Below are 68,217 nucleotides of genomic sequence, written 5' to 3' on the forward strand. Positions count from 1 at the left end.
CTAGGAGAAAGAAGGAAGCAAATAGTTTTTCTCACATCCAGGTTTACTCTATGGCTTTTTCTTCAGCCATGGGACTCGGTACCAGCCGATGACTAAAGGTGAGCCGGCTCAGAGGACCAGCGAGTCAGCCCGGGAGACGGGAGGAGGCTGCTGTCCCTGGGTTTCTACAGCTGCAGGTCTGGCTGTGGTTTTCTGTGATGGATGTGCCAGCTGATCCGTGGAGTTTCTTTCCACCGCCGCACTGTAAGAGGCAGATTCCTCAGTATGATGATGGAAAAGGGGGGGACTTGAGAAGTGGCTGAACTCGTCTCTTCTCTCTCTGGCCATAAGGTTTGTAGGAGACAGCTCAGGCCAGGAAGGACATATGATTTAACTGAGCTAATTGTTTAACAGTACCACTAGGTGCGAAGCAGCCTTGGATGAGGGATTTATGACTGAATTGATAGATTAACGGAACTAACAGGTGTTTACACAGACACAGAGCTGGAAGTCCAGGAGTCGTCGATAGCACCTGTATCTTGTATCCTGTGTCTAACTGATAAGTGTCTAACTGATAAGATGCTTTCTTGAATGTATGCAAATGCCTTGCTTTCTTGATGTATGGAATTGGAAATGTCATATTGATATATTGTTCCTCTATACTTTTGTTCATTATGATATATTTTAGGTTACTTCTTTTTTTCCTATATGCTTTTGATCATTATGAAATGTTTGAAGTCATTTCTGCTTTTGGAATTGTTTATTTTTATTGTTGTGCCAACTCCTGAGGCCTGTGTGCCCAGAGTGGCTATATAAACCCTCTGCTGTAAGGTCAAGCTCTGACCTCCTGCTTCGGCAGGACAGCTCGGCCCCAGCTAGCTGGAGTAATAAAGTCTTGGTGTGTGTTTTGCAGTCCTGCTGGACTCTGTCTCTCTGAATACCGAGGGGTGGTCTTGGTCCTAACAGCACTTAATGGCATTCACTGTGGACTTCACACACATCCTCACACTGGACCTGCGAGGACAACATGAGTATCCTCGTGTTCCACAAGGGGAAATGGGATTTGGAGGGTGAAACGTTCACCAGGGCACACGGCCTGTGGAATGACTGTGGAACTCACTTCTTTTGGGAAGGCAGGGACTGTGCATGCCCCTGGCATCTGACTGTATAGTCGCACTCAGCACCCCGCCCCTGCGAACAGGCTCGGTATAGGGCTGTGTCCGGGAACTGGGCTCATCAAGATCCTTCCTTGAGCCCAGGGTCATTAGTTCCAGCCATGGTCCTCCGTTCAGGGGCAGGCCCTGTTGCCCCTGAGCGAGGCCCGCGGGCACAGTCCTGATGAGAGCACTGGGCTCACCGCCCTGCAGAAGCATCCCCAGCCTCTGCCAATGGCGTGGCCTGGCATGTTCCTCTCTACGCTTCAGTGAACTCGAGTTGAACTTCTGCCTCTTAGAGTGAGAAAATCTTGATGGCTAGAACACGGCAGAGACAAGACTCAACCCAGAAGCCAACGGTGTCTTGACGCCTCTGACTCTTCCCTGGTGTCACATGTTCATCTGGGCTGAGATCTCATGTTTTTTATTACAATTATAATAATGATAATAAATATTATTATTTTAGTTTTGGGCTACACCTGGTGGAGCTCAGAGCTTACTCACCTGGCTCTGGGCTCAGGAATCACTATTGGCAGGGCTCAGGGGACCATATGAGGTGCCAGGGATCCATTCTGGGTTGGCTGTGTGCAAGGCCAAGCGCCCCACCGGCTGCACTCTTGCTCTGGCCCTTCCAAATGTTTTCAAACTTTCAGCTTAATATTGGGAGAGTGATAAAAACGAGGATTCTTTATTTGTTTTCGATTTGTGACTGAATTCTGATCCTGGCTCTGCGCTTAACCCCTGGAGCTTGACCCCGGATCTATCAGTGCAGACGACACCCAGAGTGCAGTGTAGCTGGATTAAGCCAGATCCGTGGTCTATTCAGAACAAGGTCTGTGCAGGACCAGCTTCCCCCGTCCCACCTGCCGGCTCCCCTGGTCTCTTAGGAACGGGCATTTATTAGTTCCAAGGAACCTTCAGAAAGCCGTTGATGGTCCCACCTTGGGAGGACCTTGATCTGAGCAAATATTTCTTTTGAGGGGGGCCCCACCCGGCTGTGCCAGGTGGGGCTCTGTGACTGAGAACTGTGAGCCACAGTAGTCAGGGGGCCATGAGCTGCCTGGCCTTGAACCCTGGCTTTGGCATGCAAAGCATGTGCTCTGCCCCGAGGGACTGAGCTATCGCTCCCACCTTGGGCAAAGAGGTCTTGCTGTTTGGGTTTTGTTTTTTGGGGCCATACCCGGTGGTGCCCAGGGCTTACTCCTGGCTCCATGCTGGGGACCAAATGGGGTGTGAGATTGTACCTGGGTCAGCTGCCTGCAAAGCAAGTGTCTTACCACCTGGTACTATGGCGGCAGCCTTGCTTGTCATTTTTTGTTGTTTTGGGCCGCACCCAGCAGTGCTCAGGGCTTACTCCTGACTCAAGGATCACTCCTGGAAGGGTTGGGGGACCAGGTAGGGTACTGGGGATTGAGCCCATGTTGGCCACATACAAGACCTTTTCTCCCCTTGCCCTCTTTCTCCTCCCCACTCTTTCTCCTCCTCCTCCTCCCCCTCCCCTCTCTTTCCTCCTTGTCCTCCTTCCCCTCCCCTCTTCTTCCTTCTTTCCTGCCTCCCCTTCCTACTCTCTCTCCCTCCCCACCTCTCCCTTCCCTCTTCACCTCCTCCTCCTTCTTCTCCTTTCTACAATGTAGACATAGTTCTCCCTCTCAGTTCTACTCTTTTTTTCCATGTCTACACAGTAACCCCAAATATCCTAGAAGTTAGACTTGATGTCTTCCAGGAAGGAAAGCCCATTTGAAACCCCAACAAACTGAGGCATCTGGGTGCACGAGGTTACAGATAGATATTCCCTGGTGAGGGGAGGGGGACAGTGTGCTCCCCCGAGTAGGGAAGCATTTCCTTGACCTGTGACCCCAGTAAGGCCACTTCCTGGACTCCAGCTGGCCAGCTCCTCTCCAAGCAGCTAGATTTGAAATTGGGCTCTGGTATTTTGTCATACATAATGGGAAGGAATTATGGTTCTTTCCTGTCTAGGAGAAAGAAGGAAGCAAATAGTTTTTCTCACATCCAGGTTTACTCTATGGCTTTTTCTTCAGCCATGGGACTCGGTACCAGCCGATGACTAAAGGTGAGCCGGCTCAGAGGACCAGCGAGTCAGCCCGGGAGACGGGAGGAGGCTGCTGTCCCTGGGTTTCTACAGCTGCAGGTCTGGCTGTGGTTTTCTGTGATGGATGTGCCAGCTGATCCGTGGAGTTTCTTTCCACCGCCGCACTGTAAGAGGCAGATTCCTCAGTATGATGATGGAAAAGGGGGGGACTTGAGAAGTGGCTGAACTCGTCTCTTCTCTCTCTGGCCATAAGGTTTGTAGGAGACAGCTCAGGCCAGGAAGGACATATGATTTAACTGAGCTAATTGTTTAACAGTACCACTAGGTGCGAAGCAGCCTTGGATGAGGGATTTATGACTGAATTGATAGATTAACGGAACTAACAGGTGTTTACACAGACACAGAGCTGGAAGTCCAGGAGTCGTCGATAGCACCTGTATCTTGTATCCTGTGTCTAACTGATAAGTGTCTAACTGATAAGATGCTTTCTTGAATGTATGCAAATGCCTTGCTTTCTTGATGTATGGAATTGGAAATGTCATATTGATATATTGTTCCTCTATACTTTTGTTCATTATGATATATTTTAGGTTACTTCTTTTTTTCCTATATGCTTTTGATCATTATGAAATGTTTGAAGTCATTTCTGCTTTTGGAATTGTTTATTTTTATTGTTGTGCCAACTCCTGAGGCCTGTGTGCCCAGAGTGGCTATATAAACCCTCTGCTGTAAGGTCAAGCTCTGACCTCCTGCTTCGGCAGGACAGCTCGGCCCCAGCTAGCTGGAGTAATAAAGTCTTGGTGTGTGTTTTGCAGTCCTGCTGGACTCTGTCTCTCTGAATACCGAGGGGTGGTCTTGGTCCTAACAGCACTTAATGGCATTCACTGTGGACTTCACACACATCCTCACACTGGACCTGCGAGGACAACATGAGTATCCTCGTGTTCCACAAGGGGAAATGGGATTTGGAGGGTGAAACGTTCACCAGGGCACACGGCCTGTGGAATGACTGTGGAACTCACTTCTTTTGGGAAGGCAGGGACTGTGCATGCCCCTGGCATCTGACTGTATAGTCGCACTCAGCACCCCGCCCCTGCGAACAGGCTCGGTATAGGGCTGTGTCCGGGAACTGGGCTCATCAAGATCCTTCCTTGAGCCCAGGGTCATTAGTTCCAGCCATGGTCCTCCGTTCAGGGGCAGGCCCTGTTGCCCCTGAGCGAGGCCCGCGGGCACAGTCCTGATGAGAGCACTGGGCTCACCGCCCTGCAGAAGCATCCCCAGCCTCTGCCAATGGCGTGGCCTGGCATGTTCCTCTCTACGCTTCAGTGAACTCGAGTTGAACTTCTGCCTCTTAGAGTGAGAAAATCTTGATGGCTAGAACACGGCAGAGACAAGACTCAACCCAGAAGCCAACGGTGTCTTGACGCCTCTGACTCTTCCCTGGTGTCACATGTTCATCTGGGCTGAGATCTCATGTTTTTTATTACAATTATAATAATGATAATAAATATTATTATTTTAGTTTTGGGCTACACCTGGTGGAGCTCAGAGCTTACTCACCTGGCTCTGGGCTCAGGAATAACTATTGGCAGGGCTCAGGGGACCATATGAGGTGCCAGGGATCCATTCTGGGTTGGCTGTGTGCAAGGCCAAGCACCCCACCAGCTGCACTATTGCTCTGGTCCTTCCAAATGTTTTCAAACTTTCAGCTTAATATTGGGAAAGTGATAAAAACGGGGATTCTTTATTTGTTTTTGATTTTATTAAGGTTACTTAAGGCATTTATCATTCATAGATTATACTTTTCCTTCCTTTAAATGCTTTTTTAAAAGTTTAGGTAAACAGTTATAAGGGTTAAGTTTTATGACATTGACAAAGTTACTGCACCCCACCCCACCACCACCCAGGGGCCCAAGACTCTCCACCTCCATCCTCACGACATCCCTAGTTCACCTCGCCCTCCCCTCTTCCCGCGTTGTTGGGTCAGCTCAGTTTTGCAATCAAAGGCCAAAGTTTTGGCATACATTTGTTCTTAAAAATGAAACTAAAGTAGGTTTTTGATGGATGCTATTTGTGGGTCAAAATATTTATTTCTGACAAATTCCAGATGATCTTACACATATGTGGGATATAGAGAAGCAAAATAAGGGAAAAGACAAAAACCAAAGAAAAACAAAACCCTTGGACTCGGCAGAGCTGAGATTGTTAGAAAGGTGGGAAGGGGGGTGGTTTGGGGAGGTTGGGTAGGTGAAGGGAATTGAAGGGGAGGGGCCCAGGATTTTGGTGGGAGCAGACTGATGCTTGTTGGTGGGTATAGTATAGACACATACATTTTGGGGAGGTGTGAAATTGTACATGTATTATATAAGTATGTAAACCAATGGTACTTCAATATTAAGAAAAATTAAATAAAAATCATAAAAAAATTACTTACATTCCTTAATTAAAAGGGCTTTTGATTCTAAATGAAGTTTATTCTGGAATCTGTTAAGATCAGCACAAAGCTTTGATTTTGGGAGGAGACACACCCAGTGGTGCTCAGGGGTTGTCTCTGGCTCAGCGATCACTCCTGGCAGAGCTCTGGGGTCCATACGGTGCTGGGGTTTGGAGTGAGGGGGGCAGGACGCAAAGCAAGCACCTTATTCCCAGTGCTATATATAGGAAGGCAAGGGTTTTTGTGGGGGTGGAGGTGGGGTGGCAGGAGGTTGGGCCACACCCAGATATACTTACTTCTGGCTCTGAACTCAGGGATCAGTCCTGGTGGGCTCCAGGGACCATATGGGACCATAAGCAAGCTCCTTACCCACTGTACTATTTCTTCTTCTACTATTTCTAACTCTTTCTAACCAAGGTTTGACCCTAAATTAAAATACATATATTTAAAATGTGTTGACTTACATTATTATACTTTATTTTATTTTATTTCATTTTTGCTTATTTGGGTCACACCCAGTGATGCACAGGGGTTATTCCTGTTTCATGCACTCCGGAATTATTCCTGGCGATGCTCAGGGGACCATATGGGATGCCGGGAATCGAACCTGGGTTGGCTGCATGCAAGGCAAATGCCCTACCCGCTGTGCTATCACTCCAGCACCTACTTTATTATTTATACATGTTTATTGATGTTTTGGGCCACACCTGGCAGTGCTCAGGGATTGCTCCTGGCTCTGTGCCCAGGGGTCCCTGTTGGCATTCAGGGATTGCTCCTGGCTCTGTTCCCGGGCGTCCCTGAAGGGATTCACAGGACTGCTTGAGGTGCTGGGGAATGAACCAGGGTCTGCTGTGTGCAAGGTAAGTGCTGTACTCTCTGTACTATCTCTCTAGCCCCCAGTTTACTTCTAGTGTTAAAACAGCTCCTGCATTCAAGGCATTTAAACACAACTTAGTCATAACATATTTTAAAAAATATAATAGTAGACTGTTTTTAGGGAGGGGGCACACCTGGCTCTGCTCAGGGACCACTCCTGGCTCTGCTCAGGATCACTCCTGACTGTACTCGGGATCACACATGGGGCAGAGAACTCAAACCAGATTCATGGCTGCAGTTGCCTTAACCCTTGTCCTATCTCTCTGGGCCACGATACCAGATGTTATTTGCTAACAGGCTATTTTAGATTCTACATCTATAATAGTGATTGACATTGACTTCCAATGTACCTTCCCCCTCTTTTTCATCTCTGGTGTTTCCACCTAGGATGATCTGATGTAATCTAGTCTAAACACAGGTTTGACTGTATGCAACAGATACCAAAATTAATAGTAGCTGGAAGAGGGCATTCATTTACTGTTGTATTTGTACTGTTATTACTTGGGGGCCTTGTTAGTGGTGCTCAGGAGGATTGGGGTGGCTCCTCTCACAGATCCTTGGCCAACCAGGCTGGGGGCTCAGCGTGGGGGCCCAAAGATGCAGTGATGCTTGGCATTATGCAGATCCTTGAGCATCGCAGGTGCTCCAGCCTCTCAGGCTAAGATGCTCTGGTCCCCAAATATCCTTTGAACTAGATTTCATATCTTCCAGATATATGCCTATGAGTGGCCTGGACCTGCATGAGGGAGTCCATCTCTTGGTAAGGATTCTGGAGGTTGACAGTCTGGGCAACTTTGATGCTCCTCAGCTGTCCCTGGTTCCTGTGGTTTCGGTGGCCCCTGTTTCCAGGCAGCGAGGAGAGGGATGGCCTGTGCTCTTTGCCATTAAGAGGATGAATCAGAAGCTTTATCCATCACTTCTGTTGGCTTCTCCTGGCCAGAGCTTAGTCATGTGGCTACACCCAGCTAGGAGAGAAGGACGATTGGGAGTGCGGCCTTCAATGAAACTTGAACTTCTGGGTTCTTTTGCTTTGAGAGACAAAAGAAGACAGGTTATGGGACAATATTATCTTATACCTGCCACATAAATTTTTATTTTTTTATTTAGTCACCGTGATATTACAAAGTTATTACTATTTTCCCCTGTCACACAAATTACAAGGAACAGGATTTTCCTGTTTTCTGTTTTCTGGAGATGCCACTTTGTAAGACTTTTCCCCCTTTTGCATTATTTGGTGAAATTATCTACCAGAACTATGCGGAACTGTTTAATTTTAGATTTGTTTCTTTGTTGTATAGACTTAAACTACCAGTCTTGGGCCTGACTGATGATATAGTGCAGTGTTTGTCTTGCACGTGGCTGGGTTTGATCCCCAGTACCCCATGTGGTTCCTCCAAGCCCTGCTAAGAGTGATTCCTGAGTGCAGAGCCTGGGGTAAGCCCTGAACACAGCCAGATGTGACCCCCAAACAAAATCAAAGCAAATTTCAATCTATGCGTCCCCTGGGAGAATCCCATGGTTTCAGGACCTTCAAAGCCATTTTTCTTTCTTTCTTTTTTTTTTTTTTTTTGGTGTGTGGTGGGTGTGTGTGGGGGGAGGGGTGGGTGGGTGGAGAGCCACCCCCAGCTCTGCTTGAATCTGGTGGTGCTCAGAGGACCATATGTGGTGCTGGGGATTGAACCCCAACTGCATGCGAGGCGGCTGTGCCTTCTGCCCAGCCCTTTGCTCTTTGAAGCCCCTAAGACTATTTCCATTGTACTCCTAGTATTGTTTATTTTTAATTTTTATTTTTTTAATATCATTTTTTTTAATAGTAGACTTCTTGCCTTCATATTTTGTGAATCCTGCCAGCCAAGTAAGCTCCCAGATCTGTGGGAAGGCAGGCTGGGGGTAAAATCTCTCTAGGGAAATTCTCCTCCATCCAGCCAGGCTCAGATCAGGCGCATGCTTCGTAGGAATCTTATCTTGCTGGTGCGAGGTATTCCTTTTCTTTCTGGCTGGAGGGTGTTCCAGAAAGGCCTGCGGAGTTCCGTGGGCACTCGGTGAGGACTTGTGACTGGCAATGCTGCCTGGTGGATCTGGGGGTGCGCAGGGCTAAGTGGGGTGCTGGGAGGGAGGAGCTGGCTGATGGACAATGCAGGTTCCAGGAATTGTCTGGTGCTCCCAGATAGAGAACAGAGGGAGGGGACAGAGAACCAACTGCACATGGCCATGGCCGGGTCACGGGGTCGGAAAGGAGAGGAAGAGAGGGCAGGTGTGGGCTGGGAAAGAATCACGGTGACTGAATTCTGATCCTGGCTCTGCGCTTAATCCCTGGAGTTTGACCCCGGATCTATCAGTGCAGACAACACCCAGAGTGCAGTGTAGCTGGATTAAACCAGATCCGTGGTTTATTCAGAACAAGGTCTGTGCAGGACCAGCTTCCCCCGTTCCACCTGCCGGCTCCCCTGGTCTCTTAGGAACGGGCATTTATTAGTTCCAAGGAACCTTCAGAAAGCCGTTGATGGTCCCACCTTGGGAGGACTTTGATCTGAGCAAATATTTCTTTTGAGGGGGGCCCCACCCGGCTGTGCCAGGTGGGGCTCTGTGACTGAGAACTGTGAGCCACAGTAGTCAGGGGGCCATGAGCTGCCTGGCCTTGAACCCTGGCTTTGGCATGCAAAGCATGTGCTCTGCCCCGAGGGACTGAGCTATCGCTCCCACCTTGGGCAAAGAGGTCTTGCTGTTTGGGTTTTGTTTTTTGGGGCCATACCCGGTGGTGCCCAGGGCTTACTCCTGGCTCCATGCTGGGGACCATATGGGGTGTGAGATTGTACCTGGGTCAGCTGCCTGCAAAGCAAGTGTCTTACCACCTGGTACTATGGCGGCAGCCTTGCTTGTCATATTTTGTTGTTTTGGGCCGCACCCAGCAGTGCTCAGGGCTTACTCCTGACTCAAGGATCACTCCTGGAAGGGTTGGGGGACCAGGTAGGTTACTGGGGATTGAGCCCATGTTGGCCACATACAAGACCTTTTCTCCCCTTGCCCTCTTTCTCCTCCCCACTCTTTCTCCTCCTCCTCCTCCCCCTCCCCTCTCTTTCCTCTTTGTCCTCCTTCCCCTTCCCTCTTCTTCCTTCTTTCTTGCCTCCCCTTCTTACTCTCTCTCCCTCCCCACCTCTCCCTTCCCTCTTCTCCTCCTCCTCCTTCTTCTCCTTTCTACAATGTAGACATAGTTCTCTGTCTCAGTTCTACTCTTTTTTTCCATGTCTACACAGTAACCCCAAATATCCTAGAAGTTAGACTTGATGTCTTCCAGGAAGGAAAGCCCATTTGAAACCCAAACAAACTGAGGCATCTGGGTGCACGAGGTTACAGATAGATATTCCCTGGTGAGGGGAGGGGGACAGTGTGCTCCCCCGAGTAGGGAAGCATTTCCTTGACCTGTGACCCCAGTAAGGCCACTTCCTGGACTCCAGCTGGCCAGCTCCTCTCCAAGCAGCTAGATTTGAAATTGGGCTCTGGTACTTTGTCATATATAATGGGAAGGAAATATGGTTCTTTCCTGTCTAGGAGAAAGAAGGAAGCAAATAGTTTTTCTCACATCCAGGTTTACTCTATGGCTTTTTCTTCAGTCATGGGACTCGGTACCAGCCGATGACTAAAGGTGAGCCAGCTCAGAGGACCAGCGAGTCAGCCCGGGAGACGGGAGGAGGCTGCTGTCCCTGGGTTTCTACAGCTGCAGGTCTGGCTGTGGTTTTCTGTGACGGATGTGCCAGCTGATCCGTGGTGTTTCTTTCCACCGCTGCATCTAATGGCGTTCACTGTGGACTTCACACACATCCTCACACTGGACCTGCGAGGAGAACATGAGTATCCTCGTGTTCCACAAGGGGAAACGGGGTTTGGAGGGTGAAACGTTCACCAGGGCACACGGCCTGTGGAATGACTGCGGAACTCACTTCTTTGGGGAAGGCAGGGACTGTGCATGCCCCTGGCATCTGACTGTATAGTCGCACTCAGCACCCCGCCCCTGCGAACAGGCTCGGTATAGGGCTGTGTCCGGGAACTGGGCTCATCAAGATCCTTCCTTGAGCCCAGGGTCATCAGGCCCAGCCATGGTCCTCCGTTCAGGGGCAGGCCCTGTTGCCCTGAGCGAGGCCTACGGGCACAGTCCTGATGAGAGCACTGGGCTCACCGCCCTGCAGAAGCATCCCCAATCTCTGCCAATGGCGTGGCCTGGCATGTTCCTCTCTATGCTTCAGTGAGCTCGAGTTGAACTTCTGCCTCTTAGAGTGAGAAAATCTTGATGGCTAGAACATGGCAGAGACAAGATTCAGACCCAGAAGCCAACGGTGTCTTGACGCCTCTGAGTCTTCCCTGGCGTCACATGTTCATCTGGGCTGAGATCTCTGAAAGCACTTCATGGTGAGCAACACCCTGTAATTTCTGGAATCATCACTCACTCCCTTGAGTCTCTTCCTTTTCTGAAGTCTCCTTGATGGAGACAGGAGAAGATCCCGGGGCCCTCTGGAAGAGGCCAGGGCACACCTTTCCCAGAGGGTGTTCATCCTCCTTTTTTTTTTTTCTTTTTTGGGTCACACTCGGTGATGCTCAGGACATACTCCTGGCTCTGCACCAGGAATTACTCCTGACTGTGCTCAGGGGACCATATGGGATGCTGGGGATTGAACCAGGGTTGCTGTGTGTAAGGCAAACCCCCTCCCCCCTGTGTTATCGCTCTGGCCCCTCATCTTTCTATTCTTACTCCTGTCTGCACCAAATGGAATGGTTAACCTTTGCCACTTCATTGTGGCAGATGGCAGACGTGACTTGGCCCTAGTCTCCAACTCCTGACTCTGGGAGCCTGTGAGTGTCTGGTGGCTGTTGGGAGTGACCAAATCAGACCAACCCTCAGGGCCTGGGCTTTGCGGGAGGGCCTTCGCTTCTGGGACACCAGAGATGGGGGCACATGGATAGGTTTGTTCCTGAACAACTTTCCTGAGGAGTGGCTTTGGTTATTCGGGGCTTTGTGGACGGCCAGGAAGGAGGAGGCTCCCATCCTGGGGATCCTGAGGGTGCGGCCTACTCATACCCCTCTTCTCTCAGCACTGAGCTACTCCTCAGTCTAGCTGTGAATGGAGACTGTCCCGGAGGAAACACCCATTCACCCAGAGAGGACCCTGGGCCTCCCTGCCCTGCAAGGCTCCTTCGCTGAACTTCCAGCAGCTCAGGAAGGCCTCAGAGGGCAGGTGGAGTCAGTACCACAAGGCCGCCCCCGCCCCAGGTACCAGCGCACCGGCTATGGCACCCCTAACCCGCAGCTGGGGAGTGCCCACGGCCACTCCTGCAGTTGGCTCTCAGGACCCATGGGCTAGATCACGTGACCCGGCTTCTCTCAAGATCTGATAAGGGACACAGAGGCAGGGTGAGGCCTGGGAGGGGCCCAGGGACTGCTACCCAGGTCCTGCGGACATCCCTGGGGTGCCCCCATGAGGAAACGTGAACCCTTCCTTCTGGGACTTCACAAAGGCCTGAGGTAGGCGCAGCTGGTTATTTCTGGTGTTAGGCCCCTCCTCGAGGTGGGCTGGAAATTCCAAGCTCTGAGCTTCTAATCATGGCAGATCTTTCTGGGGCTCAGCCCTCTCCCGGGAGCTGAACCAAAAACGGTCTGGTGCTCTTTCCACAGAGGACTCTGCAAGGAACCACTGTGGCAGGATTGGGGCTGGGGCCAGAGCACGAAGGGGTAGACACTGACCTTGCACAGGCCTGCCCCGGGTTCAATCCCTGGCATCCCTGAACCTGCCTGGAGCAATCCCAGAGAGCAGAGCTAGGAGTAAGAGCTGAGCATTGCCAGGTGTGGCCATCCCTTGCCCTCAAAAAGAGAGAGAGAGAGAGACAGAGAGAGAGAGAGAGAGAGAGAGAGAGACAGAGACAGAGAGAGACAGAGAGAGGGTGGAGAGAGAGAGAGAGAGACAGAGACAGAGAGAGACAGAGAGAGGGTGGAGAGAGAGGGAGGAGAGAGAGAGAAAGAGAGAGACAGAGACAGAGACAGAGACAGAGAGACAGACAGTGACAGAGACAGAGACAGAGAGCAGAACACTCAAGGAAACTGCTCCTCATGCTCTCAACTCTAGGAGATAAAGCGGGTTGAGGGGCTCTGACCCAGAAACCAGGGCTGGTTGGGAGTGAGGCAGACACAAACACACTCACAGATACACACATACACAGATGCTTACACCTCACACACACATTCACACACACTCATAGATACACAGAAACTCTCATACACACAGACACACACAGACATACACAGATTCTCACAGACACACTCACACTCACAGACACAAACTCACACTCACTTATAGACTCACAGACACACACTCCCACACACTGATGTACACAGGTTCTCAGACACTCATACACTCACACACACTCACCCCCACATACTCTCACACACACAGAACTCTCACAGACACACACTCGCACAGACATGCACAGACATATATACACAGATTCTCACACTCACACACAGACACACACTTCCACTCACTCACATACTCTCACACACAAACTGTCACAATTGCATACACATAGACACAGACACTGACACTCAGACATTCGCAGACACACAACTCAGAGACACACACACTCTCACACACATATGTTCACAACACACACTTTGATGCAGACACACAGACATATATACTCAAACACACTGTCACACACCCACGCTCACAGACACAACAAACTCAGATATTAACACACACACACACACACTCACAGAATCTATTTTTTTTCCTGCTTCCTCCTGACCTCTCAGAGAGCACAGCACCTGCCCTGTAGGTGGTGGGTCACAGGTAAGCAGGGAGGGCAGTGCTGGCTGGGGAGGAAGAAGGAGCCGGACTAGGGGTGGCCAAGGAGGAGAATGATGACCCTTACTGAGACCCCCTTGTGTGATCTCAAAAGAAGAATTGAGGAAGGGCTGGAGCAATAGCACAGTGGATAGGACGTTTCCCTTGCATGTGGCCGACCAGCATCCCATATAGTCCCCTGAGCACTGCCAGGAGTAACCCTTGTGCATCGCCAGGTGTGACCCAAAAAGCCAAAAACAAAATAAAATAAATTAAATTTTTTAAAAAAGAAGAAGAATTGGGGAGAAGGAGGCTTCTAGTGACCAGAGAGAGCTGGTCAGTGGCAGCTGGTTGGCTGGGAGGGTTTTGGAGGGGGGCAGGTTTAGAGAGAGTCTGGAGACTGATACTGGGAGCTGAGAGAGGATGGTGGCCCGAGTACAGCCCTGGCACTAAGGCACTGGAAGTTCCTGGTGCTCAGAGTTGACCCGAGTCCAGCCTCGAGGGGAAGGCACACAAACACAACTAAACACAGCAGGTACTGTCATGTGTACTGGGCAAAGGGCTGCTGGAGTTCAGGGCGGAGACCCCACCTCACACACCACTGGTTCCGTGCACGTGTTTGCACATACATGTATGAGTGAGTGCATGTGCATATACAGATGTGTGTGTCCACGCAGGCACTCTCTCCAAAGAAACGGGGAGGCCAAGAAGTAGACTCAGGGGTGCCTGACAGATAATCTTTGAGCCAGTGGTAAGGGGGATGGAGACAGGGCAAAGACTCGGCAGGGGCTAGGGAGAGCCTAGGCGTGGGGTGGGGGGTGGGCGTCCGTCTCTCTGGGTGTGGGAAGGGGTGCTGCAATGCAGCCTTCCAGAGGGGCTTGCGTGTTGCTTTCTCCTGGAGAGAGACCCTCTGCTCAGATCTGAATCCTAGGACTGTCGGCCTGGTGCAGAGCTGAGGGGCCGCAGAGGGGTGAGGTGAGAGGGAAGGTCTGTTTGCTGAAGTCTCACACAGAGTCTCTAGTGGGGCTTAGATGCAGACATGGATGAGCCTGGGGATATCTGCAGGCAGCGAGAGGGCAGGAGGTAAGGGCATATCCCGGTTCTAGTCGGGTCTGCTCATTAGAGCAGGGGGGAGAGGCGGAAGGTCACTGCTAAGAGCATCTGAGGACAAGAGGAAGGGAACTGAGAGAGGCTCCTGGGGGCCGCAGGCTGTGGTGAGCCTAATCCCAGCAGAAGTCTGAAAGTGAGGATTCTTGAGGCTTCTCCGACACTGGGGCTGTACATACATTAAAATCAGGCCCACCTGTTATTATCGTCCAGACCATCAGCTGTACGAACTTAGCCCAGTGCCTGCCTCTGCACAGGGGACAGAGCCTCCTACAACTGGTAAAATGGGCTGATGTTTGGAAACCAGTTCGCACACAGCAGCTGCTCCCTAAAGCTGGTGGGAATGGACCTCAGCAAATCCAAAGCAGCCAGAACCCAAGCCCAAATGCCTTCTCCCACACTGAACGTGCTCTCTGTGGGTAGTTGGGAAAGTTATATTTGCTGGGAGATGGTTGAGTGGAATAGCACTTGCCTTGCATATGTGATGTCCTGGGTTTGATCCCCAGTACAGGGAGGGAAAAAAATAAAGATTGGACTGGACAGATATATAGTGGGGAAGGCGTTTGCTTTGCATTCAGCTGATGCATGTTCGATCACTGGCATCTGTATGGTCCCCCAAGCTCTGTCAGGAGTGACCGTGAGCAAAGAGCCAGGAATAAGCCTTGAGTACTGCAGGGCGTAGTTCCCAGCCCCCATCCTGTTGCTCATCGATTTGCTCAAGCGGGCACCAGTAACGTCTCCAAGTGAGACTTGTTACTGTTTTTGGCATATCGAATACGCCACGGGTAGCTTGCCAGGCTCTGCCATGTGGGCGAGATATTCTTGGTAGCTTGCCGGGCTCTCCAAGAGGGGCAGAGGAATTGAACCCCGGCCAGCCATGTGCAAGGTGAATGCCCTACCTGCTGTGCTATTGCTCCAGTCCAGCCCCCTTCAAAAAAAAAGTTACTTTATACAGTTTGTTATGAGAAGATATTTCAAAGCACATGTGGAGAGGCAGAGATGTAATGAAAGAGATCCAGGCTCTGAGCAGGTTTAAGCCCAGAGTGAGGCCTATCCCCGCCCCCAGGTTGCCTGTGAGTCAGAGGTAAGACCAGGGCTTAAACCTGGTCATCCTTGCTGCCCGGAGAGGCGGGCCAGCCTGCAGCATCCAGCCCTTCACCTCTGCCACCTGGCTCCCTCCGGCTCCGTTAAAGCCGCTCCTGGTGGGCGGGCATCTGGCTCCTTTCACAGTCATGGCCTGGGCCGTCGGGGATGCCCCTTCGACGCGAGGCGGTGAGCAGCGTGGGTGTGGGAAGGCTCCACCGGGTGAGTCAGCTCTGCCTGCTCCCAGGTGAGTCAGGAGCCACGCAGGTGTGGGCTGGAGGCGGGCAGGCGCGGGAGGAGCGCCGAAGACCTCCCCCGCAGTGGCGCGTCTCAGTCACCAGGGGGCGCCAGGCAAGCGCGCAAAATCCTGCGGCTGCAAAGCCCGGGTCCGGACAGCGCGCAAGCGGTCCAGGGCAAGAGCCGGGCTCCGCGCGTCCCCTGCAGGGGGACGTGGTGGACGCTAGGGGTCAGTCTCTGCACCCTCTGTGCGCAGGGAGGACACCGTGCCGGAATCTCTGCCTCCTGCGCGCTCGGCTCCCTCCCTGGGCCCGGGAAGGAAGATGCGTCCTGCAGAGGCTCCGCTTCCCTCCCGGGCAGGGAAGCTCTGCTTCACACACGTCATCCGAGGCGCCGGGCCCTCGTGGCTCCCGGGGCCCGCCCAGCCCCTGAGCCGGGGGAGCGCCCGCGGGGTGAGCTCACCTCGTGGGGCGGAGGCGAGAGAAGGCAAGACTCCGAGCCTGGCACACACCGGCAGGGCTTTGCCTGGTCCCACCGACCGGTGGGCCGCATGGAGGAGGGGTCCCTGCGCATGGGGAAGTTCGTCAACTCACCTTGGGAGGGGAGCGGAAGGTCAGCAGGAGGACCGCTGGGAGGGCACTTCCAGAGCCAGGGGAAGCTGGACCCCAGGGCCAAAGTCTCGCTGGGTGTAGGATTTGGTCCCTGTCTACACCACATGCGCGGAGACCAAGCAGGTCCCACCTTACACTACATGCATGTCCCTGACTACACCATGTGCCATCCCTGCTCATACCGTGTGATTGTCCTTGTCTACACCACATGTGCATCTCTGATTATACCACGCATGTCCCTGTCTCCACCATGTGTGTGGACCTGTGGAAGCATGGAGACTTGCACGCAGCGGTGTAGGTGGGGCCAGCCCTGCCCAGCCCTGTGGAGGAGCCAGGGGACCCCGATGGTTTGGGGCCCCTGCCTTAGCTGACATGGGCTTCGTGCCTTCTCCAGCCAGGGAAGAAAGAAGTGTGTCCACGCAGCTGCGGGCGCCTTACTGTCCGGTGAAGGGTTCCCAGTCCAAGCTGCTCCCAAAATAGGCCTCTGTGAATGTTCTCCTGGAGTTTGGGCCACGTCCAGCAGTGCTTGGGCCTGACTCCTGGTTCTGTGCTCAAGTGCCACTCCTGGTGGGGCTCAGTGGCCATGCAGTGTGGGGGACATAACTGAGGTCATACCTTACCCTTTGAAGGAGTGGGAAGGTGGTTGGAGGCTGTGGGGAGGTGACAGCCACCACCTCGTAGGGGTCACCCAGTGTCCCAGTGTCTGTCCCAGTGTCCCGGGCAGAGAGCAGCTGGGCTCTCTGATCTGCTCTCTTTTGGGGTGGGCAGGAAGTGCCTGGTGCCGGCTGCCTGGGACCGGTGCCCCCTGCCCCCCTCCAGAGCAGGGCTGTGTCCTGGCTGAGTCACAGCCCGGGCATGTGGCAGGACCAGCAGTGAGTCAGCGGTGCTGGCCAGGGGGCGGCAGCAACAGGCAATGCTCGGGGCCAGGAAGGGTGAGGCTGCACGGCTGTCAGGGAAGGGGCGGAGTGTCTGACACCCCTCCTCCACTTTCTGGGTGGGGAGCTGGGGGGCTGCAGAGGCGAGTTTCTGTTTTCTCCTTCAGCCTCACAGACTGTTCACGGCTGTGACCGTGAAGGGCCTTCAGCACCTCCTTCCTCCTCCTCGCGACGGGGAGCTCTAATAAGTGATGTGTTCCCCTCGCTCGGGGTCAGTCCAGTCAGGCGCCTCTTCCGGAGGCCCCTCACCTCGCCGGTCCTGAATGGTGTCACCCTCATGTGCACACACTGTGTCCGGACGTGGCCCCACAGCCTTGCACAGGAACTAGTTGTGACTCAGGCAGGTCATGAGAATGAGACCTGGCACGGTCCCTGTCCCCCCCCCCTGACTCTGGGGCTGCCCCCTTCTGTGGGGTCTCCTCAGCTTGGCAGCAGAGATGGTGGCGCGGGTGGAGCGGGCCTGGCAGGAGGCCAGGGTTCCAGGAGCAGGTCAGAGCAGGTTTGGGTCTGAATGTGCCATCCTGAGGCCCGGGAGCTGCCTATAAATCCCCGAGCCAGGCTCTGGGCCACTTTGCTTCCCGGCTCCCTCTGTGCTCTGTCCTGGTAAGTAGCTGTGTGCTTGGGGCACGCTGGCCTGGTCCCCATGGCTGGCACACTCTGCCCTCGTTGGTGGCCCGAGACCCTCTCTGGGCCTCTCCCCAGGTACTTTCTGGGATGTATGAGACAAGGATTTTCCAGGTTCCTCAGTGTAGGGGTCACTCTGAGACCCTCTCTGGGATCTTTCTGTCTCAGGGCCCCGTGATGGGTGTGCCAACCCAGAGAGCCTTCTTGGGGTGGGGGTTCTGTGCCCGGAACTATGGAGTACACGTGTGTGAGCATGTGGGAGAGGGTGTGAGTGTGTGTGTGTGCATGTGTGTGAGTGCATGAGTGTGTACATGTGGGGGTGTGAGCTTGTATTAAGTGCATGAGAGAGGGTGAGTGTATATATGTGTGGTGTGTATGTATGTATTTGTGTCTGTGTGTGCACATGTGCAAGTGTGTGTCTGTGTGCATGTGTGTATGTGTGTACATGTGTGTGAGTGTGTGTGTGTGCTCTCAAGAGAGCTCTGGGTTTGTTTGGGGCTCATTTGGGGTTTTGATTCACAAAGTTCCACCTGAAACAATAGGAGGAGGAGTCTGGAGTCCCAGCTCTGTGGGTCCCTGCCTGGTGGGGACGTGGCCCTGCCATGGTGCTTGTGGCACCCCGCTCTTCCCCATCCCGGGGTGCACCATGCCCTCAGGGCTTCTTAGGGAGGCCCCAGGATGGCGACCTCTGAGCTTGTCCCTGATCCCAGGATTTCTCTGTCACCCCAGGGCACTGCACTTGGGCCCATACCTGGCAGGGCTCTGGATTTACTCCTGGCTCTGTGCTCAGGGATCACTCCTGGTGGGCTCTGGAGACCCTGTGGGGTTCTAGAGGTTGCACCTGGGTCAGTCTTGTGCCAGGCAAGCACCCTGCCTGGGTTACTATTGCTCCAGCCCCTTCTAGTTGCATGGTGGGGAGCCCCTTCACCTTCTGACCTGCTCCCCGTGTGGAGAGACACCCTGCACCTCTGTGTGGGAGGGACATCCAGAGGAGTGAGGAGGGAACAACTTGCACCTCTAAGCCACAGGCGTGGCCATGGCAGAGCCCAGCAGGCCCCGAGCTCAGCAGAACCCCAAACCTGCAGGCCCCCTCGAAGCCTGGAGCACCCCCTGGGTTCCCAGAGAACTCTTAGCTCTATGGGGTCACGCTCCTTCCTTCCCCCAGACACATGGAGGGTCCCTGCCCCGAGGTGTGGCCTGGTCAGTGGAGGAGGCCTGTGTCTGTGATTCGAACGCTGAACGATCCTCACTCTCCCTGTCTGTCTGTGGGGACGCACTACCCCACTGTCCTCTTCAGGGAACGGGAGAGGGGGTTTGTGTCTGGGCTGAGCTGAGACATCTGCACCCCTGCAGTCCGTGGCCAAGATGTCGAGCCCCCTGGAGCAGGCCCTGGGGGTGCTGGTCTCCACCTTCCACAAGTACTCGGGCACCGAGGGCGACAAGTTCAAGCTGAGCAAGGGCGAGATGAAGGAGCTTCTGCGTAAGGAGCTGCCCAGCTTTGTGGGGGTGAGTGGGACCACCCTGGGGGTCTTCATGTGTGTGAGTGGACCTGGAGGTTTCTGGTGTGGGGGGGCTGAGCGGGCTCATGGGGGGCCCTAATGTGTAGGGGTGAGTGGATGTGGGGGTCCTGATGTGTGTAGGGGTGCATGGGTCCATGGGGGATCCCGGTGTGTGTGTGGGTGAGTGGGCTCACGGGGGTCCCGGTGTGTGTGGGGGCTGCTGAGTGCCCTCCCTCCCTCCCTGTCTCTATTCAGGTTCTGGGCAGAGTAAGGGGCTGCACCACTTTACCCCCATTCTCCTAGGGGGCCTTGGAGCCCTGGCCCAGCTCCTCATATGGTGGTGGTGGGGGGGGGGGACATGTGCAGGGCTGGAGGGGGCGGCCTGGCCCAGGTCCCAGGCTCCTGCCCTGCTGCTCCCTCCCAGGGTGGCTGTGCGCCTGGGCCTATGCAGAGACGCTGGGTCTGTGCCGTGGGCCCTCGGCCTCAGCCTGTGCTCGGGTCATCTGTCGCCAGTGTGGCGCTCAGGACACGGACACGTGTGGACACACTGAGCTTGGCCAGAACTCCCTGACGGCCTGGGGAGAGGCTCTGTGGGCCGAGCACATGCTCTGCATGCGGGCGCCTGGGTCTGACTCCTGATCCCATGCGGCCCCGCCCGCTCAGAGCCAGGAGCAGCCCCGAGCTTAGAGCCAGGTGTGACCCCCTCATACTTGGTTTTCATTTTGACTGGCACTGAAAAGTTCCCTGTGGGAAGAACAGAGAGACAGGACAGTGGGTAGTCTCTCGCCTTGCCCGCCGCAGACCGGGTTCCATCCCCAGCACCACATAGGGTATCCCAACTCTGTCAAGAGCTGAGTACCACCCTCCCCATCAAACAAACAAACAGACAAACAAATAGGGGCCGGAGAGATAATATGGCAGTACCAGTCCAGCGAGTAGGGTGTTTGTCTTGCATGTGGCCGAGCTGGGTTGGTCCTCGGCATCCCATATGGTCCCCGAGCACCACCAGGAGTGATTCCTGAGTACAGAGCCAGGAGTAAGCCCCTGAGCAATTTGGTATGGCCCGAAACCAAAACCAAACAAAGAAGCAGATAAAGATTCTGCCCTTTATGAATTCATGTTGTGTCTGGGGTGCTGTGTGTCCCCAGAATCTTTCCCAGCAGTGAGGTGGGGGGCAGGGGCAACCCTCCAACTCACTGAGTCCTGCGCGGGGGTGGGGTGGGGTTGGTTGCTCCCACTTCCACTCCCGGCTGGGAGAGCTGGAGAAGCCGCCAGGGCTGATATCCCCGCTGGAGACCCCCAGTCTCTGATGGTGATCCCCCCGCCCAGCCCCGGGCGAGCGCTGCCGCCAAACCATCCCTCCTGCTGTCGTTTCAGGAGCAGGTGGATGAGGAGGGCCTGAAGAGGCTCATGGGCGACCTGGACGAGAACAGTGACCAGGAGGTGGACTTCCAGGAGTACGCCGTCTTCCTGGCCCTCGTCACCGTCATGTGCAACGACTTCTTCCAGGACTACCAGGGCCGGCCCTGACGGCCCGAGGCTCCCACACACCGCCCTTTCCCTTTTGCACTCATTAAACTCCTTTGGTTTGTAGATAAGGCTGTGATTGCTCAGGGCGCCTGTGACCTGTGGGCACAATGTGGTGGTGGGGCGTGGGGGCACCCCCAGAGCCTTGACACTCCTAGGCCAGAGTCCTAGATACTGAGATTTCAAGACCAGTCACTTTTGGTTTTATTTTGGGTCCACACCTGGCTGTATTCAGGGATCACTCTAGGCGGCTGGGAGGACCCTCTGTGGTGCCGGGGATCGAACCCGGTCAGCCATGTGCAAAGCCAGCGCCATCCCCGCTGCATACCCATCCTGCCCTCGTGTCAGTGTTTTATTTCTAGTGTTTCCTCTCACGCTGCAGCCAGGTGCCACCCGTGCTGCCGCTCTGCTGTGTCAGTGACAGACTGAGCACTCCCGTCGCAGGTCACAGCCATCATCTGTCCAGCCCTCGGAGCTTCACAGCCCATGGTTCACTCTTTGCTCTCCACGTTCCAGTAGTGGATTCCATGTTCAATTATCAGATTCTGAGTTAGTTATTAAGCTACCAAAAACCTGGGGCCGGAGTGGTAGGACAGCGGGTAGGGAGTTTGTTTTGCACCGGCCAACACAGGTTTGATCCCCAGCATCACACATGGCCCCCTGAGCCCTTTAAGGAGTAATTCCTGAACATGAGTAAAACTGAACATTGCTGGGTGTGACCAAAAAGGAAAAAAATCTACAAAAACATAACTCTCAGGCTTTAATGAATGACCCTGTAGACCCCTTGCACAGTAAGATGCCAGTGTGTGTGTTGGGGGGGAAGTGGAGGGGGGCGTTGAGGGCTGCCTCAGTGACTCAGAGCTGCATCACACACTACCCCAGCACACTGGTTCCCATTCAACGTTTGGGGAATATTCTTCAATGGCATTCTCAGTGGAATCTTTCTTTCTTTCTCTTTCTTTCTTTCCTTCCTTCCTTCCTTCCTTCCTTCCTTCCTTCCTTCCTTCTTTCTTTCTTTCTTTCTTTCTTTCTTTCTTTCTTTCTTTCTTTCTTTCTTTCTTTCTTTCTTTCTTTCTTTCTTTCTTTCTTTCTTTCTCTCTCTCTCTCTCTCTCTTTCTTTCTTTCTTTCTTTCTTTCTTTCTTTCTTTCTTTCTTTCTTTCTTCCTTTCTTCCTTTCTTTTTTTTCTTTTTCTTTTTGGGTCACACCGGCGATGCTCAGGGGGTTAGTCCTTGCTCTGCACTGAGGAATCACTCCTGGTGGTGCTCGGGGGAATATATGGGATGCTGGGGCCTGAACCCGGATTGGCCATGTGCAAGGCAAATGCCCTGCCCGCTATACTTTCTCTCTGGCCTCTTCCTTCCTTCCTTCCTTCCTTCCTTCCTTCCTTCCTTCCTTCCTTCCTTCCTTCCTTCCTTCCTTCCTTCCTTCCTTCCTTCCTTCCTTCCTTCCTTCCTTCCTTCCTTCCTTCCTTCCTTCCTTCCTTCCTTCCTCTTTCTTTTCTTTCTCTATCTCCACACCCCCCATTTTTTGTTTTTGTTTTTGGGCTACACCTGGTGGCACTCAGGGGTTAATGCTGGCCCTGTGCTCAGAAATCACTCCTGGCAGTGCTCATCGGACCATATGGGGTGCTGTGGATTGAGCCCAGGTTGGTTATGTGCAAGGCAAGTGCCCTACCTGCTGTACTATCACTCCAGGCTTCTTTTCCTTTTTTTTTTTTTTTGGCTTTTTGGGTCACACCTGGCAATGCACAGGGGTTATTCCTGGCTCTGCACTCAGGAATTACTCCTGGCGGTGCTCAAGGGACCATATGGGATGCTGGGAATCAAACGCCCTACCCGCTGTGCTATTGTTCCAGCCCCTTCTTTTCCTTTCTTTTCTATTTTTTTTTTTTGGTGGGGGTGGTCGTACCTGTCTGTGCTCACTCCTGGAGGGCTTGGGGGACCACAGACGGAAGGGGTCAGCAGTATGCAAGGCAAGTGCTGTACCTTGTCCTATGTCTCTGATCTGGGCTTATCTTCTGAAATATCTACCGATGACCTCTTGAGCGATTCAAGAGAGTGAAAGAGAGCAGTGAGGCCCCTTAAAATGTATCCCACATCTCAGCACACCATTTCTCAGCTTATTTATTCCTGGTGGTTCTGGGAATTGAACCCAGGGCCTCACACATGCAAGGCAGGTGCTTCTGCCACTGAACTACATCCCCAGTCTGCTTAAGCACGCCATTTCTGCCATCTTCTATCAATCGAGCAAGCCTTCAGTGCTGACACAGATTCAAGGGGGTGTGGAAGAACAGAATTCATCTCTGAATGTGGGAAGCAGCATGCAGGAAGCCGGCATCAGCTGTTTTGGGGGTGTGATATGCGTTGGTCTTTTTTGGGGGATGGCATACCTGGCAGTGCTCAGGCCTTACTCCTGGCTCTGCACTCAGGGATCACTCTGGGCAGGGCTCAGGGGACCATATGGAACACCGGGAATGGAACTCAGGCTGGGTGCTTGCAAGGCAAATGCCTTCACTGCTGTACTGTTGCTCTGGCCCCAGTGAGTTTGCCTTTTACCTCCTTTCTGCAAATAAAATTCACTTACCTGTTCTCAACACCCGCAGACCCATCCCATCCCACTACCAAGCCCAGTGTCTTGCTATGACAGATAATTCAACAAATGTGCTACTCGAAAGGGGGTTGAGGCTGAAGGCACAAAGAGACCACTGGTCCATAGTTGCTGGGAAACTGAGCCACAGGCAGGCACCCGACACTCTATTTTCATGTGTGCCAGGAATCAAACTGCTGGCTTTAGACATTCCAGGCAAACGCTCTGCCACCGAGCCACATCCCTGCCAGTCACCAGAGTCCCCCACCTTGCCGTGCTCCCTGTAAATGGCTCTTCTCTGCTCCAGAGTCTAGGCTCTTGGTTTCGTTCCTGAGTTAAACTCTTCTTTTTCATAAGAAAAGTCTGTGTCTGGGTCGAAGAGATAGTACAGCAGGGAAGGCATTCGACTTGCTACTGGCAGACCTGGGTTTGGTGCCTGGTACCCATAGAGTCCCTCAAGTCTCTCCTGGAGTGACTTCTGAGCACAAAGCCAGGAGTGATCCCTGAGCACTGCTGGGTATGACCTAACTCCCAGGGGTTACTCCTGACTCTGAGCTCGTAATCGCTCCTGGTGGTGCTTGGGGAACCGTATGCAGTTGACCGCATGCAAGGCAGATGCCATTTCTGCTGTACTATGACTCTGATCCCTCAGAGAAATATTCTTAAAGGCCCTCTTTCTTGAGAGGGTCTAAAAGGCACAGGTGTATATGTGTATATGTGTGCATGAGGATGGATGCACATGTGTGTCTGTGCATGTGTACACATGTGTGCGTGTGTTTGCATGTGTGCGTGCCCATGTGCCTGTGCCCAGGAGAGGGGTGACTATGCCCCGCAAGGCTGATGTCCGTCCAAGGTAGGTGCCTTCCTTGGGTCCAAAAGCCATGACTGGCTGTGGTCATCCTGAACTCTCACTGGGTGGAGAAGGAATGAACAAACTTGGGAAAACAAGTGACCGTGTCATAGATAGCAGTTGCACCTGGGACCTCTGTTTGGAAGTTTGGTGACGGTTTTGTGAGCAGACCATGCTGTTGAAGCTGAGCATTTGTCTCAATTTGGTCTCAATTCTCACCTAGAATTTGTCTCAATTCTTTGGGTGGAAGTGGTGCCATCCTTGCCGTTTCGCCCAGTCGCTGTTTCCAGGACCCTGTGTGGTCTGCTGAGTGGGTGGTGACAGTGGAGGAGGAGGCAGGAGGGGTCAGGGGGCAGAATCCTGCTCTGCCAGGTGGAAACTAATGCTTGACCTAGAACTAAATTAATTGCTGGTTCACTCCGGTCCCCGCTCCTGCCCTCTCTTCCCCATAACTTTTTGCCTATAAAGCAGGTTAATCACAGCTCCGAGTTTCCTTCCCTCCCCTGGGCACAGGCACCTGCGCTAGGAGCTGGGGGCCAGGGTGTGGTTAGCTCAGGGGCTGCCCCCCAGTTCCAGCTGGCAGGGCATCATTACTGCCCTGGGCCCTGAGAGCCGCCTCCCTCCCAGCTCCACTTTCTCTGTCAGGACAGTGGGGCGAGGTCTGGAGACTCGGGCAAAGAAAGGAAGAGAGAAGAGAGAAGGGATTCACATTTCTGGCATCACAGAGTCCGAGCTACTCCAGCTAAAACCAACAGCAAAAGTCCTGGACTAATTTGAAAAAATAATCTCTGGGGCTGGAAAGCTGGTAAGGGTCTGCCCTGTATGTGGCCCATTCTTCTGAGTCCGCCAGGAGTGATTCCTGAGCACAGAGCCAGGAGTAAGCCCTGAGCACTGCTGGATGTAGACCTCAAATCAAACAAACGTTCTGCCCCCAACAAACAAAAATCCAAATCGCAACAAAACCCCAAACAACAAATGCTCTTCAAAGCACCAAAGAGGGATGAGCAAAAGCACAGCGGGTAGGGTATTTGCCTTGCATGTGGCAGACTCGGGTTCGATTCCCAGCATCCCATTTGGTCCTCCGTGTACCGCCAGGAATAATTCCTGAGTACATGAGCCAGGAGTAACCCCTGTGCATCACCAGGTGTGACCCAAAAAGAAAAAAGAAAAAAGCACCAAAGAACTGGTAAAGCATGAGGCCAGAGGGGAGCTGGGCCCGCAGCTCCCACCCAGGGGAATTAGACCAAGTAGAGGTGGGAAGCAGGGGTGTGGCTCAGAGCTCACCCAAGGAGGGGTGCGGGGGATACTCTCCATCATTTGGGACCCCAAATGGCCTCCCATGTAAGCTAAGAGCCCAGACACCGCCCAGCCCTTGGCGAGGGGAGGGCCGGCTGAGTGCACGAGAAGCCCCTCCGCTGGCCTCTGAGAAGCTCTCCCGGGCCTCTGAGATACCCCAGCGCCAGAGAAAACCCAGAGAGCTGGAGTGGGTCCCGGGACCTGGGGAGTGACCCCAGCACCCAACTTTGGTGAGGATCTCACCACATCTGTGTCATCAGGCCTCTGAGGGCGCAAAGGTCTGCCAGGCTGGGTTGCACCCCATTTGCATTCTGGGGTGTCCTCAGGCCTCGTCTCCCTCCCCCAACTCTGCTGGGAGGAGAGCTCCAGCTCTGGGGGAGGCTGGGGGCGTCCTGGCCCAGACGGCTTTGATGTGTGGGTGGCCGTGGGGCCTGTAAATGGGCTGGGGTGGCGGGGAGCCCCAGGCACCCTCGCTCTGACCTACTTGGGCCCCTAATTGCCCTCTTCCTCTCCTGGGAGGCTACAAATAGGGACGCCCAGCACTCGGCCTCAGGCTGACGCCCCAGACAGCGGTGAGTGTCTCCGTGCCGGTCCACCTGGGTCGTATGTGGGGTGCTCAGGAGGTCCCCCCAAGCCGGCCTGTCCCTGGCCTGGGGCCAAGGGTGTTCACAGCAGGGACTGGTGAGGTGAGGGCAGCTGGAGGTGGAGGGCTGGGTCCCTTGGGCAGTGAGGGGCTGCTGGGAGGTCCGGCCGAGCTGGGGCTGGGGGACAGTGCTGCTGTCCTCACCCCTAGTCTCCCCTCATCTGTGTATGTGGCAGGGGGTTCAGTTGGGGCATCCTGAGATGTGGGGGTCCCCTCTGCCTCCAGCACAGAGCTCCGAAGAAGCAGCTGGAGCAGGCCAGGGGCCTGGAAGGGCCGAGGAGGGGCACTTCCTCCTGGGCTGGGAACCCCTAGGCCTCCTGTTGTGGCCTCTGCTCTGGAGGAGGCGAGGCCGCAGAGCGGGAACCCCTGGCTGAGGCCGTTGCTGTGGTGGCCGGGCGTGGCAGGACTCTGCAGGACTCCCTGGGGCCACCAGCGAGTGAGTCACCAGCCCTGGCTGGAAGGAAAACACGCAAACACGCAAACACACTCCCTCCGGCTGCCTGAGGGTTCCCCAGGCTGGAGGCAGCTCCGGGGCGGGGCGGGGGGGTGGGTGGGGGGGTGCCTCGGAAGGCCGGAAGGCGCAGTGGAAAGGTGCAATTCCAGAGGGCCTCTCCTAACAGGACAGACCCTCAGCGGGGCCAGGCCGAGTGGCCACACATGACATTGCAGTTCAGTTGGGCCACAGTGTGTGTGGGGGGTGTGTGTGGGAATATGTGGGGGTGTGGGGGTGGGTGTGTGGGTGCCTGTGAGGTGTAGCGAACCCCACTTTAGAGATCCTGCATCTGAGGTTCAGTGTGGCTCAGGTCGAGAGACGGGATCTCCAAAGGCAGCTTCCTCGGGTGTGGGGGGACGAGGATGGTGGTGAGGCTGTGGGGATCCCTCTCTGCATGGACCCTCTGAGAGAGAACGCCTCTTTCCCCGGGGCCTGGGGCAGGGAACCCCTGCAAATCTCCCCACGGTCCTGTTCCCCAAAGGAGCCCTGGGCTGTGTCTGGGGGTGTGTGGCTGAGCCCTCCTGGTAGTGGACGGGGTGACCCTGAGGGTGTGGGGTTAGGGGCGACTGAGACCCCTCAGGGCCAAGAACAGCCAGAGGAGATGGCACGGTCCAGAGGCTTCTCAGAACACGGCTTCTCTCTGAGGCCTGGAGGAGAGGTGTGGGGTGCTGCCTACAGGGAAGCTTGTCCTCTCTACAGGGAGGATGACCCGGCCCCTGGAGAAGGCGGTGGCCGCCATCGTGTGCACCTTCCAGGAGTACGCGGGGCGCTGCGGGGACAAGCACAAGCTGTGCAAGGCAGAGCTCAAGGAGCTGCTACAGAAGGAGCTGCCCACCTTGGGCCCGGTGAGTGCTGGCACCTGGGGGCACCCACATCCCCCCACGGGCACCAGCCCAGCACAGCCAGAGGGTAGAAGTCAGAAAGGGATCCACAGTCTGCTGCTTTGTTGGGGGCTGGAGAGAGGGACCCCCACAGCACACACAGCATGTACAGTATACACACACACACACACACACACACACACACACACACACACACACACACACACACAGAGGCCTCCTGGCCTCCAGGAGCCCTGGGTGCAGGGGCAGGGGCAGGAGCCGAGGCTGGCTCCAGTGGGGGGAGGGAGCATGTGGGGGGCACGTGGCACTGTCCCCAACTGTCTGGCTGTCCTCTACCTGCGCAGACAGAGCTTCATGAGTGTGACTACAACAAGTTCCTGAGTGCCCTGGACACCAACAAGGACTGCGAGGTGGACTTCATGGAGTATATGCGGGCGATCGCCTGCCTCTGCGTCTACTGCCACGAGTACTTCAAGGGGTGCCCCCCAGAGCCCCCCTGTGCCCAGTAGCCTCTGTCCAGGCCTGGAGGGCTCCACACCCCAGCCTCTCCGTCAGACTGACACTGCAGCTGAGTCCGAGACCAGGATGGGACCCCCTAAACTAATAAAGGCCTCTTGATACCGACTCTGCTTCTTCTGAACTGCCGGGCTGGGGAGGGCACGGCCAGGGCAGCCTCGAACCTGTGCACGGGAACCGGGCAGCGAGGGGAGTTGGGGGTCTCCCGGCCTCAGGGGGAAGCTCCCTCTTGGCTCTGTTTGGGCCACACCCAGCAGCACTCAGGGCTTACTCCTGGCTCTGCTCAGGGATCCCTGCTGGTGGGCCCTACGTGGGATAGGGGCTTGAACCCGCTCAGCTGCCAGGCGAGGGGGTCATCTCTCTGCCCGGACGGTTCCCTTGCAGGAGTGAGGTGGAATTGTGGGGTACCTTGGGGGGGACAGAACAGCCCCGAGGGGGTTCAGTTGTCCTAGCCAGATTGGAGGGAGGCTCGTCTCTGAAGCTGCAGCTACCTTCACCCCCTTGGGATTGTCCTGCAATACTCTCGTCCACCCCCACCTCCAGGGAGTGCTCCCTGGCTCCCCGCTTTTGCACAGGTCTAAACCCTGACCTGCACCCAGAGACTGAGTCCCCCCAGACTACCCTCCTGCCCCCTCAGTCCCTGTACGCCCACACCCCTCTCCATGGACCCTCACCCAGCAGTTTCCCCCCTGATGTGGGGTGGCCCCCAGCCCTTCCTGGGGTGTCGCTGCCCACACCCCCAGCCTGCCCTGTGCCCCTGCTCTGTTAGATCTGGGGATGCTGCAGTTTCCGAGCCACATCCTCCCCTCCCCCACCGCTCTTGCATCCCCTCCCTGGTCCCCCCCCCCCCCGCCCTCTTTGTCCAGCTTCCTAAGACCCTGCAGCCTGGGGTGCCCGCCCCTCGGAGCTGCTGGGAGTGCCCCCCTCTCTCTGGGCCCTCTCATGCCCGCCCCGCCCAGGGGAGCTGCTGAGGCCGGGCCCAGTAGAGGCAGCTGACTCCCCCCAGCCCCTGCCATGGGCGGGCCTGGCAGGGGTATAAATAGTCAGACCGAGGCTTTCCTCTCGTTCCTCCCTCTGTCCTTGTAGCTTCCTCTCTCTCAGTCTGGTGAGTTGTGGTTGCTCACTGGCACGCCAGTTGGGCCCCGGGAGGTCGGGGGTGGGGTGGGGTCGGGGGTGCCAGATGTGCTAACGGGGTGCAGATGTGCAATGGCAACGTGGAGGCGGTGGGAGGGTTGTGTGGCCTGGTGCTTGCGTGTGTGTGCACATGTATGTGCATGCATGCCACTGGCATATGTGCCAAGAGAGGGGTGCATGCAGGGCAGGGCTGGATTGGAGCTGCACTGGGCTGGTGCCAGCTCCACTGTGGGCATGCGGGAGTGTAGCTCAGTGGTTGGTGCTTGCTGGGAGGCACCTGTGGGGTAGAGGTGACACTGCTGGCTGGTGCCTGGGTTTCCCTGGGAGCCTCTGCCCTGCACCGGGCACCGCATCCTGCACTGGCGGCCCCACCCTGCATCTCTGCCGCTTCACAGCTGCTGCTCCCCTAGGCTGGGCCTGACCGCTGGGTTTTTCCGCTGCTGACCGCTGGGCACGGATCCAGCTGCCTCACCCACTGTCCTATGTGGGGAGGGAGAAGAATGGGCCAGAGAGGGGTGAATGGATGGGCCGGAGGGCCGGAAAAGCACCAGCAGAGACCTAGGGGTTGGGTCTGGGGTGCAGAGCTGCGCCTGGGGAGCTGCCAGTGACCCCTCCCCCACACCAGGAGCTGGACCCCACTCTTCCGGTCCCTTCCCTGCTGGGGACAGTCTCAGCAAGGGCCCTGGGCTCTGGAGGCCTTTAGGGCAGGGAGTGGGGCAATGAGAGTGTCCCCTGCACTGTGCCCACAGACTCAGCTGTGCCATGGCAAGCCCCCTGGAGAAGGCGCTGGACACGATGGTGTCCACCTTCCACAAGTACTCGGGCAAGGAAGGCGACAAGTTCAAGCTCAACAAGTCGGAGCTGAAGGAGCTGCTGAGCCGGGAGCTGCCCAGCTTCGTGGGGGTGAGTGGCCACCGTGTGCGGGGGGGGCCCCCCAGGCCTGGCCCCGTCTTTCCCTGGAGAGGTTGGGCTCCAGCTGGCAGCTCTCCCTGTGCTGGGCAAGGGCGGTGGAGAGCTCGGCTGTGGCCCCACTGCTGCGGACAGGAGGCCACGCAGGAGGGGGTGAGGCCCGACAGCGCCAGCGCCATATGCAACCCTCGGCAGTGAAGGGAGAGCTTAGATGCCCGCGTCCAGCCTCGGCATGAGGCTGCATCTGGGGCTCAGTCGTCATACCGAGGACCGAAGACACAGACCCCAGTGCTGAGAGGCCCCTCATACACAGCTTCCCCCGCCCCAGCTGCAGCTGCTGCCTGGCACCCAGTGGGCTTAGACCACCGGGGTGGGGGTGGGGCTGTGTCCTCGAGGGGGTGGGGGTGGGGGTGGCACTCTCCTTCCCTGCTGTAGCCTGAGGATGGGGTTCCCGACTGGGCCTCTGGGGCTGCCCCTCCCTGAGCTTGGCCCTGCAGGTGGACGTTGCTGGCACTCGGTGCCCAGCTCCACACCACTTCCGGCTCCTCCCTCTCCTCCTGCAGAAACGGACAGATGAGGCGGCCTTCCAGAAGCTGATGAGCAACCTGGACAGCAACAGGGACAGCCAAGTGGACTTCCAGGAGTACTGCGTCTTCCTGTCCTGCATCGCCATGATGTGCAACGAGTTCTTCGAGGGCTGCCCGGACAAGGAGCCCCGGAAGAAGTGAAGACTGGAGGGTGTGGGGCGGGGGCGGGGGGCAATGGGGGGAGTGGGGGGCGGGGAGGCCCACCAGCTGGGGCTCCCGGGGCTCAGAGCTCCCCCCTACATGTACTCAAAGCTGAGCAAATTTAATAAAGATTCTCAGTAGCACTGAGGCTGGTGTCTGAGGGAGCCTGGGGGTGCAGGCTGGGGGCTGCTGGGGTGTGCTGGGCCGTGGGCTGGGGTTCAGAGGGGAGCAAAGGGGTCAGAGAGGTAGTACGGGGGAAGGCGCTCACCTTGCATGCAGCAACCACCAGGTTTGATCCCCTACATGTCCTGTGAGCCAGGAAAATCCCCCAAACACCACCAGGTGTGGCCCCAACACAGCAAAAAGGGCTGGAGAGAGAGAGTTTAGAGGAAAGGTGTTTGCCTTGCACTCGGCCCATCCGAGTTCCATCCCCGGCACCCCACGGGGTCCCCGAGTCCAGCCAGGAGTGATCCCACAGCGCAGAGTCAGGAGTCAGCCCTGAACACTAATTGTGTGTGTGTGTGTGTGTGTGTGTGTGTGTGTGTGTGTGTGTGGCGGGGGTGAGGCCCCAAACAACAAATCAGAACCAAGTAACAGAGGGGCAGACTGTGGGGTAGGGAAGTATGCGGGTGCTGAGGGGGTGTGATCTGGAGGTAGTGGTCCATGCTGGATGTGGGCCAAAGACCAGAAGCATCATCCCCAGAGGCGCGGAGGGCCAGTGCCTCCCCCCGTCTCCCCACTGTGCCTCTGGGGGACCCCACGCTGAGGCTGGCAGGGACTGAAGGTCACATCTGCTCCTGGTTGGGGTCTGGAATGGATTTGGGGCGCCCTGGGGGTGTGGAAAGGGCTGAGTCAGAGGCAGGAGGAGGCTCTGGGGTGGGGTGGGGTGCGGGGGTCTGGAATCTGCTGCCTTCTGCAGTCCAACCCCCTCCAGGGACCCGTGAAACCTCCCCCTTGAAGCCGAGCCAGGCCAGTGTGGGAAAGAGGCCCCCCTCTGACCTCTGCCCCGTTGTCCCCCAGAGCACGGGACTAGCCCTCAGAAAGGCACTAATCTTGGAGGGAGTTGACTGAAGGCGGCTGGAGTTTGTGGCCTGACTTCAGACGTGGGGTCTGAGCAATGGCTGCCACCCCCACCCTTTGGCCCCCAAATGCCCTCAGATCCTGTGGGTGAAGGCCGAGGTGCCAGCATGCACAGGGTGGGGCGGGGGTAGCTGCCAGGCCAGGTCTGGGGGCATGAGGAGAGGTCCGGTCAGATGCCAGGCTTGCACAGAGGCTGCCCCCCATTCAGGCTTATCCCTCCCGTATTTGAGGGGGAGCCACACCCGATGGTGCTCAGGGCTTGCTCTGACTCTGGGCGCTGGAATCACTCCTGGCAGGAACCAGGGGGCCTATGGGGGTCCGTGGCTGCATGCCAGGGGAGCACGGGACCCCTGCGCTGTCCCTCCAGCCGTAGGTCGCCTCTTCCCCCGCAGCTCCTGCTGTTTGTGTCCCTCCCCAGTGTCAGAGGACTCGGGTAGGTGACTCAGAGCCTCCCCAGAGGAGATCACAGGGACCCGAGTGGAATTTTGGCCCCGGAAACGGAGCCTCCAGGGTGTCTGCCCCCTGGTGCTGCAGGGATGCTTCGGGGAGTGGGCCAGTGGCTGAGGCAGACGCTTCCCCCGCCCCCCTCCCCCTCCCTGGGAGTTCCTCCCTGGGGTGTCTGCGTCACCGTCCCTGTCACTGCAGCGGAAACTTGGAAACTCCAGTTGCCTTGCGACCGCCTCTCGGCCCCTCGGGGTGCGAGTGGGCGAGGCCGAGGCCTGGCGGCAGGCAGGGGGACTCAGGCCCTGTGTGGGGTTGGGGTTTGGTCTATTTCACAGAGCGGGGGCACACCTGGCTGTGCCCAGGGACCACTCCCGGCAGGGCTTGGGGGGCACACGGAGTGCCAGGGTGGCGGAGTAAGGCAAGTGCTGCTGAGCCTGTGCTCTCTGGGGCCCTGAAAGCCCTGACTTTGGTTCTCCCCAGCTGGGACTGGCCCCCGGCCCTCACTGGGGATGCAGGCGACTCTCCCTGCTCCCACCACTGCCCCTGAGCCTGCGGGGGGGGGGGGGGCCCTGCCCCAGCCTCCGACCCTCACCCGACCCTCCCTCCCCATCTCCTCATCCCTAAGGCTTCTGCTCGGACACCTTCCTGCAGGAAGAGGGAAGGTGAGAACAGGGCCAGGCTCCGCTGAGAACCCCGTCTCTTCCTGCCCCCTTCCTCCCGCCTAGTGAACCCACCCAGACCCAGACCTAAACCAATCCAGACGCAGCTTCAGATTCTGCCAGTGACCTTGACCAGGCCATTGGCTGGAAACCACCTTCCAAGGATCCCCATCTGGGGCAGTGTGGGGGTCCCTCTCGGAAACGCCCTGCATTTGGCCCACACTTTCAGAATCATCCTGCCAGGCGGCCGATTTCTCCCCTCCACCTTGTCCCTCAGACCATGCGCTTGGGTTCTGGGTGCAGGGAGCAAAGCTGTGTGGTGTGGACGGGGCGGACCCCATCCTCTCATGTGGATCCGAGGAGGCTGGTGCGGCCTCCCCAGCTGTCCCAGGGGCTCTGACCGGGGCCCTTCTCATTGGTCCTTTCTCCCCGCGGGTTTCCCAGGGACCTGAGCACGGGAATAAAGGCCGTGCAGCGGGAGGCCGTGGGCTTCTGGGCTGACTTCTGCTCGGTGAGTCCCTCGATGGTGAGGTGGGGGTGGGGGATGGCCCTACTGCCCCCACCTGGGAAGAGGGCCCAGGCGCTGGCAGAGGAGAAGGCAGAGCATCGGGATGGGGGGGATTTCCTGAGGGGGGCTCAGGGCTGGCGGTGCCAGGATGCCTGGCAGCTCAGGGTCCTCTTGGCCCAGCCACGCTGTGGCTCTGGCTCTGTGGTTCTGCTGTGGTTCTGGAGGCGGGGAAATGGATATTCCTGGGTGATGGAGGAGCAAAGGCAGGAGCGGGCCCGTAATCAGGGGGCGGGGTGAGGGGAACTGGCCAGGACATCTCCTTACTCAGACCCTTCGAGAATCCTAGAGCCCCAAGTTCCGGCCAGCAGGGTGTGGCCCCCTCCGCCCAAGGGGAAGTGGTTTGCAGGTCTGAGTCACGGAGAAGCTCCGGGCCTCTCCCTGTGGGTGCCCTGTGGGTGCGGCAGTGCTGGAAGGGGTGGGGTCCCGTGAGCCGGACCTCTAGCTGGCCCAGAAAGAGCCTGGGGAGTCCCAGCCCTGCTGGGCAGGATTTCTGCTGAGACTAACTTCCCAGTTCCGCCTGGCCCCACCCCCTGGACTCTCCGTTTGCCCTGTCCCCAACTTTTTCAGCGTGGTACAGCCTGAGATCAGGCTGGGGCAAAGGAGCGTGGTGAAGGAGGGGCCAGCTCTGAAGGGTCTGGGTGGGGGGTGGGGCACATCTCAGCCCTTTGGAGAGGCCACCGAGTGCCCCCCTGCTTCTGGACCCTCTGTGACAAGGAAAAAAGGATGGCATCTCCTTTGGGGACTGCCCAGTGGTTCTGTCTGCCTCAGTTTCCTCACAAACTGCCCAGATGCATTAGGGCCCACAGATGCCTGCATTTGAGTTTTTATTTATAATTTTAGTTTTGTTTTTTTGGCCACAATCAGCATGCTCAGGGCTGCTCCGGGCTCTGCATCCAGCAATGAGTCCTAGCAGGACTCAGGAGACTATATGGGATGCTGGGGATCGAACCCAGGTCAGTTTCAGGGAAGGCAAGAGTCTTAACTCCTGTGTATCTCTTTGGCCTCAATTCATCTAAATTTTGAAACAATTTGGGGGCTTTTCAATCAATGCGCAGGGGCCGGGGCCACTCTGTGACATTCATTCCCCTGGACACTCAGTACTCTGACTTGGTGAGGCCCATGGCTCAGCCTTGCGTGTTGGTGGAGTCTGGGGGCACCAGGGTCCCCTGAAACTGCTCAGGAGGCCACACTGGTCAGTAGAGGGGTCCTTGTGCCCTTGTGCCCCTGATGCCCAAGCTGTCTCGCAGGGGTGCATCCCGGCGATTCCGCCTCTGACCGTTTTTGGGGCTTTGAGAGGGACTCTGGTGAGGAACAGAGGCCTGGCTCCTCAGGCCTGTGTCTGGCCCCCAGACTGCACGCAGGCATGGAGACCCCTCTGGAGAAGGCGCTCACCACCCTCGTCACCACCTTCCACAAGTACTCGGGCAGGGAGGGCAGCAAGCTCACGCTGAGCCGCAGGGAGCTGAAGGAGCTGATCAAGAACGAGCTGTGTCTCGCCGAGGTACGTGCGGGCAGAAGGATGCATGGGCTGGATCGTGGTCACGGGGGCGGGGTGGGGAGCACCCGCCGATGCCAGGTGCGGACACAGAGCAGCCAGGTTCTGGCCTCAGTGATGCAGGATGCCAAGGGGAAGAGCAGAGAATGGAGAGGGGGTGGCTGCAACAGCTCCGAGGTTTCTCCTGGCAGACAGGAGGCAGCTTCTATAGAGAAGAAAGAGGGAGCTTGAGTGTGTGTATGTGGGGGGGGGGGGGCTGCATGAGTATATATGTGGGGAGGTATGTGTGTGGGGGGTGTGTGGGTGTGAAGTGGTGGTGGGTACGTGTATGTGTGGGGTGCATGTGTTGTGGGTGCATGTCCAGAAGCTTCCAGGTGAGACTGGGCTCATGCAGTGTAGCCCAGAGAGGGGAGATTAGGGGAACCCTGAGGTCTAGGTCACTGTTGGTGCTGCTGAAGGGCAGGTTCTTGCCCCCTTCTCTGTTCCTGGCACCTGGGGTGTGTTGAAGGAGCCAGCAGGGCATTCCTGCCCACCTGGGAGACTGGAAACTGGGAGGAGCCGGAACTGATTCTCAGCAGATGAGCTGCAGGGCAGGGCCAGGCCAGGGAGGCCCAGGAAACGGTCTTGGTTATTCACCGGTCTGGGTTACTTACCGTTATGAACAACTGGGCTGGAGAGACAGGACAGCGGGGAGAGCGCCTGCCTTGCATGTGGCCAGCCTGGGTTTGATCCTGGGTACCCCCTAGGATCTCCTGACCCCTGTCAGGGGTGATCCCTGAACACAGAGCCAGGAGTAAGCCCTGAGCACCACTGGGTGTGGCCCCAAAACAAAGAACCCAAAGAGAAACAACAACAAAAGCCCCCAGAGGTCTTACATAACTTATCCAAGGACCCAGAGCCAGCCCCTCTGGGTGGGGTGCGGGAGCAGAGAGGGGTGTCTTTGTGACCCCGCCCTAGTGACCTCAGCAGGGAGCCGTGTCTGAGGGAACCCGGGGTGTCCCCAGCCTGCCAGAGCTCAGCTTCCTGAGCTAATGAGGTGGGGGTTGGGACGGAGGGCCAGCTGGGGTTAATTACCGGGACGAGGTCCCAGGGGACCAGTGCAGGGCAGAGAAGCTGTTTCCGTTTCCAGGTGTCCTGCTGGCTGGGATCTGGGGGGCAGAGCCCAGGGGGGCCGGGTCAGGTTTGCTTCCTGCGGTGGCTGAGTACCCCCCTCACGGTCCTGGCAGTACTGAGCTGAGACCCCTGGATGGAGAGAGAAGGGGCCGGCTTGTAGCCCAGGGCAGGCTCTGCCACAGGGGTTCAATCACTGTGGCACCCAGTGCCCCTCCAGCCTGCAGTGTTCTAGAAGGATCCATCCTCGGATCTGTGCTGTGTGATGGGAAAGGGCGGGCCCAGACTCGTGTTCAGATTCAGGAGTTGGGTGGGTGGCCCCAGCTGGGCGGGAGGAACTGGGGGGCACATGAGTGTATGTGGGGGAGGATATTGCTGATTTGGCAAGGGTGGCCCTGAGGCCAGCTGCCTTCCCTGGGTTGGGGGGCCCCAGGCAGCAGGGGGCAGGACCTGGCCGGGAGCTGACCTGTCTCCCTCATCTGGGCCTGGCAGAAGATGAAAGAGAGCAGCATCGACAATCTGATGAAGAGCCTGGACAAGAACAGCGACCAGGAGATCGACTTCAAGGAGTATTCGGTGTTCCTGACCACGCTGTGCATGGCCTACAATGACTTCTTCCTGGAGGAGAACAAGTGACCAGCCCCGCCTGCGCCCACCTGTCCCCTCTGGGCCGCCCTCTCAACCCTCCCTGCACTCCTTGGAGTCCCCCTACCTGACACAGAAAATAAAGATCTTCCACCCCAGGTGTTGGACCTGGCTCCGTGGTGTCTCCTGGTGGGCAGGGCCATGGGTGTGTCCTTGGACAGCTGCAGGCTTGGGTCCTGGCTTGGTGCTTCAGTGTGGCCCTCACTGTGCTCGCCTGAGTTTCTCCTGGAAAAACAGTGTGTGTGTGTGTGTGTGTTTGTGAGTGTGTGTATGGGTGTGAGTGTGTGAATGTGTGTGAATGTGTGTACGCGTGTGTGCATGCGTATGTGTGTGTGCATGCGTATGTGTGTGTGCATGTGTAGGTGAATGTGTGCACGTGAGTGTGTACGCACATGTGTGTGCATGTGTGTGCGCATGTGAGTGTGAGTGTGCGTGTGTGCGTGAGTGTGTGTGCATTCATGTGTGTGTGAATGCGAGTCTGTGTGCGTGTGTTTGGGGCCGGGGTTCCCCCTGTCTCCCCATATACTGCTCAGTTGCAGAGGAAGCAAAGGGCAAAGTGCCTAGAGCAGGAGGCCTGAGGTGTGGCCCCTGACCTTGGCTGGTGTGTAGTTATGACAGAGGCCACGGAGGGGACCTGGGAAGGAGGGAAGTGGAGGGGTGCAACCACAGCTCTGGCCTCTCCTAAGCGCCCTCAGGGGACCTGTCCACCTGAGACTCCCTTCCCCAAACCCCAGTCCTCCCTCAGGCAGCACCTGAAGCTTCACTGGGCAGAACTGGGCAAACTCATGGGGGTGGGAGGTGGGGAAGACTCAATTCCAGCAGCAGGAGGTTTGGGGGCGGGGTGGGGGTGGGGCTTCTCCGTGTTCACACTAAAGTCTTGCAGACCCTCTAGTGCATCCCATGGAACATTCAGATTTCTAGTCCTGTACACAGGCACATGCACACACACTCCCGCACACAATCACTCATCCCACGTACACATTCACTCATTCACGTACACACTCCCACGCACACACTCACTCACATGCACGCATACATTCACACTGCCCCGCGCACATACCCTCACTCACCTCTGCACATACATGCACAGATGCAGTCACTCATGCACACGTGCACACACAGATGCACCCGCACACCCGCACACACTCACAGGGAGACACACGTGCACAACTGCACACGCACCCAGCGCAGGCTCCCCCTCACCCAGGCTGGAGGCCCAGGGCTAAGGAAGCGGAGGCCCAAGTGCCCGCTCTCCAACCCGCCCCTCCTAGCTAGCTGGGCGCCCCAGCTCCGTGGCTGTCGCTGCTGCCGGTGCGGGGCAGGCGTTTTGGGGAGCCGGAGGGCCGGCCTCCCCCCGGGGCTTCAGGGGCGCCCCTCCCGCGGTCCTCCCCGGGGCCCTCCCGGAAGCGGCGCGGGGCGCGGGGCGCGGGCGGGCGGTGCCGGGGCCGGGCGGGCGCGGCGCGGGGCGGGGCGGGTGTCCGGCCCTATAAGGCGCCCCGCGGCCGCTTCTGCCCGCTGCTCCCTCTCTGCCTGCAGCGGTGAGTACTGGCTCCGGGACCGGCCGAGGCGGCTCCCCAAGTGCGCTCCTTTGGGGTGCGGTGGGTGTGCCCTGGGTGGGGCCCAGGAGTCCCGTGCACCTCCCTCCCCCCAACTTCTCAGGGGACCCTTGCGGACAGCTTTCTGCTGGGGCTCCATAGACTCCGGGCCCCATCTCTGCCCTGGAGCCCCCCTTCTCCCTCCCCTCCAAGGCCAAGTGTCACCCACTGCCTCCTGTGCCCTGGGGCTGAGGAAAGGGGCACAGGGGACATGTGGATGAAAGGTGTCTCTGCTGCCCCTGACCAGCTCCTGTCCCGGCAGCTTTAAGCCCAGCCCTCAATATGGCGTGCCCTCTGGACCAGGCCATTGGCCTCCTGGTGGCCATCTTCCACAAGTACTCAGGCAAGGACGGCGACAAGAACACCCTGAGCAAGAAGGAGCTGAAGGAGCTGATCCAGAAGGAGCTGACCATCGGGGCGGTGAGGGAGCCATCTTACCCTGCCCTCTGCCCTCTGCCCCTCAGGGGCACTTGGTGCTCACCCACTATGCAGGGCAGGGAGGGGGAACCCTTACACGCTGTCCCCGAGGGAGGGGAGGGCAGGTGGCCACCGGGTGACAGGCCCTCTGCGGAGGGCTGGTGGCTGGGGACGGCTGCCCCAACTCTGAGCCAGGACCTCCCTCCCCTACCCGCAGAAGCTGCAGGACTCTGAGATCACCAAGCTGATGGATGACCTGGACCGGAATAAGGACCAGGTGGTCAACTTCCAGGAGTACGTCACATTCCTGGGAGCCCTGGCCATGATCTACAATGACGTGCTCAAGGGCTGAGTGTGCGGGAAGGTGGGCTGCCGGGCGGGCGGGTGGATGTTTGTACAATAAACCTCTGTGGCTCCAACCTGCCTGCGTGTCCTGGCTTCCCTGCAGCTCAAGCTTCCCCCTCTGCGCCCTGCCCCAGCTCTCAGAACCACCTGCACATGACCTGGCAGGTGACCCCAGAACTGGGGGAGGGGGAGAGCCTGCAAGACGATGGGTGCATTTAGGTGGGTTAGAAAAGTTGCTCCTGCAGCTCTAAAACTTTTATTTGGGGGGTAGGGAGTTGGGCCACACCCGGTGGTGCTTGGAGCTTACTCCTAGCTCTGTGCTCAGGGCTGACTCCTAGTGGGGCTCAGGGGGCCACATGGGGTACCAGGGATCAAACAAGAGTCAGCCTCATGCAAGGCCAGTGCCTTCCCCACTGTCCCATATGTCTGGTCCTCTTAGGACTTATTTTTCAGGGATAAATATTACTACCTGGACCATCCTTTCTAGCTTTGTCTGATCACAGACAGCGACTATTTTCTTTCTTGGGGAATTGGGTCATACTTGGCAGTGCTCAAGGCTTACTCCTGCCTCTGTGCTCAGGAATCACTCCTAGTGAGTCTCAGGGGACCTTGTGCGGTGCTGGGGATGGAACCGGGGTGAGTGGCATGCAAGGCAAGCGCCTTACCCCTGTTTTGTCTCTGGCCCGAGCACCAAACCTTCGAGCAGCAAACCTTTGTAAGGAAAGCCTCAGGGGAGAAGGCCCTGGAATGGGTCTGGAGAAGGAAATACTAACTGAGTCAGACTCCGTGTGACCTTCTAAACAGGGTCCCTGGGGATGTGTTTTGCTCTGGGTGTGGTGAGGGGAGCAGGGCCAAAAGGCCCAGGGCAGCGCTGGTCTTTCAGGAGACCACAGTGGGAGTGCTCTGGTTTGGGGGTATTTTTCCCCAGCGCTGGGACCTTCACGTGCCAGGCATGTGTCTCTCTTGCTGAGCCACACCCAGGCTAGGGGCAGTTCTGAGAACACAGGGGCACCCCATGACTGGGAGCCTGTGTGGTCCGCCTCGGGCGGAGGTGGGACACTCTGGAACTCCGGTTCCTTTTGTGGAAGAAAGTCTGAGCAGTTGGCAGCGGCCCAAGCACGTGACTCATGGGCTCTCACAGTGGGGCGGCCGGGGGTCCCAGGGCTGCACCCCGTGCAGCTTCCAGCCCTTCCCTGAAGCCTCTGCAGTGACTCACCCCAGTTATTCCATCGCAGCAGGCCTGGCTGCCCACGGGCAGTGAGGAAGGTGACTAATTTCTGAATTATTGTCTGAATTCACTGCTTGTATTAGTGGTTTTTGTTTTGGTGGTGGTGGGGGACCAGTGGGTAAACTGGGGCTCCGAGTGTTGTTGCTGATTGCCATGATCCTCCCAGGAGTGATCTGAGCTAGGCTCTATCAGTCCGTTCAGGGCAGCTAGAGCTTTGCCAAACCGCCCCCTCACCCCCACCCCAGAGAGCCCACGTGCTCCTCCTCCCCTAAACTCACCTCTCCGCTTCCCAGGGGCCCAGCCTGGTGGAATGAAGCCCTTCTTCCGGATGGGGTGGGGCTGATGGAAAAGTCCTCCAGAAGCTGGACCCGCCTCCCCGATGGAGTCTCCTCCCCCTCTGGGGCCAGGCCTGACTCCTGGACGCGGCCTCTGCAGCCCCGGGGGAAAGTGGAAAAGTACTTTCTTAACCCTGCTGTGGCATGGAGCGAGTGCCCCCCCCCCTCCCGGGAGGGCAGACAGTGAGTGGCTTTGGTTCCTGAAACCTCTGGGGAGTGGCTGACCCTGTGGGACCACAGCCCCTCCCCCCCACCTCCCCTGGCCACCAGGGGGGCCTTCCTAGGATGATGGGGTCCTGGGCAGGGCAGCAAGTGGGGATCTCTGGGTCCCAGCAGTTGGCCCCCAGGGAGGGCAGTGCGGCCTCAGCTGAGACACTGCTTCCAAGAAAGGAGCTTGCAAAGCAGAGCCTGACCCCGCCCCTCCCCATCTTGGCTTTTAAGGATCCCAAAGACCTTTGCAGGGCTGGAGAGCCAGGGCAGTGCGTAGGTGAGGGCATTTGCCTTGCGGGATCCACCTGGAGAATTGCAGGTTCTCCCAAGCCCTGCCAGGAGTGATCCTTGAGCTGGGAGCCAGGAGTAAGTCCTGCGCACTGCCAGGCATGCCCCAAACCAAAGTCACCAACCAACCAACCAACCAACCAACCAACCAACCAACCAACCAACCAACCAACCAACCAACAGAACCCCTCTGGAGCGAGGGGACTAGTGATTTCTGTCCACTGAGGCCCTTTGCTTCCAGAAGGCTCTGTTAGGCAGGCGTGGACCCCGAGCTTGCGGGCTGGACCCACTACAGTAGCCTTTGGCTTCTGAAACTGGAGTGGAGGGGAACACAGAACAAAGACCGAAAGGAGCACAGAACCACAGAGAACACATTTTTCTTACTGCAACTCTTGAGTTTTTTTTTTCCGGGGCATATAAGTGGCATCTGGTGGGTATAGCAGTCAGCTGGGGGCTTGGCTGTGGCGGGGCATGGGCTGCCCGTCCCCCTCACCTCTCTCTCTGGCTGCTCCAAAACTGAGTACCCCCTGGGTGCTTGCCCTGCGGCGCTGGGCCCTAGCTGGGAGCTTCGCCCTGTCCCTTTGCTGAGGTCTGTACAGTTGTCCAGGCTGTGGGCTGCGTTCTGGCTCCCCCAGCCCCCCTAGCTGAGGCTCCTTCCCCCCACTCTTGCCACCTTTCACCCTCCACTGAGAAGCAGGAACAGCCACATTTCTGTAAGCTGGGTGCGCCCAGAGACAGGCCGTGAGGCTGACTCACTCAGGCACCTCTTTGTTCTCTGCCAAGCACGTCTGACATCGCCAGGAAGAATGCCACCCGCCTTTGTGTAGCGCTTTTGTTTTAACATGCTGCTTTCATCCGCATTGTGTTTGTGAGTCGGGCAGGATTTATTTGAGTTTGTACTATAGACCAGGATTTATGTCAGTGAGATCAACCAAGCCCCCGGTTCACCAGCATGGGGAGTGAGCGTTTCAGCTCGGGTCAGCAGGACAGAGAGCAGGACCCCGTTGGGCCAGTTCCTTCCCTCCAGTTTGTGAGTCTTTCTCCATCCTGAAGGTTTTGGTTCTTTCTTCACGTTTTCCTCCTAAAAGTTTTAATCATTCATGGAGGGTGCACAAAGTGACAGACGGTGACCAGCAGGCCAGGAGATCAGCCTTGGGCCAGGTCCAAGAGGTGATAGACAAGGAAAAAAACATTTCTCCACTCCCAAAGGAGTAGGTACCTCAGTGCCCTCCTCCAAAGAGGTCTCCCGGGCAAGACTCAGACCCCGGCTCTTTTTTTAAAAAATTTATTTATTTTTAATTAGTGAATCACCGTGAGGGTACACTTACAGATTTATACATTTTTGTGCTCAGAACCCATCTCTTCACCAGTGCCCATTCTCCACCACCAGTAAAGACCCCGGCTCTTAATGCCACTCTCTGGAACACAAATATCAGGGCACAGAGGACCTGGTCTCAGGCCTCGGATTCCAGAGCCATCTCTGTCTATAAGCCTTCATCTGAAGCAGAAATACCCAAGGGAGCTCCCAGCCTCCCAGCCTCCTGGGGACTTCTCCTCCACCTGGCGGGCAGCCTTTGTCCCTGTTTCTGCTGGGGAAGAAAAGCTTTATTTGCCTGGGTCCGAGCTGCTGACCTCAAGTGACTATCGTCTCACTCCCTGATGTCTGAGATTCTTGCTGCGGCTCCGAGAAACTCCCTGCAGCTCAGTTGCCCGACACTCACAAGCCATTGTCAATAAACCGAACCGGCTTCTTCCAGGGCCTTCTTTATGAATGTGGTAGTGTGGCAGTCTCTCTCACGCTCTGTCTGTCTGTCTCCCATTCTGTCTTACCATAACTGCTTTCTACCAATGGAATCAGGATATAAATGTCTCTCATTCTACATTCTTTTTTTTCTTCATTTGATGTAATTTTGTTTATTTATTTAACTTTTTTTTTTTTTTTTTTTTGCTTTTTGGGTCACACCTGGCAATGTACAGGGGTCACTCCTGGCTCTGCACTCAGGAATTACTCCTGGCGGTGCTCAGGGGACCATATGGGATGCTGGGAATCGAACCTGGGTCGGCCGAGTGCAAGGCAAACACCCTACCCACTGTGCTATCGCTCCAGCCCCCCTATTTATTTAACTTTTTAATTCAACCACTGTGAGATAGACCCTTACTAAGCTGTTCATGATTGTCAGTCATACAATACTCCAACACCCATCCCTCCACCAGTATACAGTTCCCAGCACCAGTGTCCCCACGTTCTCTCCCATCATCCCCCTGCGCTCCCCCCCCACTCTCTCTCTCCTTTGGGGCATTATAGTTTGCAATATTGATACTGAATGACTATCAGGAATATCCCTTTACCTACTTTTAACCCTCAGATCTTGCCAGCATCATTTCACATTTTTTTTTCCCTCCACATACCAATATATCATGGCCAGTCCACTCAGTCACTGGCAGAGATCTACACTCCCCTTTGGAACGGCTGTATATTATTCCACAGTATGCAAGCACGGCAATTACCGGACCCATTCAAGTTTCCCTGAGGACAGCTGTTTCCTGTTCCAATCTCTTTCAGGACAAGCAATAATGAGAATAATATTGCTGAACATACATCTTTGTTTGAACTCTCCTAAGTAGCGGCACTTTCATTGCTTCAGTCCCAGGAGTGAGCCTGCTGGGCTGAGAGGCAGATGCATATTTAATTTGAATAGTCCGAGCTTGATTACTTTCAATGCTGTAATAATGAGTCGCATCTCGCATTAGCAGCAGATGAGTTGGCTTTTCCCGGTATCCTGCACAGCCTCAGGGCACAGCGTAAAGTTTCTTCCAGACTGGTGGGATCCAGTGGATTTCGAGTTATGAGAGTATGAGGGTTCCTTAGCTGTGGGGCGATGGGAGTCTTGGCCCTTCATCATGTCAGCCAGAGCTGGAAAGTTTTCATAAATTAGGTTCCCCAGTGAATTTTATTCCCCCGGCTCCAATTTTTCATATGATTTCAGGGCCATACCTGGTGTGCTCAGGGGCTATTCCTGGCCCTGAGCTCAGGAGTGACCGCTGGCCGTGCTTGGGGCCCCTCTGCCGTGCTGGGCACTGATCTGGGCCTGTCTGCCTGCCCATAGCCCTCCCTTGGGTCCTGTCTGGCTTCAGGACTCTCTGTCCTCCCAGCTCAGATGAGGTGCCTTCCTGTCCCTGCCCAGTTTTATTGAGAAACCACTGACATTCGGGAAGGGCTCCAGGCACAAAGGCAGACGGGAAGCCCGTGTCCGGGCTGAGGAAAGCCTGGCCTGGGGGCTGGAGGGGCTGGAGAGGCCAAACGCCACAGGGGGGCAGACAAGGTCCCAAGGCCATGTGGGGTTGGGTGTGTGGGGGGTTTGCATGGAAGAGCTGGGGGCCCTGTGTTGCACCCCACTCCTGGAGGTGGTGCCCATCTCCCTGGCACCTTGGTACAAAATCTAAAGCCTGGGACAGATGGTGGCAGACAGAGCCCCCCACGCCCATTGGCTGTGCTGGGGACAGGACGGCAGCACGAGGGGCCTGGGGGAGCCACTAACTGTTGCCCAGTGGGTGTCCAGGAAGCCTTTCCTCTCTTAGCGCCCCTTCCGGTCAACTCCCTCGCCGCCATGCCACCTCACACAGGCGACACTGCCCCCTGAGGAGGCCTCTAGGCTGCCCTCTGCCTCCCTGCACTCCCGCTGGGATCCCACCCGACCCCCAGAGCAGGAGGTGGGCCTTTAGGAGAGGGGACTGCCCTGGGCTGGGCTGCCAGTTCTGAGGGTGCCCACGAGGCCGCCCCTCCCTGCGTCTCAGCCTGTGCGGCTGTGACTGGTCTCAGGAATGTTCTGGAAGCAGCTCCTAGAGCTGCCAGGACACGCCTGTGTTGCCTCTGGGGTCTTCCTCCACAGAGGGAGCCCGAGCCGGAGTGGTCTCTCCCAGGAGCTCCGGTCAGGACAGAGAGGACCCAGACCAGCACTGTTGTAGAGCCATTGTTATTAAAGCAACATTGCCTGGTTTTTAATTTGGGGGCCAGGGGACACACCTGACCCTGCTGGTGCTCAGGTTTGTGTACTCTGCACTCCTGGACCACTCTTTGTGGGGCTCGGGGGGACCCTTCTAAGAAGGGTTCCTAAGAAACCTTCTTAGGTTCTGGGGGACCGAACCTGGGTCAGCTGTGTGTAAGACAAGAGCCCTACCAGTCTCTGCCTTTGTTTGCGGCTCACACATGGCCATGCTGTGGGGCTACTCCTGAATGCGTGCTCAGGGTTGCTCCCAGCACAAGTGTGAGGCCTGGTGTTGGGTCCCTGGTACCGTGTGCTGCCCGCAAGCCCCACTGGGCACGCCTACCCCCTACCTCTGCCCCAAAGCAAAAACAAACAAAAGCTCTCAGTGCAGTACAAAGTGTTAATATATGTATATCAATAAAACAGAGGGTGGGGAATTTTAAAAAAGCCACCTTTGTATAGGTAGAGTTTACACACGGTAGGATGAAATCTTTGTTTCATTTATTTGTTTGTTTTGGGGCCACACCAGGTGGTACCAGGATCAAAACCCGGGTCAGCCCCGTGCAAAGGCAAACGCCCTACCCGCTGTACTGTCACGCCAACCCTCAGCTGATTTTTTTTTTGGCTTTTTTTGGCTTTTTTTGGGGGGGGGGGTTCACACCTGGCAATGCTTGGCTGGGGGGATATGTGTGGGGTGTTGGTTACTTCTGGCTGTACGCTCAGGAATTACTCCTGCGGTGCTCAGGGGGGACAGGGTGACAGGGATCAAACCAGGTTCGGCCGTGGGCAGATGCCCTACCTGATGTATTATCACTCTGGCTCTGTTTTGTTTTTTAAGAAAAATCTTTCAGGGCTACTCTATCTGCCCAAATGACACTCACCCAGCGGGGGCAGGTGGAGTAACCAGGGGAATAAACATCTTCAGCTGTGGAAGTAATCATCAGAGTAACTCAAGCCAGAAATGAAGAAAAAAAGTTTGCTGCAGAGCCCGCGGGAGGGAGGCTGGGATGGGAGGGTGCACCTTTCAGCTTATCCCCTGTGTGCTGGTGACTAGGATGAAAACAGCGTGAACACAAAGAACACAGTCCAGCGGGGAGACCGCACGGGCCAATCCTCTGCCGGAAACACCCCTCAGCCAGCCTGACCCTGCTAGGGCCAGGGGCAGCTCAGAGGACCAGCTGTAGGCGCTGGCCTGGAGCTGGGAGGGAGGAGGACGCCCCCTGAAGGAAGAGAAAGGGTACTGCAGACAAGGGATGCATGTGTGTGAGTATGTGAATGTGTTAGAATATAGAACTTTTTTGTCAGTGGTGTTACTTTTGGTTCACACCCAGCGATGTTCAGGGGTTACTCCTGGCTTTTCTCTCAGGAATTACTCCTGGAAGTGTTTAGGGAACTATATGCAGTGCCAGGGATGGAACCCGGATCGGCTGCATCCAAGGCAAATGCCCTCCCTGCTGTCCTATCTCTCCAGCTCCTAGACCATTTTTTTTTTGTTTTGCTTTTTGGGTCACACCTGGCGGTGCACAGGGTTTACTCCTGGCTCTGTGCTCAGAAATTACTCCTGGCAGTGCTCAGGGGACCATATGGGATGCTGGGAATTGAACCCGAATAAGCCCGTGCAAGGCAAACGCCCTACCTGCTGTGCTATTGCTCCAGCCAAGCTCCTAGAGCTTTTAAGAAAAACAAGAGAATTTGGTTCTTAAAACGTGTTATTTGGACTGGAGAGATAGTACAGTGGGCAGGATGCTTGACTTGGTCGCAGCTGACCCAGGTTTGATCTGGGTCAGGCACCCCATACGGTCTCCGGAGCCCTGCCAGGAATGATCCCTGAGCCCAGAGCCAGGAGTAAGCCCTGAGCACGGCCGGATTGGCCCATAAACAAAACCAAAATAAACAAAGAACCCCAAGTGCATTATTTGGAGGCTGTAGAGTTAGCGCAGGGTTTAAGGCACTTGCCTTGCACGTAGCTGACTGATTCCATACCCAGCACTTCATACAGCTCCTGAGTACGCCAGGAATGATCTCTGAACACCACCAGGGGTGGCCCTCAAAACAAGCCAACAGAAACCCCAGACCTGCTGAGTGCCAGGTCCCGAGAGGACATATCCCCAGCTGATTCTCCTGGTTTTCTGCATCTCTGTGCTGAGTGCGTCACTGGCCTCTCTTACCTTTCTCCTCTCTGTGGACACCGGTCTGCCTCTCCATCCTCCACAAGTCAGCCTTCCGGGAGCCTTGACTTGCAAGGGACAACTTTCCAGCCCACTCCACATTGGTGCAGAGGAGCCCTTGGCTAGGATGGTTGTCCTACGTGTTGTTCTCTGGGGAGAGAAGAGAATGTGTAACCCCAATGTTACACATTCTAACAATGTAACCCCAATGTCTAAAACCAGCCACTAGATAACATGTCCCCAGGACAAAAACTTTCTTAATACTAACTAGCACAGGCTCCCAACAGCACAGCAAGCACATGATGATACAGGTTTGGTCTTTGACACATGCTTAAGCCTCACCCTTCCCTTTTCTATCTTATTCCACCCCTTGAACTTGGGAGACCCTGAATCTAAACTGTTCATGCAGACCCTCCATATGTATATAATAACGTTTGTTCTAAGTCCATCTGATACTAATTTGATGGCTCCACCAGAAGAACGCAGGGGTAGAGGGAAATGTCTTCTCTGCCCCCACAAAACGATGTAATCTAGTAGAAAGAAAATGAAAAGCATGCCCAGAACATGGTATGAAGAACATCAAAAGATAAACACGAGGCGGGAATTTCTAGAGGCTGGGAAGGGGTCGAGCCCCTGCTGGCAGGCACAAGGCCTTTAGTCTGGTTCCTTGCACCAGCCTCCATGCCAAGTGTGACCTGGATGTCGCTGTTCATTGAGATCTGCAGAGGTAAAGGGTGAGCATCTCGACTAAAATACGCAGGCTTTGGAGGGTGTGTGTGTGATCTCTGGCCCTCAACGTCCACAACAAAAGGGAAGGGTGAAAAAACAGGTTAAAAAAATTTAAAAAGTCAAGCACTATTAGTTGAAGGAATTCGATTTTCAAAACTGCAGCGTGCAAACTAGGGGTTAAGGACGGCTCCAGCCCAGCCAACGCGCCAAGTAAGTGCCCGTTTGGTGCATGGATTATTCCTGCTTGAGGCGCAGGGAAGCCTGGCTCAAGCTTTTTTATTCATTTGGCTTGTGGCCCCCAGTTAAGTGCTCGGGTGCTGCCCTGGCCAAGTTGTTCTGAACTAAATAATACTCAAAATCGAAAAGATTTAACCACAACTGGGAAAAAAGATAAAATAATAATTAAAAAAAAAAGGCTTGAAAAGATTGATGAGAAGGTGGAGAGAAAGTGCAGAGTTAAGCACACGCCTGGCATGGGTCACCCCAGCCCCCAAGCTTGTGGGCGCATCCTTAAAGGCGCCTGAGCCCCCCGCCCCCCCCCATGGTGTGTCTGGGTAACCCTGGCACTGCGGGGCCTGAGAAGCACCATATTTACAGGACACAGAATTTGTTTTTTCCCCCACCCAAGGAAAAAGTAAATTAAAAAAAAAATAAAATAGCTAAAACAGTTTGCTTCAAAAGCAACCTTCAGGGTGGAGAGTTGCTAAACAGGCTGTGAGAGGCCTGGTCTCACCCTGCAGACCCCAACCCTGGTCTCATCCTGCAGACCTGAGCCCTGGTCCCGTCCCTGCAGACCTGAGCACAGCTGGGTGTGATCCAAATCCGGAAAAAGAAAAAAATTAAAAGCAAAAGGCTCCTAGCTTGAACTGAGGCTCATTTCTGTGGTTGTTTGCAGCATCTGGAAACACTCTGGCTTACGCCTGGGCTGTGGGTGTGGGGCAGCTGATTCCATCTTCAAATAACCCCATTTCTTGTTTTATAACTCGAAGGTGTTTTTGATTTCCTGCTTCCCCTCCCCGCCCCAGTGAAGGCAAGCTTTTTTTTTTAAACTAGTAAGCTGCATTTTCTGTTGTTTTTGTTTAGGGGGTGTGACATCAAATGAGCAGTTGGGGTGCTCTCCAAGGTGCTCAGGGGGCCAGTGGTGCTGGGGGGTCAAAGCCAGGCGTGTGTGTGTGTGTGTGTGTGTGTGTGTGTGTGTGTGTGCGCGCGCGCGCGCATGTGTGTATGTGTCTCTGTGTGTATGTGTCTCTGTGTGTCTCTGTGTATCTATATATGTGTGTCTGTGTCTGTGTGTGTGTCTGTGTGGCCCACACCCACCCTCAGGGACATCTCCCTGGCCCCTACAATTTCACTTTGAAACTTTTGTTGCCTTCTCCTATCTTCTCTTGTGATTTCCACAATATTTATTTATTTGCTAATTAATTTTTTTTGGTGTGTGTTTGCTGGGGACTGAATCCAGGCTCTATGTAGTGGAAGCACTTGTTGCTATTTTTAAATTCCCCTCCCCCCCTTTTTTTTTTAAAGGTTTGGGCCCACACCTGGCAGTGCTCAGAGGTTACTCCTGACTCTAAACTCAAGAATCATTTCTGGTAGTGCCCTGAGGACCATATGGGATGCTGGCAATTGAACCCGAGTTGGCCGTGTGCAAGACAAATGCCCTACCTGTTGTATTATTGCTCCAGCCCCTAGAGTAAAATTTTAATGTAGCCTATAGTTATTTGGTATATCTCAATATATAAATGAAACTGCTTTCAGATTAAAAAAAAATCTGAATGAATGTTCCTCTAGCAACAAAAACCTGCGAATATTTTGGCATCCCCGAATCACATAATATACTAGGGTACTGGAATATAGGAAACAGGTATCGTAATTAATCATTCTTGTAAGCAAACGAGCCATCAAATTCTCAATCCACTCAAAGAGCCCCTGGAAGCTCAGAAGAGGGAAGGCAAGTTTGCCCACGAAATGAACTTCAGGGCTGAAGAGACAGCACAGCAGGTAGGGCGTTTGCCTTGCACGTGGTCTTTCTGGGTTCGATCCCCAGCATCCCATATGGTTCCCTGAGACTGCCAGGAGTAATTCCTGAGTGCGGAGGCAGGAGTAAGCCCCGAGCATTGATGTGTGCGGTCACAAAACAAAAAGGGGGTTGGGAGTGGGGAAAGAAGTGAGCTACAGGATGGTGTCAAACTCTAACACTTGTCACACCCGCAAGCTTTTCTGGTCTTCCCAAACATTCCCACAAATACATCCTTTCCATTCTAATAGCCACACGCCCTTCCTCCCAGCTGACGTTTGTGCTTGCTAATGTCCCTGTGTTAGGCACATAATTTGGTACTCTTTCTTCCTCCTCCTCCTCCTTCTCTCCTCCCTTCCCTTCTCCTCTTCCTCCAAACACACTCTTCTGTGGCAAATACATTCATAAATACATTTTACAGCCTGCGAGTCCTTTCTTTGGGAGGTGGAGGTGGGCATCCCGGCAATATTCAGGAACCACTTTCAGGTCCATGCTGGGGTTCCCCTCACCTCCCAGAGGTGCTTAGGGACCACATAGAGCCAGGGCTTGAACCCTGGCCTTCTGCATGCACCGCACATGCTCCGTTGGTTGAGCTCCCTGAGTCCCTGGGCGCTCCTAGGGGGTGGTGAGTATGATCAGATAGATCAGATCAGAGTCATTTCTGTGGTTGGTGCTGAGCAGCAGCTTGTTGTTTTGCGTTCTGAAAAGCAGCTTTGCGGACAGCTCAGCCCTTGATGTTAGATTAGGAACGTGCACGGGTGTAGGAGGCAGAACCTGATCAGGAAATCACTGAATGTGGTGGCGAGCTCACCTCAGAGAGTCAATGGAGGGAGGGCACCTGCCTTTGCTGTGACAATGGTGTGAATCCTGGCACTAGGCACCCCAGCCCCCTCCAAAACAAAAACAAAAACAAAAACAAAAACCCAAACAAATCTGAGACTAGGGAGAAAAATGAAAGAAAAGGATAAAAATGAGTGAGCGTGTGTATATTTCCAACCCTTTACCCCAAATTGGGGGCAGAAATGTGCCCCCCTTCTTTCCTGCGACCTCCCCTAGTGCTGACCTGACCTAGGATGACAACTCTGAGGGTCCGAGATGGTCCATCGCTGGAGTTCTGGCTCCCCCTGCTGGCCATAGGATCACTAGCCTGCCCTGCTATGCTCGCGGGGATGGCGGGCCCAGCAGAGCGCCCTGCATTTGGGTTCGAAAGTTCAGTGGCAGAAGAGGGGGCCCTCTCCTGCTCTTTGGGATCAAGCAAGTAGAGCAGGATGGAGGTGCTGAGGCATGAGGGAACTGCTGAGTCTCCTGGGCGCAGGTGTGTCTGCTCAGCCAATAGAGCAGGTGCCATGGCCTAAAGTTCAAGAATGAATTCTGGTGTGGCCTGTTTGGAACCTCCCCCAGCCTCATTTAAGTCCTGAAGTCTAGTATCTGGATGTTCTGAATGGGAGGAAATCCTCCAGCAGGGCCATCCTGCAGGCCCTGATCCCTTACGGGCCGTGCTCAGCCACACTGGTCCCCCATGATGTGAGCAGGCAGCGAAGAAAGCCTCAGTGACACTGGGAAGTGGAGACACATCCCCTGCTCAAGAATCGCGAGGATTATCATGGTCCAAATGGCAGTACTCCCCAGAGCTTTGTACAGATTCAATGCAGTCCCTATAAGGATACTGATGACAATTTTCAAAGAAATAGACAAAACACTCCTGAAATTCATATGGAACAATAAACCCCCATGACTAACTAAAGCAATCCTTGAGAAAAAGATGGGTGGCATCACCTTCCCCAACTTCAAACTGTACTACAAGGCAGTAGTAATTAAAATGGCATGGTATTGGACTAGAAACTGACCCGCAGACCAATGGAACGGAGTTGAATATTTTGTCATAGACTTCTAAATATATGATCACTTAATCTTTGATAAAAAAGCAAGAAATGTGAAGTGGAACAAGTGGTGCTGGGAAAATTTGACAGCTAAATGCAAAAAAAAATTAACTCAGACCTCTGTCTATTCCCAAGCACAAAAGTCAGATAGAAATGGATTAAAGACCTTAATATCAGACCTGAATCCATAAGGTACATGGAGAAAAATGTAGGCAGAACTCTCCACAATATTAAAGCTAAAGGCATCTTCAAGGATGAAACACCACTGACCAAGCAAGTGGAAATAAAGGTCAAAAATGGGACTACATTAAACTAAGAAGCTTCTGCACCTCCAAAGAAATAGTGACCAAAATACAGAGAGAGCCCATGGGATTGAGAAAAAATATTTACCCAATATCCATCAGATAAGGGGTTAATATCCAGGATATATAAGACACTGATAGAACTTTACAAGAAAAAACCCTCTAACCCCCTCAAAAAATGGGAAGAAGAAATGAACAGAAACTTCCTCAAAAGAGAAATATAAATGGCCAAAAGGCACATAAAAAATGCTCTACATCGCTAATCATCAGGGAGATGCAAATCAAAACAACATTGAGAAATCATCTCACACCACAGAAACTGGCACACATCAAAAAGAACAAGAACAACCAGTGCTGGAGCACATGCAGGGAGAAAGGGACTCTTCTTCACTGTTGGTGGGAATGCCAACTGGTCTCAGCCTTTTTGGAAAACAATATGGAAATTCCTCCAAAAACTAGAAATTGAGCTTCCATAAGACCCAACAATACCACTTCTGGGAATATATCAAGGGATGGAAAAAAGCACAGTAGAAATGACATTTGCACTTGTATGCCTATAACAACACTGTTCACAACAGCCAGAATCTAGAAACAACCCGAGAGCCCAAGAACAGATGACTGGTTAAAGAAACTTTGGCACATCTACACAATGGAATGCTATGCAGCTGTTAGAGAAGGTGAAGTCATGAAATTTGCTTATAAGTGGATGGATATGGAGCATATTATGCTAAGTGAAATGAGCTGGAAAGAGAATGACAGGCATAAAATGACTGCACTCATTTGTGGAATATAAACTATTATAATATGAGACTGGAGCTGGACCAATAGTGCAGCGAGTAAGGTGTTCACCTTGCACACAGCCAACCCAGGTTCTATTCTTTTGCCCCTCTTGGAGAGCCTGGCAAGCTACCAAGAGTATCTCGCCCACACGGCAGAGCCTGGCAAGCTACCCGTGGTGTATTCAATATGCCAAAAACAGTAACAAGAAGTCTCACGATGGAGACGTTACTGGTGCCCGCTCGAGCAAATCGATGAGCAATGGGATGACAGTGATACAGTGAATATGAGACTAACACCCAAGAACAGTAGAGACAAGGACCAGGAGGATCATTCCATGGTTTTGAGGCCTGCCTCATGTGCTGGGGAAAAGGCAGTTGGGATGGAGAAGGGATCACTAAATCATTAATGGTTGGCGGGATCGATCAAGATGGAGATGTGTGCTGAAAGAAGACTAAGGACCAAACATGATGGCCTCGCAGTATCTGTATTGCAAACCATGATGCCCCAAAGTAGAGAGAAAGAAGGCAGGTGCCTACCAAGGAGGCAGGGGGTGGAATGGGGTTGGGGTGGCAGGAGGAATACTGGGGACATTGGTGGTGGAGAATACACAACGGTGGAGGGATGGGTGTTCGATCATTGTATGACTGGAACTCAATCATGAAAGCTTTGTAACTGCATCTCATGGTGATTCAATAAAAAAATGAAAAAAGAGAGAGCCCTCAGCAGAAGCTGGCCACACTGCACCCTCCTCTGAATTGTCCACTCTCTGGGGCCACGAGCAGTCCATGTTGTGTAACTCTGTTCTTCAACTCTGGACCAGCATGGAAATTTCCTTGATGTCCATCCAGAATCCAGCCCAAATATCTAGTAGCAGCTAAACCCTGGGATATGGAGAACTTGCTGAAAATGTTCATTTTACTCATCTTCGAATCAAGGCTGGCAGTTTGCTGAAGCTGTTGGATGCATGGAAGAGCCTAAAAAATATGTCTTTCTATGATCTGCTGCCATTTCAGAGCTGTGGAAATGTAATGGTCAGTTCACTAGAAAGAAGCACCCGAATGATTAAAATGAAAAAAACAAAGGGCCGATGAAGCTTTACAGCGGGTCAAGATGCTTGTCTTTCATGAGGCCAACTCAGGTTCAATCCCTGCCACCACGCAGACTCCCCCGAGTCCTGCCAGGAGTGATCCCTGAGCACAGAGCCAGGAGTCAGCTCCAGCACCACCAGGTGGGGTCCAACTGTCCCAGACACCCCAAAATAAATAATTTTTAATTGTAATTTTATAGTATTAAATTTAATAAATAAAATACTTTTGACATTGGTTTCTGTCATAGCCAACCTGTGAAAAGCTTTTCCTGTTTTCCCAGTTTGCAACTGCACCAGGGTTGAGGAAAATTAACTGAAGCTCCCTGTTGTGTTACCACTGCCCAAATAGACCAAGAGCTCCCATGAGGCTCACAAAACTCATCATAACTCTAGATTCATGCTCAGGCCCTTCCTAAATGGCCTCAATCTCGTCTTCAGTTTTATTTTCTGCAGCCTGTCCCTTCCCTTCACCTGGTCCAGCATTCTTAGACACCGGTGAAACTCTTGCTCCAGTTACCTGGAGAGAAGGCTGGAGCTGGGGGAAGTGGCAGGTGCAAGGTGCTTCGTGGCCTGGACATACAGGCAGGGAAATCGCAGGGACTGCGGGACCCTTGGGAGACCAGTGGAAAACCAAGCACACTCCACAGTGATGAGGTGAGCGCCGTATCTCCCGCCCTACCAGCTTCGCTGCCCAACTTGCCACGAGCGCCCTCTGCTGGCATAAAGGAGCACTGTTCCCTGCCCCCGCACAGGTCAGCCTGACCAAGGTCTCCAGATCTTTGCATCTACCTTTCCAACAAATCAAAGAGGCACGAACAATTCAGGACTCCACGATTTGTTCATGCACCTTCTTCTGCCTTCTTCCGGCCTCCTGTATCAGCTCCCACACCACCTCATTTGTGGTATCTCATGTTCCAGACCTACTTCTCTCCCATACTGGTCTCTATTGCACTGTCCTGTATCAATTGGTCTGCAAGCCTGGCCCCTACTCCCTGCTTCCTCCACCCCCTTCCCTATGGACAGACCCGCCAACACCTCTGGGCAGGACCCCTGCCATTCCTCATTTACCTCTGCCTGCATGCGCCCTGGGTCCATGGAGCCGTGAAATGGAGCCCTTACACTGTGTAGGGGGTGTGGGATGAGGGATGGAGTGGTGTGAACTTGGGGCATCTGAGAAACATGCACATACAGGACCCGGAGGTGCTCACAGGATTGGAGCACAGGTGGGGAGCACAGGCTCCAGGCCAGCATCACATGCAGCCCAGAGCACCACTGGGAGTGACCCCTGAGTTCCAAGTCAGAGATAGCCCTTACCATAGCCAGGGGTGTCCAGAAAAACTACACTTATGCCACAGCATAGTTTAGGTTTATTTTGGTCAATAAAAATAACTAGTCATACAACTAGTGTAATTATATATACATATATGTATACAGTCGACTTCCACTACCCAATTGCCGCCACACTCCAGGCTGCTTTCCACATACTCGGGCCGAGCCTCATGTATGAGAGAACATATCCTTGGATCGCGTGGGACATGCAACACATCATCATAAAGGGAAATATATATATATGTATATATATATATATATATATATGCCTCTTGGAGCCCGGCAAGCTACTGAGAGTACCCCGCCTGTATGGCAGAGCCTGGCAAGCTCCCTAAGGCGCATTTGATATGCCAAATACAGTAACAATAACAAGTCTCATTTCCCTGACCCTGAAAGAGCCTCCAATCCTTAGGAAAGGGGAGTAAGGAGAGGCTGCTAAAATCTCAGGACTGAGAGGAATGGAGACATTACTGGCACCTGCTCGAGTAAATTGACAAACAAGGGGATGACAGTGATACAGTCACTGATACAGTCACTATATCACTGTCATCCTCTTGTTTGCCAATTTATTCGGGCAGGTGCCAGTAACGTCTCCATTCGTCCCAGCTCTGAGATTTTAGCAGCCTCTCCTTACTCATCTTTCCCAACATTTGGACACTCTTTCAGGGTCAGGGGAATGAGACCTATCGTTACTACTTTTGGCATATCAAATACACCACAGGGAGCTTGCCAGTTTCTGCCCGTGCGGGTGGTATACTCTCGATAGCTTGCCGGGGTCTCCAAGAGGTATGTATATATCTGTTGCTGTATTTGGGATATGAATACGCCACAGGGAGCTTACCAGGCTCTCCTGTTCGGGCAATAAACTCTTGGTAGCTTGCCAGTTTCTCCAAGAGAGACAATTAGGCTATCAGCTTCCAGGAGCTTGGTTTTATAGTCTCTGGATGTTGGCTGTTGATGAGACTACATGGCGGCCCGGGACAGTTTCTGGGTGTGACTGCCTAGCTACTGGAAAATGTCGGATCTGGGTGGAAGAGGCCCAGTGATATGTATACATAATTTTTTTAATTAAATTTTTTTTTCTCATCCATGGTTACAGATTCACAGCTCCCAAAGGCCTTTGAGGATAGATAGACAGTTTAAAAGACTGGAGCGGGAGCACACAGTTGCATAAGTGGCTGCACAACATCTCACACTTTATGCCACTGTTATACCAAGAGTAGCACACCACATTTAATGGGTAGAAGACAACCAATCTTGATTAAATATATATATATGTATATATATATAAACACGTATGCACACAAAGGCTCAAACTCTAATAACGTCTCTTTCTTTCTTTCTTTCTTTCTTTCTTTCTTTCTTTCTTTCTTTCTTTCTTTCTTTCTTTCTTTCTTTCTTTCTTTCTTTCTTTCTCTCTCTCTCTCTCTCTCTCTCTCTCTCTCTCTCTCTTTCTTTCTTTCTAATTTTTTTTTTGCTTTTTTGGGTCACACCTGGCTATACACAGGGGTTACTCCTGGCTCTGTACTCAGGAATTACTCCTGGCGTTGCTTGGGGGACCATATGGGGTGCTGGGGATTGAACCCTGGTTGGCTGTGCGAAAGTCAATTGCCCTACCCGCTGCACTATTGCTCTGGCCCCAGTTCCGGCATCTCCTAGAGCTGACACTGGAGTCTGAGCCGGGAGTGGTGGGGCCTCCACCCTGGGGCTGGCTGGCCTGCAGCCGGGGAGCAGCCGGAGCTTGTCTGAGGTGGGAGGTGGTCTCGGGAGGCTGGGCCATTAGCCTGTGGAAGCCGGGTCTGTCTCCAGGAAGAGCATCTCAGGGCAGTTGAATTCTCTGCGGGAGTGGAGAAACCTGGGGTGGAAAGTGGACACCCGTGGGAGGGCTTTGTTGTTATTGTTTAGGTTTTGGGCCACGCCCAGCAGAGCTCAGGGGTTAATTTTTTTTTTAATTTTTTATTAGAGAATCACTGTGATGTACAGTTACTAACTTATGAACTTTTGTGTTTGCATTTCACTCATACAGTGATCGTTTACCCATCCCTCCACCAGTGCCCATTCACCTCCACCAATGATCCCAGTATCTCTCTCACCACCCCCACCCCATCCCCCACCACCCCACCCTGCCTCTGTGGCAGGGCATTCCTCAGGGTTTAATCTTGGGTCTGTGCTCAGGGATCACTCCTAGCAGGGTTTAGGAAACTCTTAAGGGTGTTGGAAAGTGCAAGGCAAGTGACTTCCTTGCTGTCCTTTCTTTCTGTCCCTGGAAGGGTTTTTGTTGTTGTTGTTGTTATTGCATTTATTTATTTATTTGGGTCACACCCGGTGATGCTCAGCAGTGACTCCTGGTTCTGCACTTAGGAATTACTTATGGCAGTGCTCGGGGGACTATATTGGGTGCCAGGGCTTGTCCTACCTCTGTACTATATCTCCAGCCCTATGGAAGGGTTTTTTCTGTAGAACTCGGAACTGCAGATACTTTGAAGCTAGAGAACAAGTGTGGCTCTGAGTCAGGGAAGACCCAAGTCCCTGAGCTCAGGCTGAAGAGAGAGAACGACACTTCCTCCCGTCACACGCTGACGATGAGTGAGCCACAGGACCCAAGAGAGAGCTCAGGGGAAGGCGCTTGCCTTGCACGCAGCTCACCCAGGTTCAGTTCCCGGCACTGCATAGAGTCTCCTGCAGTGATCCCTGAGCACAAAAACTCAGGAGTAACCCTGAGCACTGCCTGGGGTGGCCCCAAACCAAAACACAAACCAAAACAATGAAACAAAACACTGCCATAAGGTCAGGAAGCTAGAATTCATGTCAACCCTGATGCTTTGAAAATGGACATTCATCACAAACAGAAACCAGGAAATAAACAAAAACACTTAGTCATAAAGCACAGGAAATCAAAGTGGGGAAAAAATGATCAGGGCACCCAGCAGCTTTAGGACGGTTACCACATACGAGAGGAAGAGAAAAGCAAAGCAAAGCAGAGCTAAGCAGTGTTCACAAATGAGGCGCTTGGCTGGACGCAGGCCACCTCCGTGGCTGTCCCGCTGACGGTGCAACCCAACCGCGTGTAGCTGACCCGGCTCTGTGGTTCTCTCTGCTCAGCACGGGAAAGGCACCTTTCGCTCCCCATGGGAGGATGAGGTCTTCTCTCATGAGGCCTCTTTGTTCATACTCCCAGCCCGCCTGCCTCAGCCGGAGGTGAAGTCCTCTTTCTTCTCTTCGCTAGCCCTCCTGATGAAGAAACTCTTTCATCTGAACGGCTTCTCAGAGCGCCCCCTGTGGGCTGAGCGGCGGCGGTGCGTCTCGCTGCTGCTCTATCACTATATCACTGAGAGGCCTGAGAGGCTGGACCGTGAGGGACCCCCAAGTTACCCCTTCGGGGGGTGCTGAGGGCTCAGCTCTGCTCTGGAGGGGCTGGGTGTCCGGCACCGGGCAGGCTCCCACTGTCATGGGCTGTGCGAGGAGCAGTGCGAAAGTCAGTATTTATTTGGAGAGGGTTTTGCATTGTGGGGCCACACCTGGCGATGCTCAGGGGTTACTCCTGGCTCTGCACTCAAGGATCACTTCTGGTGGTGCTCAGGGGACCCTATGCTTGCCGGGGATTGAGCCCGGGTCAGCCGTGTGCAGGGCAAGTGCCCTCCCCCCTGGACTATGGCTCCGGCCCAGAAGACCCTTTCCTTTATCTTCCTCCCCTCCCTCCAGGAGTCTCCACGCAAACTCTCCATCGGGGTTCCCTTGTCCAGCAGGTCAGTGTCTATCCGTGAAGGCCCCTGTCTGGCTGGTCACCCGGGCAATGCGCAGCATCAGTGGGGCCAGCCTCTTTCTCAGCCATGTCTCCTCTCCGCTTGGGGACAATAGCCTTCTGCCGTCACAGTTCTGAGGTGAGAGGCAGGAGCCAGTCCCTGCGCCACCCCCAGGCCCGCCCCTGCCCTCTCAGAGGCGTCTGGGTAGGTTGAGGAGAAGGTTGAATGGCAAAGGGCGCCCCCGTGCCCCATCTCCCCGAGATGAGGGATAGAGTTTCAGCCTGTGTGTGTCCCAGGACCGGTCAAGGCCTCTCACGTGTGGAAACTTTACACCCTTTGTCCTCAGCTTCTTTCGGAAAAGAAACTGTGAAAATGGCCCTTTGGAGCATCTTGTTACAATGGGGCTCGTGTCAGCAGCCAGAAGCTTCCGGGTGAGTAGTGAGGCCATGGGAGATGGACGGAGTACAGGAGGCAGGAGGGGCCCCGCACCGTGCCCAGGACAACTCGGGAGGGACCCCCAACTCTCTTGCCAGGGGGCTGTGTTTCGGGGCATGCTCCTACCTGGCCTGCACCACTGCCTCATCCCTAAATGGCGGTAACAGTGCTCCCCCGCCCCCCGGCCCAGGGTGGATGAGCCTCGGGAGCTCAGGTCTCTGCAGGTCAGTCTCCGCTCACCTGGAGCTTGGCTCCTGGCACCCCTGCTCCCCGGAGTCCTGGCCAGGGGTCGCTGTGCCAGGACTCAGGCTTCAGAGCTGCTTGGAGGCCTTGGGATGGGGGTAGCTGTGGTAGGTGGGAGATGCGGCCGAGGGGCTCAGGGTAGGGAAAGCTGGTTCTGAGCTCTGCTGGACAAGAAGCCAGAGCTGAGGGAGCACCCCCATTTCTGGGAGTGTGCACCCAGCCAGGCTGGGGAGACCCATCCGCCTTTCCTCCGCGGGAACTAGTCAGCTGGGGTCTGGCCTCTGGCCTGGAGTCTGGGGTGTGAAGGAGTAGCCGGCAACGCCCCCTCCCTTGCACAGAGCAGCACAGAGACAGTGCACAGGACCTGAGAGAGCACAGCAGTCATGGGCTTCCCTTGCATCCTCCACCCCCAGTTTGAGTCCCCATCATCACATACAGTCCCCTGAGCACCACCAAGGGTCACTCCTGAGCACACGGCCAGGAATAAGCCCTGAGCAGCACTGAGTGTGGGCCCCCAATTCCTAAATAAATAATTCATGCAAGTAAAGACAAAAGCATCTACTTGTCCTCCCGCCCCCCCAGGTGAGATTATTCTCCTGCTGACATCTGTGAGGCCTTTAAAAAGAATTTTTTTTTTTTGCTGGGGGGAGGGGGTGCAAATGGTGATGCTCAGGGGTTAATCCTGAATCTGCACTCAGGAATTAGTCCTGGTAGTGCCGGGGGCCTACATGGATACTGAGGATCAAATTTGGATTGGCCATGTGCAAGCCAAGTGCCCTCCCCACTGTGCTATTGCACCAGCCCCCTTTGGGGCCTTTTGGAACCGACGTGGAATCCCCCTTCCAGCCAGCAACCTCCACGCCTGACCCTATGTAGCTGTCGCTGTAGGCCCACTCCACGTCTGCTGAGCCTAGTAAGACCCCCACGCTCAGACCTCCTGTCACTGGAAGACAGGCAGGGAAGGAAAACAGCAATTCCCCAGCCAAATCCCTGGGTGGGGTGGGGTGGGGGGTAACTACAGAGATGCCTCCTCAACACAGCAGGCGCACAGCAAACATAGCAAGGAAGACTAGTGAAGCCCATCGAGCTCATGAAGTGAAAATACAGAGCACAGAAGTCCCTACTCATATCAACTAGCTCTGTAGAAGCTCAGAGACTTTAAGTCATATTATGATGAGGGCTTATTTTTTGTTTCTTGGTTTTTTTTTTTTTTTTTGCGTGTGTGTGTGTGTGTGTGTGTGTGGCTTTTTTGGGTTACACCTGGTGATGTTCAGGGGTTACTGCTGGCTCTGCACTCAGGAATTACTCCTGGCGGTGCTCAGGGGACCATATGGGATGCTGGGAATTGAACCAGGTTGGCCACATGCAAGGCAAATGCTCTACCTGTTGTACTATCGCTTCGGCCCCATGATGAGGATGTTTAATGAGATCAAGGAAACAATGGCACAGGTAGTCAGCAAAGCACAAGAAAGTCTGAGAGTCGAGATGAGAAAAAGCAGGGGTGACAGACATGAAGAGTGTGGGAGGTAAAACGAAAACCTCAAAAGAGGAGCCACAGTGATAGAACGGCAGGGAGGGCATTTATTTTGCATGTGGCTGGCCCAGGTTCAATTCCCGGCATCCCATGTGGTCCCCTGAGCCCCTCCAGGAATGAGGTCTGAGCACCACAGGGTGTGCCACCCTCCAAAAAAGATCCTGGCATTGACCCCCGATTCTGGAAAAAAAAAAAAGTGTGTAAAAAAGAAAAGACTAAATCCTTTGTAGCCCATTTCTTTTTCTTTTCTTTTCTTTTCTTTCTCTTTGTTTTTTGGGCCACACCCTGTGATACTTAGGCGCTACTCCTGGCTCTGTGCTCAGGGTTGACTCCTGGTGGTTCTTGGAGGACCAGGGGGTGCTGGGGATTGAACCTGGGTCCTGGCACACAGAGCTATGCAGTAGGCCTTCAAGCATCTCCCTGGCCCTGCGGCTCCTCCCCTGGTCTTGTTTCATGACAAGACCTTCCTGAGCTCATTCTGCCATAAACAGCCTCTCCCTACCAGCTCCTTGGCCCTCCACACAAGGGCTCCTCTCTGTGACCATCTCGTGCCGAGGAAAGCAGCAGGGGAATAGACCTATCTTCATGCTAGCAAGGAAACTGCAACAAGTACAAGTGCCACTTAGATGAACTGATTTAGCCTTTCCAAAGACATGAAAATGACCGACAATGTGAAGAATGCTGGTATCCTAAGGAGGAAAGGAGAAAACAGCAGGCGGAACCACCTAATGGCCCTGAAATGCAGAGAAGAGTCCGGAGCCCAAGACAGCAGCATTCTCTCTGGAGGGGCAGTAGCGTGGGCATGATGCTTGCCTGCACGGGCCACCCAGGGTTCATCTCTAGCACCACACAGGGTCCCCGAGAACCACCAGGAGTGACCTGAGCACAGAACCAGGAATAAGCATGAACACCAGTAGGAGGGGGTGGGTGGGAAGGAGGGAAGAAGGGAGGGAGGGGAGGGGAAGGGAGGGGAGCAGAGCGAGCAAGAGAGAGAGAGAGAGGGGGGGGGGGGAGGAGAGATGGAGAGAGATAGAGGGAAGGAGAGATGGAGAGAGATTGAGCGAGAGAGAGAGAAAGAGAGAGAGAGGGAAGGAGAGATGGAGAGAGAGAGATTAAGAAAGAAAGGAGGGGCTGGAGCAATAGCACAGCAGGTAGGGCGTTTGCCTTGCACACGGTGGACACAGTTCGATTCCCAGCATCCCATATGGTCCCCCGAGCACCGCCAGGAATAATTCCTGAGTGAATGAGCCAGGAGTAAGCCCTGTACATCGGAAAACAAAAAGGAAGAAAGGAAGAAAGGAAGAAAGAAAGAAAGAAAGAAAGAAAGAGAGAGAGAGAGAGAAAGAAAGAAAGAAAGAAAGAAAGAAAGAAAGAAAGAAAGAAAGAAAGAAAGAAAGAAAGAAAGAAAGAAAGAAAGAAAGAAAGAAAGAAAGAAAGAAAGAAAGAAAGAAAGAAAGGGAAAATTGAATCCTCAAAGAGATTGAGTGACTTCAGTGGAAACAAAGTGTAATAGAATCAGCAGACTGAAGGACACAAGTGACAAAGTGTGGAAAGCACAGGTTTCTTTTCTTCACAAGAGACAAATAAACCCAGAGCAATCGGAGACTTCAGATCAAATAGCCGATAATGAGAGCGTCCTGGGCCAGGAGTCAGTCAGCTCAGGCCTCAGAGGTCATGCCTGGAGGTCAGTCCCCAGCACCAAACACCCTCCGTCCCTGGCACCCCTGAGTGTGGCCCTGTGTTTCCCAGCTTGTGGGGCCTGTGCATTGATCCCAGTTGGCTGAGGACTGTCGGGAACTCTGCTTGCAAGGTCTCTGCCAAAAGAGAAGAAAAGGGGTGTCGGCATGCAGGGGAACCAGGGTAAAGTGCACGGGAAAGTAGCAGGTCGTAGCCACTGGCAGAGCCAAGGGGACCAGCTTCCACACTGAGGCTGGGTCTGCCCTGCAGAGACCTGAAGTGTCTGAAGCGGGAGAGAGTACAGGGGCCAAGTGCTGACCTGGCAGACCCCAGAACCACCAGGAGTGACCCTTGAGCACAGAGTCAGAAGTCAGCCTGGAGTGTTTCTGGTAAACAATGTCTATTTTTTTTTTTTTTTTTTTTTGCTTTTTGGGTCACACCTGGCAATGCACAGGGGTTACTCCTGGCTCTGCACTCAGGAATCACCCCTGGCGGTGCTCAGGGGACCATATGGGATGCTGGGAATCGAACCCGGGTTGGCCGTGAGCAAGGCAAACACCTCTACCCACTGTGCTATTGCTCCAGCCCCTAAACAATGTCTTGATCTGGTGCAGGAAGTCACGTAGTTTGAATTAAGGCGGCAAGCAGGAGCGGAGTTAATGCCAGAGAAATACTTCAAGGGGTTGCATTTGAGGGGAGTCTGTGGGAGCGGCTGAGAATGCCTTTTAAACACTTTAGATGCTTTTCTGAGCCATTCAACTATTCTCTGTGTAGTTTTACATTGAATGAGTTTGTTTTATTTTCCTCCTCAGTAATTGTACAGATTTTGGTGACACAGCGTTGTTGACCTCTGGAACTCTAGTTTTGGGCCTTGCATCTCACTGACACCGGTTTGAACCCAGCACTGCTAATGGAGTCACCCAGGAGTGATCCCTGAGCACAGAGCCAGGAGTAAGCCCGGAGCACTGCTGGGTGCCGCTCCAAAACCAAAATAAGAGTTTTTTTTCTTAAAGGGAGGGAGGGAGTTCAACTTTGGCATTGCACTCACTCCCCTACCCTTTTTCTTTTAAAGAACTTGCCAAAACATTAAAAAAAAAAATCCCCCAATTTTCCAAATAAAATTGGCTCTGAAAAGAAAAACAAAATGGAGGCATTTGCCCTGTCCAGTGCTATGTGGCCTGAGCTGAGGCCCCTGCAAGCCGCAGAGAGGACAGACCAGGGACACTGCATGGCCCTCCTGCACGGCCTCCCCTCAGGCTGCTGCACCAGAAAGGAAGAGCCGCAGGGCTTGAGTGCAGGATCGGAAAGTTCTGGAAGGCAGGCTTACCCAGCCAGAGAGCCCCAAGGTGCCAGTGCTCCTGTGGTGGTAAAGCCCTGGGACCCGGGCCTTGTGCTGAGGGGGCAGCGCCTGCCTCTGGGAGCTGTAGCGCCTAGTCTAGGCCTCGCCGCATTTGGGGGCCACGAGGGTTATCCTGGTGGTGCTGGCCGGGCCTGGGGCTGAGGCTCCGGCATCGCTTAGCACTGCGCTACCGTCCGGGCCCTGTGACTCGCTCGGGCGTTGCTTCCAGCTACAGAGGGAGGCAGCAGGAAGCTCTCTCGACGCCCGGGTGGTGGCAGCAGGAACAGAAGTCCCAGAGGAGCAAGGTGAGGGGCAGGAGAGGGACAAGGCCAGGAGGGACGAGGAAGGAGGGTGGGGGAGAGCACTAGAGCGTCTCGGTGTTGGCACGTGGGGTTGGGGAAGAGGAGATGGGTTCTGGTAAGAAAGGGCCAAAAGCACTTTGGTTCCACGCCAGGTCGACCCCTTCCTGAAAACCCACGACGGCCTTTGTCATCCGACCTGGGGTTTCTCCGTGGCTACGTGCAGATGCTGGTGAGGTGGGGTGCAGGGGACGAGCCGTGCTAATCGGATTAGACCTGGCACAGGGAAGCGTAACCTGTAAGTGCTGATTGAGAGATCCCAGTCCCCTGAGCTGTTGGTCGGGTGCCACAGAGCCCAGGGGCAGGGCACTGGGGAGATGGCCCTTTGCCTGGGAAACGGGGAGGTGGCTTGTCTCTTCCTTCCCAGCACCTTTTCATAACGCCCGGGAATAGCCCATGGAGTAATGCTGAAGCTGGGCCAAGCTTAATTTTAGACAAGTGTGACTCTCCTTGCCCCAAAGCATAAAGATAAAGATAAAGGCAATTTACCCCAGTTGACTCTTCCCTGGAAAATCCTAACCCTGACTTTGTGCAGGTTTGCAGACGAGATGAAGTATTGCCCACCGCCCAGCCCACCTTGGGTTTACTGTTTGTCTGGGCCTTTCCTCTCTGCCCCCTTGAAGGGAAAGCTAGATGCTTGGCCAGGAGCTCCCGGAAGTCATAAAACCAAGGAGTCAAAGATTCCCCTATTGTACTTTTAGCTACTTTAGGGCTAGGGACAGAGTCACTTCTTTGACCCCAATCTCAGAACAAAGGACTGTAACAGGACCTGAAGGTGGGCACCAGATGCCCCCGGCTCTCCCCCTTGACAACGCCACAGCAGTGGACCCTTATCTCCATAGAAAGGCCCACATGGGGACCTTGAGAGAAAACCTATAAAACTAACTCTGCAAAGGTGAGGGGGACACTGCCTCACTCTGGTGGTCATCCTCATCTCCACCTGAGATCTGCATTCTCAGCTCTCCTGCTAGACAAGCCCAGGTTTTCTCTTGAACATTATTCTTTTCTCATTCCTTCCTCATGATATCTAAATATCTAAATAAAATAGCTTTTCTTTTTCTGTGCTTGTCCTCCTGAAATATTTATTTATTTTGGTTTTGGGCCACAACTTGGTGGTGCTCAGGGTTTAGTCCTGGCTCTGTGCTCAGGAATTACTCCTGGCAGGCTCGGGAGACCCTGTATGGTGTTGGGGATCGAACCTGGGTTGGCTACTGCAAGGCAAACGCCCTACCCGCTGTACCGTCTCTCTGGTCTCTGACATTCCTTTCTGGGAGGGAAGATGATGGACTTGGATGGCCTGAGTCAGGTTTAAACTGACTTTCCTTTCCACAAAGAGCAATTCCCTGCACAGCTGATTCCACGGCTCCCTGGAGAAATCGGTTGCAGGGACCACTTTCCAAACGGGGCAGAGCAAATGGAACCAGGTGTGGCGTGATGGTCTCACCAGGGGCTGGTGAGACGTGAGGTCTGTGCCGGCAAGGGGCTCACAGCATGTGCTCCTCAGTCCTACCTTCCCGACGCACGTCATGGGGGTGGGCAGGGGACCAAGTACCATCACACCCTACCCCACTTAGAAGGACACAAGCCTGAGCGCCTTGTACTTGAGAGCCGGCTCTGTGCACCTCCTCCTTGCAGGCTCCCCACACCCCTCCTGTCTCTACCCTCGCTCTTCCTGATGCTGGGTTGCTGGCCTGTCTGTTTCTTCCGCATCTGTGCCCAGCGCCCTGTGGCAGGGCCCGGACAGGGTCAAACTCTCAGAACGTCTGCGTCCTGCCCCAGGAAGCTGACCGCTGATGAGGGGACACAGCTTTGTCTCCAGGAACACCCCCCCCCCCAAGGCAAGGAAGTGGCCCCGGGGTGAGCTCCAGGCAGGAAGACCCAGAGAGGCTGCTGGGGGTTGAATTTGGCAGGAAGCTGTCAAGGAGAAGGGGCGGGGAGCCTGGGTTGGATTCTGAAAGTGGTAGAGGGGAGCCATGAGGGCAAACGGAGGCAGAGAGGTGGGAGGATGCACCCTGTGTGGATGCCACGTCCCAGTGAGCCCCCAGCAAAGACCCTGGCCTGGCTCCCGGGGGGTAGCTGGGGTCCCCAGGGTGGAGGGCCAGGCTGAGGCTCCGGTTCCTAGATGGGCAGCTGAAGAGCTCAGATCCAGGCAGAACTTTCTCTGGGGGTCTCCTGCAGGACAGAACTGAGGGGGTGGACCCCTCCCTTAGGCCTCCTTCCAGGCGTGGCTCCCCTTGGGCTCCATCTCAATTGACTGCCAATTAATCACCACTCCCCGTCAGCAGATAATCAAGGAGTGTTTGCAACACAATGATTTAGTTAATTCAGCCAAGAGTCACTTTGATCTTGCTGTGGGGCAGGCCTGGGCTGGAGGCGGGGGATTAACAAGAAATTAGCTCGAGGCACTCTCCCCATGACCCGCACCCCCGACATCTGAGGCCGACTTGACCCAGGACCCTATATAGATGTCCAGGAAAACTGTGCCAGAACTTCCTTCCTCCCTTCCTCCCTTCCTTCCTCCCTTCCTTCCTCCCTTCCTTCCTCCCTTCCTTCCTCCCTTTCTCCCTTCCTTTCTCCCTTCCTTCCTTCCTTCCTTCCTTCCTTCCTTCCTTCCTTCCTTCCTTCCTTCCTTCCTTCCTTCCTTCCTTCCTTCCTTCCTTCCTTCCTTCCTTCCTTTCTTCCTTCCTCCCTTCCTTCCTCCCTTCCTTCCTCCCTTCCTTTCTCCCTTCCTTTCTCCCTTCCTTCCTCCCTTCCTCCCTCCCTTCCTCCCTTCCTCCCTTCCTTCCTCCCTTTCTCCCTTCCTTCCTCCCTTCCTTTCTCCCTTCCTTCCCCCCTCCCCCCTCCTCCCCTCTCCCCCCTCCTCCCCTCCTTCCTACCCTTTTTGTTCAGGCCTTATTCCTGGCGCTGCACTCAGGGATCCCTCCTGGTGGGCTCAGGGGACCATTTGGGAAGCTTCGGAGGGAACCCAGTTGGCCTTCAGCAAGGCGAGCTCACCGCCCACTGTTCTAGGTCTCTGGTCTTTCTGCTGGGGAGCTGAGGCCCAAGGATGGCGGGAGGATGAAGGAGGCCAGAGCCTGAGCTAGAGCTGGAGGGAACCCGAGGCAGAGAAGCTGGGTGGGGGGGGGGGAGGGGGGAAGAGAGAGACCAGGTGGGGAAGGCAGGTCGGTTCTGGAGGGGATGGTGTTTGTACCTGATTGCAAGGCTAACAGCACATCTCTGAGTGCATCTTTCAAGTAGGTGGTGGACCAA

At 54.7% G+C, this 68,217-nt stretch overlaps 5 protein-coding genes and 1 non-coding gene across 7 annotated transcripts; all 6 read left to right on the forward strand.

Annotated features, from left to right (window-relative positions):
• Window positions 1-19,285: 19,285 nt before the first annotated feature.
• S100A2 (S100 calcium binding protein A2) lies at window positions 19,286-20,949 on the forward strand. The gene is made up of 2 exons (XM_004619174.1): window positions 19,286-19,426; window positions 20,797-20,949. Exons 1-2 carry the CDS (start codon window positions 19,286-19,288, stop codon window positions 20,947-20,949), a joined length of 294 nt encoding a protein of 97 aa, XP_004619231.1.
• A 6,570-nt stretch (window positions 20,950-27,519) lies between these two features.
• On the forward strand, window positions 27,520-28,166 carry S100A3 (S100 calcium binding protein A3). The gene is made up of 2 exons (XM_004619234.1): window positions 27,520-27,660; window positions 28,002-28,166. Exons 1-2 carry the CDS (start codon window positions 27,520-27,522, stop codon window positions 28,164-28,166), a joined length of 306 nt encoding a protein of 101 aa, XP_004619291.1.
• A 1,062-nt stretch (window positions 28,167-29,228) lies between these two features.
• LOC101546064 (protein S100-A4) lies at window positions 29,229-30,945 on the forward strand. Of its 2 annotated transcripts, XM_055139775.1 has the most exons (3): window positions 29,229-29,278; window positions 30,057-30,210; window positions 30,780-30,945. In XM_055139775.1, the coding sequence occupies exons 2-3, from the start codon at window positions 30,070-30,072 to the stop codon at window positions 30,942-30,944; spliced, it is 306 nt and encodes a 101-aa protein (XP_054995750.1). In that variant the 5' UTR covers window positions 29,229-29,278; window positions 30,057-30,069; the 3' UTR covers window position 30,945. The 2 variants fall into 2 exon arrangements, with proteins under 2 accessions (XP_054995750.1, XP_004619290.1); XM_004619233.2 differs by lacking the exon at window positions 29,229-29,278 and having other exon boundaries at window positions 29,851-30,210.
• Window positions 30,946-33,602: 2,657 nt separating this feature from the next.
• S100A5 (S100 calcium binding protein A5) lies at window positions 33,603-37,026 on the forward strand. Its single transcript, XM_055140510.1, has 3 exons — window positions 33,603-33,638; window positions 35,046-35,196; window positions 36,793-37,026. The coding sequence occupies exons 2-3, from the start codon at window positions 35,059-35,061 to the stop codon at window positions 36,934-36,936; spliced, it is 282 nt and encodes a 93-aa protein (XP_054996485.1). The 5' UTR covers window positions 33,603-33,638; window positions 35,046-35,058; the 3' UTR covers window positions 36,937-37,026.
• Window positions 37,027-38,417: 1,391 nt separating this feature from the next.
• On the forward strand, window positions 38,418-39,353 carry S100A6 (S100 calcium binding protein A6). The gene is made up of 3 exons (XM_055140242.1): window positions 38,418-38,483; window positions 38,803-38,960; window positions 39,175-39,353. The coding sequence occupies exons 2-3, from the start codon at window positions 38,823-38,825 to the stop codon at window positions 39,307-39,309; spliced, it is 273 nt and encodes a 90-aa protein (XP_054996217.1). The 5' UTR covers window positions 38,418-38,483; window positions 38,803-38,822; the 3' UTR covers window positions 39,310-39,353.
• A 14,788-nt stretch (window positions 39,354-54,141) lies between these two features.
• Window positions 54,142-54,278, forward strand: LOC129405390 (small nucleolar RNA SNORA2/SNORA34 family). Its single transcript, XR_008630542.1, has one exon. It is a non-coding gene; the product is annotated as a small nucleolar RNA SNORA2/SNORA34 family (small nucleolar RNA).
• The last annotated feature ends 13,939 nt before the right edge of the window (window positions 54,279-68,217 follow it).

Source organism: Sorex araneus, chromosome 5 (genome assembly GCF_027595985.1).
Source record: "Sorex araneus isolate mSorAra2 chromosome 5, mSorAra2.pri, whole genome shotgun sequence".
NCBI lineage: Eukaryota > Metazoa > Chordata > Mammalia > Eulipotyphla > Soricidae > Sorex > Sorex araneus.

Bases quoted from the DNA above. Each gene is read 5' to 3' on its own strand.
- S100A2 (XM_004619174.1), top strand. From the start codon at position 19,286: ATGTCGAGCCCCCTGGAGCAGGCCCTGGGGGTGCTGGTCTCCACCTTC. The intron at 19,427-20,796 runs GTGAGTGGGACC...CTGTCGTTTCAG, and splicing joins AGCTGCCCAGCTTTGTGGGG to GAGCAGGTGGATGAGGAGGG.
- S100A3 (XM_004619234.1), top strand. From the start codon at position 27,520: ATGACCCGGCCCCTGGAGAAGGCGGTGGCCGCCATCGTGTGCACCTTC. The intron at 27,661-28,001 runs GTGAGTGCTGGC...CTACCTGCGCAG, and splicing joins AGCTGCCCACCTTGGGCCCG to ACAGAGCTTCATGAGTGTGA.
- LOC101546064 (XM_055139775.1), top strand. From the start codon at position 30,070: ATGGCAAGCCCCCTGGAGAAGGCGCTGGACACGATGGTGTCCACCTTC. The intron at 30,211-30,779 runs GTGAGTGGCCAC...CTCCTCCTGCAG, and splicing joins AGCTGCCCAGCTTCGTGGGG to AAACGGACAGATGAGGCGGC.
- S100A5 (XM_055140510.1), top strand. From the start codon at position 35,059: ATGGAGACCCCTCTGGAGAAGGCGCTCACCACCCTCGTCACCACCTTC. The intron at 35,197-36,792 runs GTACGTGCGGGC...TGGGCCTGGCAG, and splicing joins ACGAGCTGTGTCTCGCCGAG to AAGATGAAAGAGAGCAGCAT.
- S100A6 (XM_055140242.1), top strand. From the start codon at position 38,823: ATGGCGTGCCCTCTGGACCAGGCCATTGGCCTCCTGGTGGCCATCTTC. The intron at 38,961-39,174 runs GTGAGGGAGCCA...CCCTACCCGCAG, and splicing joins AGGAGCTGACCATCGGGGCG to AAGCTGCAGGACTCTGAGAT.